A 60,948-nucleotide genomic window follows, 5' to 3' on the forward strand; every position below is an offset into this window, starting at 1 on the left:
AAGAAATCATCCAAAAAACCACTGGAAACAATTAGCAATTTTAGCAAAGTTGCAGGATATAAAATAAACCATCATAAATCCTCAACTTTTCTACATATGACTAGCAAGATGTAGCAGGAAGAGCTAGAAAGAAAAATCCCATTCAAAGTAACCTCAGACAATATAAAATACCTGGGAATCTATTTGCCAAGGCAGATTCAGAAACTTTTTGAAAACAATTATAAAACACTTCTCACACAAATTAAATCAGATTTAAATAACTAGGCAAATATCAACTGCTCATGGATAGGTAGAGCTAATATAATAAAAATGACAATTCTACCAAAACTAAACTACCTGCTTAGTGCCCTACCAATCAAAATTTCAAAAAAATTACTTTAATGAGTTAGAAAAAGTTGTAAGTCAATTCATGGAGAAATAAAAAGTCAAGAATTTCCAGGGATTTAATGAAAAAAAGTTCAAAAGAAAGTGGCTCACCAGTCATCAAAACTATCTGGTATGGGCTAAGAAATAGAGTGATGGACCACTGGAATAGACTAGGTGCAATAGCAGGAAGCAATTATAGTAATCGGCTGTTTGATAAATCCAAAGAGTCTAGCTATTGGGATAAAACGTCTCTCTTCGATAAAAACTGCTGGGAAAATTGGAAGTTAGTATGGAAGAAACTTAGATTAGACCAACACCTCACACCCTATACCAAGATAAGATCCAAATGGATACAGGATTTAGACATAAAAAACAATACTATAAGTAAATTAGAAGATCAAGGGCTAGTTTACCTGTCAGATCTATGGAAAGGGAAGCAGTTTATGACTAAGGAAGAGATGGAGAACATCACTAAAAACTAACTAGATGGTTTCAATTACATTAAATTAAAAAGCTTTTGCACAGACAAAACCACTGTAACCAAGATCAAAAGAAATGTAGTAAACTGGGAAACAATCTTTACAACTAATGTTTCTGACAAAGGACTCATTTCTAAAATATACAGAGAACTGAGTCATATTTTTTTTTAAAAAGCCATTCCCCAATTGACAAATGGTCAAAGGATATGCAAAGGCAATTTACAGATGAGGAGATCAAAGTAATCCATAGTCATATGAAAAATTGCTCTAAATCATTATTTATTAGAGAAATGCAAATTAAAGCTTCTCTGAGGTACCACCTAACACCTCTTAGACTGGCCAATATGACCAGAAAGGATAATGATCATTGTTGGAATGGTTGTGGGAAATCTGAGACACTATTACATTGTTGGTAGAGCTCTGAACTCATCCAACCTTTCTGGAGAGAAATTTGGAACTACGCCCAAAGGGCAACAAAATGTGCATCCCCTTTTATCCAGAAATATCACTACTGGGCCTATACCCTGAAGAGATGAAGAAAAAGGGTAAAAACATGACTTGTACAAAAATATTCATAGCAGCCTTATTTGTGGTGGCAAAGAATTGGAAATCAAGTAAATGTCCTTCAGTTGGGGAATGGCTTAGCAAACTGTGGTATATGTATGTCATGGAGCACTCTTGTTCTATTAGAAATCAGGAGGAAGGGGAATTCAGGGAAGCCTGGGGGGATTTGCATGAACTGATGCTGAGTGAGATGAGCAGAACCAGAAAAACACTGTACACACTAACAGTGACATGGGAGTGATGATCAAACTTGAAGGAATTGCTCATTCCATCAGTGCGACAACCAAGGACAATTTGGGGCTGTCTGCAATGGAGAATACCATCTGTATCCTGAGAAACAACTGTGGAGTTTGAACAAAGACCAAGGACTACTCCCTTTAATTTAGGAAAAAAAAACCTGATATCTTATTGTCTGATCTTGCTCTCTCTTATACTTTATTTCTTCCTTAAGGATCTGATTTCTCTCTCATCACACTCAATTTGGATCCATGTATACCATGGAAACAATGTAAAACTGACAAATTGCCTTCTGTGGGGAGGTGGAGGGAGGGAAGTAAGATTAGGGGAAAAATTGTAAAACTTAAAATAAATAAAATTTTTAAAAATTAAAAAAAAAGAATTTTGGGGGGTTATATGGCATGATGAGGTTTTTTTCCCCCAGGAATTCAAGGATGCCTCCACTGTCCATCTATATAAAGATAATAGAAATAGATTGTCCACAGGGTCTCTCTCTTAGTTACTACTGGTGAGATTCTTGCCAGTATCCTCCTTAATAGGCCATTCCATCACCAGGAAGATGGTCACCTCCCTGAGAGCCAGCATGGCTTCAGAAAGGGTTGAGGAACAGTTGATAATGGTATTTACTGCCTGACTCTTCCAGGAAAAATGCCAGGAGCAGAACAGAAGTCTGTATCCAATATATGTAGATCTGATCAAGGCCTTTGATACCATCCATTGTGAGGGTTTATGGGAAATTATATCACAATTTTGTTGCCTGGAGGAGTACTGTATGTCGATCTCATGATGTTGTGCTTGTCCAGATTGTGTATAATGGATGATCCTCTTGTACTTTTCCAGTCACCAACGGAATGAAACAAGGCTGTGTCCTTGCTCCCATACTTTTTAGCAGGATGTTTTCAGCCGTGTTATCAAATGCTGTCACCAAGGACTAACATACCCTCAAGGTCAGCTACTGCATTGATGGCAAATTTTTCATCTTGCAAAAGTTACAAAGTAAGACCAAAGTGGAGGGAGGGTTGGTATGGGATCTTCTGTTTGTGGATAGCTGTGCCCTCAATACAGCCTCTGAAGCTGTGATATAACAAAGTCTGTATCGATTCTCTGCTAACAATAAACACCAAGAAAACATAAATGCTCCATCAGCCAGCACCACAACCATCTAGGTGTGAGACCATCAGTTACAGCAAATGAAGAAGTTTTGAACATGTTCACTTCCTTTGGCAGTGTCCTTTCCAGGTCCATGTTGACAATGAGGCTGACAATTGCATTGCCAGAGCTAGCTTAGTATTTGGGAGGCTCTGAAAGTGTGGGAGAGAAGAGGTATTAGGGCGACTACCAAACTGAAGGTCTACAGAGCCCTTGTGCTGACCTCATTGCTAGATGCCTATGAAATCTGGACAGTCTACCAGGGCCATGTCAGGGCACTGAATGACTTCCATTTAAATTGTCTTAGAAGGAGTCTGAAGATAGCCTGGCAGGAGAAGATACCAGACATTGAGGGCCTTTCTCAGCTAAACTGAAAAGCATACAAACCTTACTACAGACTGCGTTACTACAATGTGCTGGCTAAGTTGTTAGAATGCCAAATGTATACTTGCCAAAAAGACTATTTTTTGGAGAATTCATAGAGCAAGTATTCACATGGTGGTCAGAAAAAGCAATACAAGGACATTTTCAGGGTCTCTCTTAAGAACTTTGGAACTGACTGTTTGACTTGAAAGACATTGGCACATGACTATGTGCTTTCATCAGAAAAGTTGCTATGCTCTATGAGCAAGGCACAATTGAAGGAGCTCAAAAGAAAAGCAAGATGTGCAAATTTAGAGAATCCACCCCAAATGTTCATATGGACTTTTTGTGTCTGACCTCTGGTAGAGCATTTCAAGCTTGTGTTAGTCTGATCAGCTACAGTTGGGTAACTTGACTCTAACTTAGTGATGTCATTTTGATCCTTTCATTGCTTTCCCCAGTTTTTCTGTATTTGATTTTTAAAATCTTTTTTGTCCCCTCAAAAAATCACTTTTATTAAATCTTTTCACAATTTTTGTTGGACTTGTTTCCAATCTGTATTTTTCTTCCTTTAAGACTTTGCTTATAGATTTTTTAGAAAGGTTTTCGCAAGGCAATGGGGTTATGTGGCTTGCCCAAGGCCCCACAGCTAGATAATTATTAAGTGTCTGAGGTCAAATTTGAACTCAGGTACTCTTGACTCCAGGGCCGGTACTCCATCCACTGTGCCACCTAGCGCCCCCTTATTGATGTTTTTAAGTCATTATCTTCTGAGTTTGTGTCTTAAACTTCTCTGTCATCATAGTAGCACTTTGTGGTCAGGTTCTTTTTTTCTCCTGTTCTCATTTTTCTAATCTAAGTCTTGACTTTAGGTTTTATGTCAGATTTGGGTTTTGTTCATCTCTGGATGGGGAGGGAACTTCTATTATGCCCTTCTGCTTTCATAGCTCAGTCTGGGAGCCTGTAGATTTTTGGTATTTCCAAAGTGGTGTGAAATGCGGAGAGGTCTAGTATTTGCCCTTTGCTTCCTCAAAGACTGCTACCGCCCCTCCCTGCCCTAGAATTGAGACTCAGAACTGGGAAATGGGCAACAGACCTACCAAATGGCACCTAATTCTGTGTCCAGTACTAGAACAGGGGTCCCCTGGGGTCTCTTTGTGATTGGGTGTTCAGATCCCTTACTGTCCCTGGGCACTGGTACCACCACTCCTGCTTTCGCTGTTGCCACCCAGTGGCACTTCTGCCATACTTAGGCCTCATCTCGATGACTGCAGATCTTTCTGACTTTCTAAGCTTCTTTGGACTGGAAAAAGTACTTATGGTGATTTTTTTTTTTGGTGGTGGGGGTGTTTCCTGGTCAGAATTGTTTAGTTTTCTGTCATCATTTTGTAGGGGAAATTTGGCAATTATGACCTTTCATTTCACCATCTTGCCTCTATTCTCTCCCTTCTCTCTCAATTCATGAACCTAGGATCTTAATCCTAACCCTCATTGCTTTGATCTTTCAGTACAAACATTTTTCCATACACATTTTCAGGTCTTTCCTAGTCTAAATAAACAAACAAACATGGCACCTTCTTTCCTACTTCCCCTTGTATAGCCTTTTTTCTCACCTTTGCCATTATTGGTCTTCTGGGAAAGTCACTCATTCCTGGGAGGCTAGGTGGTGCAGTGGATAGAGCACCGGCCCTGGAGTCAGGAGTACCTGAGTTCAAATCCTGCTTCAGACACTTAATAATACCTAGCTGTGTGGCCTTGGGCAAGTCATTTAATCCCATTGCCTTGCAAAAACCTAAAACAAAAATGAAAGTCACTCATTTCCTCCTGTCCTAATCTCCTGCAATCTGGCCCCATGTCAAACCACCAAGATCTTCTATATTTATATTTTCTATCCAGATGCAGCAGGTTGACCCAGGCAGGATTTCAAATCCCTGGATTTTGTGCAGTGAACTCTATGTAGAAAGCACCCCTCAATTGGTCCCAAACTGACTTGCAAGGGGGAAGGGGAAGCTCTGGAAACTGGGAAGTGAGGCATTTCTCTTAGAGCCACAGATTTAGAGATGGAAAGGATCCTGGAGGTCATCTAGTGCAATTCCTTCATTTGACAGATGAAGAAACTGAGACCTTGACATACCCAAGGTTCCAGAGGTAATACTGTGTCAGAATTTGATCCTCTAACTCCAACAGCATTATGATCCTTTTTTTTTATACCATACCCTCTAACCCCATTTGGTATATGTATGTAGTGCGACCCCCTGCATTTCAATCATCCTACTTTATAGGTCATTTAGCTTCCATTCCTACTCCCCTCCCTCTCTACATTTCCAATGAAAAATCTGGGCTGGCAGAGACCTAAACGTCATTGAAGTTATAACTTTCTTATTATTCTTGGAAGCAACCGGATGCCCAGAGAAGAACTCAAGCTCTGGAAGGAAAAGTGAGTGGCCCTTGATTCTCTTTTTTTTTTTGGTTGTTTTTTTTAGGTTTTTGCAAGGCATTGGGGTTAAGTGGCTTGCCCAAAGCCACACAGCTAGGTAATTATTAAGTGTCTGAGACCGGATTTGAACTCAGCTCCTCCTGACTCCAGGGCCGGTGCTCTATCCACTGCACCACCTAGCTGCCCCTTGGCCCTTGATTCTCAATCCTGTTCTAGTTACCTCACCACTGGGCCATTTTCCCCGTTGCCAGTCTTTTCTTAGTCCTGGAGCTGGCTTATAGCTGCCCCTGATGTAGGCAGTTGCTTTTCTGAAGTCAAGTATAGGTATGTTGCTTTTCTTTGCAATGTGTTTTGATTTATTTTTGGCTCATCACCCAAGTCTTAGCTAGTATGCCAACTGCCCTTTCCCAGCTCATGCCACTTGCATTTGATGCTGAATAGCTGAGATCAATGCAGCCTTTCCACCTTCCTCTCCATCCCATGGTTCAGTTGTGGTTGCTATTTGAAGGAAACAAGGCCTAGATTGCATGGGGTCAGAGGTCGGAACACCAGATCCCTTTTGGCAGGATTTTGGGAAGCCTATGAAGCCCTTCTTAGGATAATTTTTTTTTTTAGGTTTTTGCAAGGCAAATGGGGGTTATGTAGTTTGCCCAAGGTCACACAGCTAGGTAATTATTAAGTGTCTCAGGCCGTATTTGAACCAAGGTACTCTTGACTCCTGGGCCGGTACTCTATCCACTGCACCACCTAGCCGCCCCAGGATAATTTTTTAAACTGCATCCATCAGAGAGGAAACCAATTATGTTGAATGTCACCAAAATAGTTAAGGAAAAGTTCATGGGACAGAGAAGTACTAGACTAGCCAGTGATGGCTCTGCTATAAAGAAAGGTAGTCTAATGGATAGATCATTTGTGCCCAAATGGATAAAGCAGAGGGGAGGATGATGAACTCAATGGTGTTCTCAAACATTGGTTGGTGTGATCCTGGATATGGTGGTGACCTGGCCCAGGAACTGGCTCCTGACATTTTACAATGGAGAACCTAGTGAAGTAAAAGTTCTTTATTGGGTGGATTCGATCCCCTCCCTTCCCCTGAGAGCATCACCTAGTTTCCAAAGCCAGATGATGAAATAAATGGAGGGAAGCCCAGACCATGGAAGGGTGGTGTCTAACATTCCAGCTCTGTTTCAGCTAAGCTGATTAGACTTCCGGTCCACTGACTTTTTGGGCCAAACTCATGACCCTCCCTAGGGGTTTCTGTGTCCCTCCTCCCCCTCCCTGCAACAGGAAAAGAAGGACACCCTTTGTGTCCCATTTCTGGAAGGTAAGTTCCTTTAAGTAACCCTCTGCATTCTTCCAGCCAGGCTGGTGCATCTTTAGGAGGTAGGGGGCATTTCCTATAAGCTTCTACCATGGAGGGGCTGGGCCAAGTGTGAGGCCTCCGTATGCATCCGTGCTGAAGAAGCACATGGTATAAAGGCTACTTGGCTTTGAATCTCCCCTTTGACCTGAATCCCAGTTTGATCTGAAAAAAGCTAATGGCTACTAAATTCAACCTAGGCAAAGCATTGTGCAAAACCCTACAACTCTGGAAGAATGTTGGGTGGAGAAATGGAATGGATCAAAATGGGGTAACGAGGGACCGGAAAAAACATCCCAAACCCAGTCAAAGACAGTTCACCCATCAACACCTTATTTGGAATCCCTTTGTTCTCACAGACATCATGGGCTCCTTATCAAGAGGGCTGAGGGGAAGGGTGGATATTGGGAAGTAGGAGGAGGAAAAGGTCTACTGGCCATGGCCCTCACCAAGGGTGAGGAAAGTTGTGGCCCTGGGGGCTAGTAGAGGAAAACATGGGAAGCGGTCTTCTGTACAGATGTGTCTCTCGGGTTACTTTGGAACAGATCAGAACAGGAGATGGTCTCTTCCCCATCCACCTAGATGGGTGCAAAGTCATTAGGGAGCTAGGAGACCAGGTTGCTCAATGCAAGTGGATGGAATTGACCTGGCCAAAGGGAGAAAGAGCCCAAGGACATTTCCCTGACTTTGACTAAACCATTTAACATGGGAAATCCCCTTTCCCACCATGAAGCCACAGCGGCCTAGCTCTTCTCTGAATCCTTCAGTTCTTGACTAGGCCTAGCTTTCCCTGCCTTCACTTCCCTATGTGTTCAAGTAGGTTCAAGAGCTACCTACAGACCTACCTACCAGCAACCCCCGCCCCCCCCCCCACCTGATTTCTTCCTTTCTGCTCTGGGTCCCCAGGCCACAAGGCTGCTGCAACTGTTTCCTCCTGGAAGGCTAATTTTGACACCTCACTAAAGGTGTGGGGGTGGTGAGGGTCATGGCAGGATGGAAGAGGAAGAATGAGATCTAGTGGTCTGGCAGAAGGGGACAGTTGAAGAATTAGGAGGCACTGGAGAGGTGGGAGGGCTGATTCCCAGGAGCACAGGGGTCTTTGAGGGTTTCTGTCCCTCCCCCTCAATTTAATAGGGAAGAGACTGGTTCCCAGAACCATCACCCAGGCAGGGTTCATACCAGACCCTCTCATTTCTGATGCTACCTTCTCCTAATCTTATTTTCTCATGCCAGGTGTTCCCCATCCTTTTCTCCCCAGAACCTTCTGCTGTTTCATGGAGATAGAAGCATCCAGAGTGACATAGTATGACTGCTCCTTCCTTACTTCTTTTTTCCTCCATTCCTGCACTTCTCCTGGCTCCCATTCCTTCTCTCTACACCTGTCTGGCTAATCTTTCCCTATCAAACCAGGAGCATTTGGAGAACAAGACGACTCCGTTTCCCAGGCAGTTCAGTCCCCAAGAAGTTGCTTTTTCTTTCATTTCCCCTCTCCCTCAACCCTGGCTCCTTCTAGGGGGGAAATGCCTCTTGCACTTTGAACCTTCACAGGAGAGCCTTGGGCAGCTTTTGCTTTCTGGTCCTTGAGCCCAGACTCCTGCCTGGGTTAAGCCCTCCTTTTCTGGGTCCCTGGTTGCCTTTGTCTGTGCCATTGCTCCTCCAGTCTAGAGGAGGATCCAGGCCTTGGGGTCCTAGGTGCTCTCCCATGAGGATGGAGTGGGCCATCCATCCCTCCCTTTGTTGTCTCACACCAAGGTGCAAATGGGGAAATGGCCCCTTCTCCACGTTGGGGCCCAAGTTCTAAATAAGAAGTTGGGGGAGGGAGGGCCTCTTGCTTGGCTGTCAGCAACCCCCACCTGAGAAAGGCAGCATTGCTTAGGTTTTCTGTAGCGTAAAGCCCAGGATGGAGCTAAGGCATCTTTGGGCCTTTGCTCTCTCAATGCCCAGGATGCACACAGACGCAATCACACTATGGACACAGCAGGACTACTGCTAATTCTCTGTATTCATAAAGCCACAGTCCTGCAGGTAAACCAAGGTCGACCTCCAGGGACTGTGAGTGGAATGTAGCTGGCTCCAGGAGCCCAAGCAGGTGAAGCTATGTCTGGTTGCTGCTCACTGGCAGCCCCAGCACAGCTGTAAACAGGGGGCCAGGGAACCTCTCGGGGGGGCCCACCCTCTCCCCCAGACCTGGGCTCCTGGTACTGTGGTCCCGAGAATTGTTGGGTGAGTGGAATACAAACAGGGGAACGGGCAGTGAGGCCAATAAGCACAGAGGCCGGGAAGTTGAGGAAGTGGAGCAAGGGGAGGGTGGCTGGCAGACTGCCAGGCTGCCTCAGAGCTTGTGGGGGTTTACCCACTTGTAGGTGCCCTCGTACTGGAAACCCACTCTCTTCATCAAGTCGTCTGCTTGGGTAGGGCCTCGACTGTGAAACAAACACAAGGGAGAAATGGGGCCATGCCTTTGGAAGCCGGGAGCAGCTGGCCCACTCTGGGAGCCCCCCATCTCCCCACCTCCCCTCACCTGCCATAGACATAGGGGATGGGTTGGATCTTCTCTTTCTCGATGTGGTGCAGTAAGGGTGTGAAGATTCTCCAGGCTTCCCGAAGCTCATCACTGGAGGGCAAGAGAGAGGGAAGTGCTTAGCTAGGCCTCATCTTATGGGGTTTGGAGCCTGACAAGCCCCAGGAGGGCCGGTGATTGTCAAAGGTGAGAAAAAGCAACAGCCCTGGGGAGTCAGAGAGAGGATAAAGGCCAGTGGAGGAGAGGGACAAGTTGGGGAGATCCTGACAAAGGAGAAACCAGGTCCAGAGAGAGGCAAAGGGTTCATGGGATCAACAGGTTTAGTAATGGCAGAGCAGGGAAGAGTATCCAGGCCTCCTACTTCTCTAGGACAGGGAGGAGTTGGCAGAGAGAAGGGGAAAAAAGAGAAGAGGAAGAGGCAAGAGGTGAGAGAAGCAGCTTCTGGTGCCCTCTGCTCACCCCTTCCCACCCCCACCCCCAGTCCCCAAGCCAAAATCTACCAAAAAAGCCAATCTTCACCCTTGGGCGAGAAGGGAGGGATGCTTGGCCAAATCTCTGGAGTCCCCAGATGGGGGTGGGGGGAAGACTTGACTTGGGAAGGGGAATTAGGCATGGTCAGCTTCCTCTTCCTCTTCCCTCCCCAGGCCTGCAGGCTTTTCAGCATGAAGCCCCTGAAGGATCATGGGCTTCTAAGAGGAAGGCAAGTGACTGCATCTAGAACCTTGGGTCCCAAATCCAGCCACTTGCCTTTCGTCCTGGGCTGGGCCTGCTTTACCTGCGCACAAAGTGCATCTGGCTCCCACAGAAGACGTCCAAGATGAGGCGCTCGTAAGCATCGGGCAGCTTCACATCCTGCAAGGCCGTGAGAGGGGTCAATAAGGTGATGGAAGATGCCACACCAGACACAGCAGGCAGGGGACAGCTAAGGCCACTTAGATCCCCTCCCTCCTTTGACTCATTCTTTCTTATTCCCCAAGTCCTGTGGGGGCAAGGTAGGAGGCTAGTCTCAGAAAAGTCCCCTTCCTCTTCTCTTTCCCCTCCTGGGTCTTGGCCTCCTCTCTTTGGGTCGCTCTTCTCAACGACCAAGGTTCTGTCTTAGGGTTTCTTTTCTTCTCTAAGCTCTCTGCCCTCGGCAGTCGTTCCCAAGCTCAACCACCAGCCCCCCACCCCCCAGGCCTCCTCCAAGGTTCAGACTCCTATTTCCAAAGCCTGGGCAGCGTCAAGTCTTCTTTCCCCCAACCCTTTGCCTTTCCCTTCCTCCTCAGTTCTTTGAAGGGTCATGCCTCATGCTGAAGCCCAAGGAAACTTGGGTCCTAGTGATCCTCTTACAAGACAAACAAAAGGGTTTGGTCCCCAACTTCCTGACCCGCACCCAAGACCTTTCCCAGTCTGGTGCCGGCAAACCTCTAGCTGGTCGGGCCTTGCCCTCTTTTTTGCTCCCTCCTCTTCCTTTGTGCTGAAGTACCTTCTTTTCTGCTTCTCTCTGCTTAACCACCCAAGAGGACTTGGCTTGGGGCTCTCCTTAGAACTCGCACCACTCTCCCTCCTCCCAGAATCCTCCTCATCCTCTCCCACATGTGATTCCAGGCTGGGCCGCTCAGCATCAGATTACTTTGTATCTGTTGCCATAGGTCAGGTCCAGTTCGGACTCTTCAGGGTTGAAGAACATCCCAGGCTTCTTGGTCATCATCTTGGTATAGACAGCCTCATTGGGCTGCACGCGGATCACCAACTCATTCCGTTTACATTGGCGCTGGAAGATGTCACCGGCCACATCCCGGAACTGGAGCCGCACTTCAGCTTTTCGTTCATTCAGGGCCTTCCCGCAGCGGAGGATAAAGGGGACACCTAGGCCAGGGAGCACGGGGGGGGGGGGGGGGGGGGGGGGGGGAAGGGACCCAGTGAATCCAGCAGGCTCAGCAGCTTTCCAGGGTGGCTTCCGCTGTCAAAGTGAGCCATCAGACTTTCTCTGGGCCACCTCCTAGGGAGGAGTCCCCAGACCTGTAGGTATTCTCAGTGTCTCAGAACATAGAAGCATTTGAGGAAATTCAACTGACAATGCTAATTCAAGGTCTACCAGAGCTAGGGATGCCAATAGACAAAAGAACTCAGGTCCTAGCCTCAGGGAGCTTCCATTCAATGGGCCAATTCATCAGAATACCCTGCGGGCAGCGGCTTCCCATCTATAAGCCACCTCCAGTGCATGGTCTTTTCAAGGAGGAGGAATAGAATTTGGAACTCACTCTAAGGGAGAAAAAAGGCTCATGCAGTAGTGCTTTGCTTGAAGGTTATTAGGAGGATCTAATTCACTGTTGCCACATGGGACAGGCATGGAGAAGCCCAGAGCAAGAGCATGGCTGAGAGGAGGAACAGGAAGCGAGGCCAACTGTGGCCGGAACTTCATTACGTCATGAGGCAAATTCAGTTTCTATCTTGAAAATGACACTCTTTTCACTTCTATCTAAGGCAAACTTCAGGAAACATTTTGATTTTTGCTTCAATTGAGCCAAGGGGAAAAGGAGACTTGCTTGCCTCCTGGGTTATGGGAAGGGAAGCTACGGGCCCAACCTGGGATCTCAGAAAGGAATCCAAGAGGGGGAACTGGAACCACAGGCTCACAGAGCTCAAGGTCACCATCCCACCTAAGGTCAAAGGCACAGTGGCTGCCCACTAAATGTCTGTCGTGGATCACCCTGATCAGAAAAGACAGGGCCAAGGAGATGCTACCCACCATCCCATCTCTCATTCTCCACATAGAGGACTACAGCAGCAAAGGTGGCCGTGGTGGAGCCCTGGGGTACCGTGGGGTCATCCAGATAGCCTTTGGTGGCTTCCTCTTCTCCCTTTGGGTTTCCCATGTACTGGCCCAAGACCACATCGTCTGCTCTCACCTCAGAAATACACTTCAGGACCTTCACCTGGGAAAGCACAGGGGAGGGGGAAGTGAGCCGACTGGCCCAGGCCAAAGCAGGAGAGCTGGGGCGAGGGGCTCTAGGGGAAGTCCAAGTGGCCCCAGAAATTCAGCTCTCCAGTCTGTAGCCTGGAAGAATTAATAGGCATGGGACTTGGTTGGAGAGATCTTAGCCCTCCCACAACACGTGACCCTTGAGGTTTCCTTCCAGCCCCCTGCCTCACTAACACAAATGCCCCAGAGTGCTTTAGCCAGAAGTCCAGGGAGAGCTAGGACCTTACAGCTCATCTACTTCAAGCCTCTAATTTTATGGAGGAGCAAACTGAGGCCCAGAGAGGAGGGCTGATGGAGTTCTGTTCACCATCCATTTTTCTCCCCAGTTGGGAAGCCCTGTTCTTCCTGGGTTCAAGTCCATGACCTGGGGGCATGAGTTTCTTCCTGGCCTCCATCCTAAGTGTGCCCTAACAGCCTGGGAGGTCGCACCCCTAGAACCCACTCAGGTGAGCTTCCCATGGCAGCCCTGAAACAAGGGGAGACCTTTTCATCCCGGACGTCATCTGAGTTGGTGGAAGCAGGTTTCTCCATGGCCACTAGACAAAGCATCTGCAAAAGGTGGTTCTGCATCACATCTCTGTGGAGGGAGAGAGGACGTCAGGTGTGAATGCCAGCCCCAAACCTCTGGGACTGGAGGGAGAGCACATTTAGGCTGGAGAAGACTTGGGGGAGATGGGGAAGAGGCTTGAGCTTCACTTGGCTTGGCCCCAAGAGAGAGAAGCAGGGCCAGTATGCCCAGGGGAACTACTCTCTAGGGGAAGGGAGGTAGCCTGGGATACATCTGATGAAGATGCTCGAGGAGAACCTTTTGGAAGATGGGGTCCACTAACAGGACTCATGAGGGTCGCTTCCAGCCCCTTGAACCCCAAAGCCTGGGCAGCTTCTACAAAGACTCAACTGGGCCCCAAAAGGCTTGGGCATGGCCCGCACAAGCTCACTCAGCCACCCTGGTCTTGCACTTGGTGCCAAAAGATCCTCTTGGGAAGGAGGGGCCTAACTGGGCACAAGAACCCTGAACCTCAGAAACCTGCTATTCCAACCTCCTTCCCCCATGGTTTTCTCAAGGCTAGAAGATCCTAGCCTCTCCCCAATTCTGGCTGTAGGCCCTGAGGCCTTGCCACCCCCCCCCCACCCTGTTGTTTGGACTTCAGGAAATCTTCCAAGATCCTTTCCTCCCATCTCTGGCTTCTGGACAGGTGCCCATGCATGAGCAATTATCCGAACCTCTAGCCCCACAGCCTGAATGTGGTGGAGGCAGAATTGAAATCCAGGAAGCCGAAGTTAGCCCTCGATTCACTTTGGTGGGCTACCCCTCCTTTTTGGCTTTAAGAATCCTAAAGCTAGGGGCAGCTAGGTGGCGCAGTGGATAGAGCATTGGCCTGGAGTCAGGAGTACCTGAGTTCAAATCCAGCCTCAGACACATAATAATTACCTAGCTGTGTGGCCTTGGGCAAGCCACTTAACCCTATTTGCCTTGCAAAAAACTAAAACAAAAAAACAAAAATAAACAAAAAAAAGAATCCTAAAGCTGGCTGGGATAGACCTTGGGAGGTTAGTTGGTCTCCTGGATCCCTTTAACAGCTCTGCCCCCCCTCCCCTTACTCCCAGCCTCTGCAAGAGCATTTGCTGGTTGGGGGAGTACACTAGTGGACTCTTCCAGGCTTTGTTGGTAGGCCAAAATTGCCCTCCATTCCAATGGGGGTTGGGAGGTCCCTGGGGATCATAGATCTGGAGCTAGAGAAGGAGGAGATGGGTGGCTGGAGAGGCACGTCCCATTCCCTTTTATTTTAACTCACTCATGACTCCTCTTTTGTACCCTGGGACCAACCAGAGCAAACTCAGATAGGTCCTCTTGCCAAGGACAAGGATTCCAGGGGAAGAAAACCCAGGGAGGTAGCCTCCTCTCTGGGGGGAGTTCCCAAAAGAGAAGCAGCCACAGTAGTAGCCACATCTTCTAGGGAGGCCCTGTGGTCTCACCGGATGATGCCAAACTCATCAAAATAGCCCCCTCGGCCAAGAGTGCCAAAGGGCTCCTTGAAGGTGAGGATGACGCAGGCGATGTTGTCTCGGTTCCAGATGGGTCCGAAGATCCTGTTACCAAATCTGGGGAGAGAAGGAAGAGGACAGTGAGCCCTGAGGATGACTTATTGGGGTGGCCACAGCTGTGGTCAGATGGCCTCTGCTTCTGCCTCTTCCCTCAGGTGTCACAGAACCTTTGCCCCGGAGCCAGGCAGGGTTTCTCCTGGGCCCGGACCCAGCTGGGCAGGGCTGCCCGCTCACCTTAGCACCATGAGGTTCTGCACCATCTCCTTGCCCAGGTAGTGATCGATGCGGTAGATCTGGTCCTCGTGGAAGAGGGAGGAGATATGGTTTGACAGTTTGTCAGAGCTCTGAAGATCCTTTCCGAAAGGCTTCTCCACGATGATCCGGTTCCAGCCTCTGGTCAGAAAGAAAAGGGAGTCGAGCCCAAGCCTGCTCATCCTCTTGTGGGGGCGCATCCAGTAACCCCCTCTTGTCCCCACCCCCCAGCCTGAGCAGCTTTCTCACTCAGAAATGGCCTCCTGAGGCAGGAGAGACTCTGGAGCCAAGGGCTGGAAGGACCTTCAGGGGGCATCTAGCTAGACTTCCTCATGCCACAGAGGAGAAAATGGAGGCCCAGAGGTAGGGAGAGATTTGTCCAAGGTTCCATGCCAGTGAATAATAATGAGAACATGTTCTGGCTTCAAATGCAGAGCTCTTTCTAAGGAATGGAATACTTCCTCAAAAGGAGGAGGCTATACATATGCATATGGTGAAAGAAAGAAAAAAAGAAAAAAGGAAGAGAGGGAAAAAAGGAAGCAAGAAGAGAAAGAAAAAAGAAAAATAAAAGGAAAGAAAGGAGAAAGAAAAAAGAAAAGGAAAGGAAGGAAGGAAGGAAGGAAGGAAGGAAGGGAGGGAGGAAGGGGTTGCAGGAGTCTCCCAGGTGAGGCTAGGCCTAGTATGGATGAGGCTAGAAGTTTAGTAGGGAAGTGAGGTGGCCTTTTGGATAGGGTGCCAGGCTGGGAATCATCCCGGTGGACTCATCTTCTTGAGTTCAAAGTTGGCTTCGGCCACTTAATAGCTGTATGACCCTGGGCAAGTCTCTTAACTCTGTCTGCCTTGATGTCTTCATCTGTCAAATGGGTTGGAGAAGGAAATGGCAAAGTATTCTAGTACCACTGCCAAGAAAATGCCAAATGGGATCATGGAGAGTTGACCGTGACCAAACTGCCAGAACAGTAAAAGGAAATTCAGGGAGACTTCTTTCTGACCCAGGCCGAATTCCCTTCCACCCCCTCCTTGTTCTTCCTGCTTGCCCACCATGCCTGGTGTCTGTGGGGTAATGGGATGACTCTTCTCCCAAGAGTCATCTTGCCTTCTCGAGGGGAGACGGGTGGGGGGGGGGGAAGGGGAGGATTCTTACACCTGGCTCATGCAAGTTTCTTTGATGTTCTTAGTGACAGCTTCATAGACAGTGGGTGGCAAGGCTAGGTAAAAGAGGCAGTTGACCTTTGGCCCGTGATGTAGAGACTTCATGTGAGCATTGAGGCGCTGAAAGGAGGCTGGCTCATCGTACTGGCCTGCCACATAGGAATTACGGGAAAAGAATTCTTCTAGTTTCTGCTTCTCCTCCGGAGTGGCCTGGGTGACACAAAGACAGGAAATCAAGGTCAGCCTAGAAAGGGGCACCTGGGATGGGGCAGGGGGCACGGTTAGGATTGAGGACTCAAAGGGGATGTTCTTCCTATTGGTAGGGCACCCCCCCCCCAGAAGGAACTCCTGTAAGACACAGAGGGTGCTGAGAGTACAATAAGGAAGAGGGCAGGAAGGGCTGGGGTGGTGGACTGGAAGGGGACCAGGGGGCTGAATTCCAGGGGCTGGAAGGGACTCAGGCCAGATTAAATCGAATATCCTCCAAGGAGGAAACTGAGGCCTTGGGAGCGGGGGAAGCGACTTGCCCAGGGTCATGTGGGTAGACAGTGACTCCCAGGTATAGGGCTCCCACCTTAAAATAGGGCTCGCTCTGCTTTCGGATGTCAGCCACAGTGAGGTTAGAGCGGGCATAGCCCACCACAAAGGTATCTTTGGGGAGGAGCCCATCACGGAAGAGCCACCTAGAAGAAAGGGCTCAAGTTGGGGATGGGCAGGGCTTAGCCAGTCCTGCCTGGCCTGGCTCTCCCTTCCTTGATCCTCTCCCACCTGCCTGGTCTTGCCCTCATCTCCCCCGAGCTGAGGGAGTTGGCACAGAGCTCACTTACCAGATTGTAGGATAGATTTTCTTCTTTGCTAAGTCACCCTAAAACAACAAAAAAAGAAGGGGTTGGCCAGGGAGGATCTCACCAAGAGGAGTCCTGCCCCCTCTTCTAGCAGCTGCTGACTCCCTATTTCCCTTTTACCTGTGGCTGCTGGGCTTGCCAAGACCCCCACCCTGGGTCTATGCTCTCCATTAGGGTACCCAACATGCCTTAAGACCACCAGGATTGAATTCAGTGTCCAATCACCAAGCTTCCCCTGAGGTGTCCCAAGCACTAAGCTAGGGGGTGGGGGTTGGGTGCCATGGGGAAGTGTCCCAGAAGTCAGGAATGCCAGGGTCTAGTGCCAGATCAAGCAGGTCCAAAGTGGCCAGGGCATTCACTCCTAAGAAAGGCTGCTTGGGTCTGGTCTTCAGGAGAATGTGGGAATGCAGAGGCTAAAGGGATCCCAAAGGCAGAAAAGCTTAGAGGTGGCTGCTTCTCTTGGTCTTGGGGATGACAAATGAGCAGGTAGACATGGCTGGGGTGGGGTGGGGTGGAGTACTGTGGTTGAGTGCTGGGAAATCACAGCATATTACTTCCCTCTGGTAACCAACATTCAAGGCCTGGCCAGACACATCTGTGTGTTGTGACCCTGGCCAAGTCACCACAGGGCAGCGGTCAGAGAGCAAGGGATGCTATACTCTGGGAACAGGACTTTCTTCTTCAGAGGGCATTTTAGTGATAAAGTCGCAGGAGGGGTCACCCTGCCAAAAAGAGTCGGGTTGGAGAGAATGTTGGCAAGGCCAACTTTGAGCAAGAGCAATCACTGTGGGCCAGCATGGGGAGTGGCACCCAAAGGGAAGAACCATCAGGAAGCCCAGGGCCCATTCTAGACCAGTGTCCTTTTCTGGAAGGGGGAGCTGAAAGGCCCAGAGAGGAAGTTGCAGAGTGGGGGGGCATCAAGAGTCTGAAGGCCTGGGAATGATGCACAAAGGTGCCCAGGAAGCCGGGGACTCTCGGGGCTGGGCAGCTGGTCCCCCAGGCTGCTACAGAAGAAGGGTTCAGGGATGCTGGCTGGCCAGTTGCTGCATCACTATTGGCTCCATCAGACCCCATGGAGCACTTCTGCACTCTGGGAATAGTTCAGTCCACAGACCTCACAGTCTTTGGGGCTGAGCCGTGCCATGCCATGCCATGGAAGTGGCAGAGCCAGATCAGTCTTTGAGGTTGGCCTTTGGAAGCCACCCTTTCCTTCCCTTTTTAGTTGCCTTGCTAGTGAGCACATTCACTAAGGGCCTTTCGAGATCTCTCCTGAATCTCTCTTAAAGTGTATGTGTATGCGGAAAGTGGGAGGCTTTGAAAGTTGGGGGATGCAAGTCTTCCCTGGGTCCACGTGGGGAGGTAGCCCTTCTCTGCTCTGCTGGCCTCTAGTCAGTCTCATGGGGGAGAGGCCTCCAAGGTGGGCCCAGGAAGCATTCTGTTAGAATCCAATCCCTCCTGGGACCCCTAGGTGCTTCCTGGGGTCAGGACTGGGCCATCTTGGAAGAGAGCAGAAGGCAATAAATGAGTTGGGTTGCTACTCTATTGGGTCGACTTTGAAGGGCTGTGATGGCGGGAACCCCGGGGCCTGGTCTTCCCATCTGTCAAATGAGGAAGTCCCTTCTTGTTGTGGCTGGAGCTGGAGCTGGATCACAAGCTTCAAACTTGCCTCAGCCCTTCTGCCTGAGAAGTGGCCGGGGAGCCCCCCGAGAGTGAGCCAGCTTCAGGCTTCTGTTCTCTGGAGGGTATCCTTGCCAGGATAGCAAGCTCCAGGGGTATCTGGCCTGGGCCAGAGAGGATGGGTGCAAGGGGCAGGCCTCTTCCAATGAGGAGACCTCGGCCAACCTGCCCGGGGTCCAGTAGGAGCTGGGCTGGGTGATCCTGTGGGTGGGGAATTGGGCTGAATTGTTTGCACAGAGCAGACTTGGCCCGGGGCCAGCTGGCCTGGCTCCCAAGCCTCTGGGACCAAGGAGAGGGCGGGCCACTCTGGGAGAACAGAGGCGCCTCTGGGCGGTCAGGCCAGCTGGGGCTGAAGACTTAGGAGTGGAGGAAGGTGAGTCACTCCAAGTTGGGAGCACTACCTTAGCATCATGGTGACACAGCAGAAATGACTTCAGCCAAGGGGGCAGGGGGCAGAGGGGGAGGGGGTACCTATGAGGCTGAGAAGCTGTCCCATCACACAGCCCTCTGCCTCGGTTTCTCTCTTTCTCTCTCAGGCTCCCTTAAGAGATGACAAAAGAGCTATATGACGAAGAGGGTACTACTGTCTTTGAATCCCAGTTCTGACTTGCTACCTCAGTTTCTTCAGTTGCCAAAGGAAGCAGCTGGGTCATCCACCTCTGGTGGCCTTTCCTGACTCTTGCCCAAGCAAGACCAGGAGGGCAGCTTGGAGGGTAAGCCTTGTCCCCACCAAGGGAGCCCATCTTCTTGCTTGGGGGCCTATCTGGAGCAAGCAGAGATGCACCCAGATGACCTAGGGCTAGATGGAGTTAGCCTAGGCCAGTTGGGAGTGGGGTGGGGTGGGGGAGGGCAGGGAAGTAGGAAGTCTAGTTCCCCCCACAGCTCAGGAGCTTGATGACCACACCCTCCCCACCCACACCCACTGGCGGACCCAACAGTAAACAGAAAGAGCAGCTCCACTAAGGCCTCCCCCCCACCCTAGAAATGCTGGCCTGCCTGTTAGCCAAGCCCAAGGTCCGGCCAAGAGAGCAGTATACTGGAGGGCTGGGGGGCCTGGCTCTGTCTGTCAGGGTAAGTCTTGTGGGCAAATCACTTCATCCTCCTCTATGGGTGGAATACTGCCCCCATGGGTGCCCACCTTACACCTCCCTCACAGAGGTGGGAGATACCCACAGCAGAAAGAATGGACGCCAGGCATTCCTTATGAAGCCCAAACTTGGCCTCTGCTTGGTCTTGCCTGTCAGTCTTACCCCAGATGCCCCAACAAGCTCCCGGGCCTGCTTATCTCCACCCCTCTCTCTGCCACAGTGGCTAAGGGGACCTGGCCTAGCTCGGCTTGGGCTCTTCCCATCATGCTGAGCCTGGGCCACCTGGCTTCCCCCTAGCTTTTTTAAATCTCCCAAATGCTCAGCCCTGGCCCCCAGTTGTCCCCCTTCTCCCCCCCACCCCCACCAGCCCAGCCTAGGATTGGCTAGATACTGATCTCTCAAGGCTGCGTATCCTCATTAAGGCTTTTAGAAAGGAAGTGGGGCTGGCTCAAAGACAAAGGGCCCCTCAAGGTTTCCACACTGGCAGGGTGGCAGAACTGACCCCAAGGGGACAAGAACAGGGCTTGGGCCAAGCATGGACAGGGGAACCAGATCTCCCTAGGTAGGGGGGGCCAAGCTACCTGCCTTGAGGCCCAGAAAAGCCTGGCCAGGAGGGAGGAGGAGGCCAGAGGAAAGCTGCTTCTTCTGTCCAGCCCCAACTTGGTTTGTGTTCCCAAAAGCTACCCCACCCTGACTTCTCCTTTTTAGCCCTAGAAACTTCTGGAATGGGTACCCAAGGCAGAGAGCACCCCCAAACTCCAGACTGCTCCAAAGGGCAGGGGCAGCAAGCTGGAGCAGGCTCTGGGGGAGCCCAGAACCAACTTGGTGAGGATGAGGTACCAAAGGCCAGAGAGGGAAAGAAAGGGGCGGCCCACCCCACAGCAAGTGAGCGTGACAACTTTCACCTGGCACAAGGCCTGCCCACCCTCTCTCCAGAGAAGTCAATTGCCAATGAGGTTAGTGGTGGTCCCAGCAATCTGCACCTGGGTCCAGAAGGGAGGTCTTCCTGATGGAGCTTCAGCTTAGCCTGAGACCTCCTGCCCTCCCTCATTTCCTCTTCCTGCTCAAAGGCCTGAATTCAGAGCTTGGGGGGGGGGGGGGTCAAGGATTATTTCTGCCCTTAGGACTATAGGAATCTTTCTATAATGAATGCAGCACCCTGACTTCATAAACCAATGAATGTCAACCCTATATGGGGCTTTCTGAGCAGAGAGACTGGAGTGCTTTGCCACCTCCAGCTCATCTGACAGATATGGAAACTGAGGCAAACAGTGAGCGACTAATAAGTGTCCGAGGCTGAATTCAAACTCAGGTCTCCCTGACTCCAAGCCTAACTCTCTATCCACTGCAGTGTCTGCAGTGTCACCTGGCTACCCACAGAGATTTCTCAGAGCAAGTAGTAGTACCTAGCCCGTGGGCACCTGGCCCTTGTGCCCCCCTTGTTCAGTACACACAGGAGGTGTGGGGTGCATCATATTCACGGATGTCTGTGGCTCTTGCTACCCATGAGCTGAAAGCTTGAACCCCTTGTCTCAGGGAAGCTAGGTGGTCCAGTGGGATAGAATCCTAACTCTGGAGTCCAACGCCTGTCACTTCCTAGTCATGGGGTCTTGCGCCAGTCACTTCCCCTTGACTGCCTTTGGGACTCCTGAGGATCCCATTTATACCATGTTCTTTCATTTCTGTGAAATGGGCCTGTGGAAAATAAGACTGTTTTTATTTTTTGGCCAGGCAAACAGGGTTTAGTGGCTTGCCCAAGGCCACCCAGCTAGGTAATTATTAAGTGTCTGAGGGCAGATTTGAACTCAGGTCTTCCTGACTCCGGGGCTGATGCTCTATCCACTGGGCCACTTAGCCGCCCCGAGAACAAGACACTGGATGGACCAAGGTGGGGAAGCAGTGAATTATGGGAAAGGATGAAGTGGGGAAAGTGAGGGCAAGAGGAGGAAAGGCTCCTCTTTGATTTTGTTCTCTTGTATTCACTCATTCTAGTCTGCATTCTCCACAAAGCACCAGCAGCCTTCAGGATGTGCCATTCCAAGGCCTGGCTGGCTTCTGGCATGCTGCTGCATCACCTGAGGCGGGGGGGGGGGGGCTTGGGGTGAGGACCCCACCAGCTAGCCTTGGCCCTTCTTTGCCAGAGCAAGTCAAGAGCTCTTGTTTCTCTAATGCCCGAAGGTTGGCCAAATTCCAGCAACATCTGATCCTGCCAAGGTCCAGGGAATCTGGCGTAGCCCTCTGGGGGAGTGGGAAGATATGAGTTGGAGTTGCACTCAGGATGTGACTAGCTTAGTTGCACGATGGCAGTTGAAGCTCCCTTCTCCACTCTTGTCAGGAGACCCACCAAAGGCTGTCAAGGGAGGCCAGCACTTGGCACAATTTGGAAATGCCAGTTGGCATTACCTAACTTGAAGAGCAAATAATCCTCGAGCAGGTCTGGGCTGCTGAGGGCAAGTATGGACCTAAACTCTGAAATCAAAATGAACACTGGGCAGGCTGTGCTTGGAGAAGAGGGCACTGGGGGCCAAGGGCATCTAACCTCTAATGGATTTAGATGATGGGGTCCTTTCATCACCCCAGAAACTAAGCAAGCACCAACCAAAACCAAGATCAACTGGGATGGGCAAAGCTGGGCTTAGTCTGGCTTTTGATGACATTCTGTGGAAGGGCTTCTAACACCTCCTGGGCCCCAGTGCGCCACTGCTGTCGGAGGGAATTACTAGGGTATTTGGTAACTCAAAGGGGCCCAAAGAAGCTCCTTATCAGTGTATTCAAAGCAGGCCTGGAGATGACTGAGCCAGGTAAGATAAAAAAATAACAAAGATAAGAGAGATAAGCCACGGGCACATTATCGAGAATGACCCAAGACCTTCTCAACATCAAACTCCCTTAAGAACTTCCACCCTACCAGCCTCCCACTCAGTCAGAATTTTGAGGGGAGGGGGTTAAAAGTTCTACCTCTAGAAGCTGAAAACCTGACTACCACCCTCCCGCTCCCGATCCTGGGGTGGGGGTAGGCAATCACTTAAGCTCTTTGCATTTTCCATATCTACAAAAGCAGAGTGATAATCATTGCCTTGACCTTAGGTAGAGAAAGGAGGAGAAACAAGGGAGCCTGGAAATAACCTTGAGCACAGGGCCTGAAGAACAGGAAGAACCTAGATCCCTGCTAAACAGAAGCAGTGAGGTAGACTGGGCATGTTACTTCATCTTTCTAACCAGAGCAAATTAGGATCACAGAATTTGGAGCCAGAAGGGGGCTTAGGAAAAGGTCTTTCTGATTTCAGATGAGGAAACTGAGGTCTGGAGTGATCTCTAAGGTTCCTTTGTGCTTGGTAAGGCTATTTAGGTTGTGTGTGTGTGTGTGTGTGTGTGTGTGTGTGTGTGTGTGGAGTTCAGACTCACCGAGGCTCCCATAATGATGAAGATGTGTGTATCTGACTGGCGGAAGGCATCCCCCTGGTATAACTCTTCTCGGAGAATGCCGCACACCTGGGTTCGGCTCAGGGCTACTTGCTCGGCCATGCTCTTTTCTAGAGGAAGCAAAGAAGGCAGACAACGTTGAGGGGCAACTCTGGATAAGAGACAGCTGGGAGGCCATTCCCCCTTCTCTATGAACCCCTTGGATTTCAAGTGTGGTTTTCAGGAGGCAGTGACCCCTTTGGAATTTAGGGGCCGTGTTCCCCCGGATTTTTCTTCCGCCATCAAAATCTCGCTTTTGGATGCCTTGGAGACATTTGAGGAGGGCTACTTGGTACCCATTAGGCCTGTTTTAAATAGTCTAGATTTGGTCAAGGGCCAAGTCTGGGAAATCTCAGGGCTCTTTCTCCTCCCTCCTTCCCCGGGGGGATGCCTGAAGCCTGAGTGCCAGCTCAGCTTCTGATCTGGGAAACCTAGTTCAAAGTCTTTCTAGCTTGGGGGTGGGGGTGGGGGCAGCACAGGTGGAAATCCATCTGGACTAGAAAATCAGGCCCGATGCAGAAACTGTCAATTAATTCTGTCATCTTTTGCTTTGAAGAGGATGGGTTCCAGTCCTTGAGGAAACTGCTAATGAGCGCCTTCAGCCAAACTCTGGCTTTGAAGATAAGGGGTCCTAGTCCTGACTCAATCCCGGTTTCCCCAACAAGTTGCTTTCTCTGGGAGTCTAAAGGTGCTTCTTTTCTAGAGGAGCTGCATAGGACGGGCCATGTGATTGACATGACTAAAGGCCTGGTCTAAACCCGGCTTCTGGAACATTCTCCCCAGGTTGATTATTCTGCATCTGCATTGGCATCTGCGTCTCCATGGGCACCTGCAAGGAAGAAGACTGGTGCGTGTGTGTGCCCGCTGCCTTTGCTTTAGGAAAGAAGTCTCGGGGGAGAAGCCCGAGCAAAGACCACCTGTTCTGCCAGGGGCTCTGCCACCATCCTCCTCCTCCTCCTCCTCTTCTCGATCTGGTTCTCCTTCTCCAGTTCGGCCTGCCCCTTGCCACGGGTTGGGGCCTGCTGATCAACCTGCCTGGGGGGGGAGGGCTCCTCCTGGGATCCGATCAGTGAATGCCCCCTTCCCCGGGGGGAGGGGGCACCAAGACAAGGCTAGTACTAAGGCTTTCTAGGAGGCTTGCCTTCAGAACTCGGACGATCCCCCCCTCCGCCCAAGTCTCGGGGGGGCCGGGTGGAGATGGGAAGTAGGTACAGTACCTTAGCTGCCCAGGGAGGCGATCGGGGCCCGAAGATTAGGGAGACGGGGGAGGATGCTGTCCGGGAAGGTGGGAGCCGCGGCCAGGCTCGACTGAAAAGCTACTGGGATGGAGAGCGCAGGACTGGGGCCAGGATGCGGGGCGGGGCGGGGCCGGGGCGGGGCCGGGGAGGGGCCCGCTCCGCCCGGAGGCCGTGCTGGGGCCTCCCTCCGCTCCCCCGACACCCCATCTCCGCCTCGTCCCCCGCAGGCCTCGGGGGAGCCCGCCCCGCCGGGCCCTGGCCCCACCCCCCGCCTGGGCCGAGACCCTCCAGGCCCCGCCCCTTCCCCCACTCCTCCAGCCGCTGGGGCCTCGGGCCCGGGTCGCTCCTTGCCGGCTCGCCCGCTTCCCCCCCCCCCCACCCCACGTGGCCTTTCGGGCCCCTCAACTTCCGCCACCGGGGGGGGGTGGGTCAGCCCCCTCTCCCCGAAGGCGAGAGTTCCCCCCTCCCGGCTGGAAGGCCCGCCCCTTCCGCCCACTTCCTCCTCTCCGCCTCTCCGAGACTCTTCCTTTCCCCGCGCCGGCCGGGGGCGAGAGGGGAGCGGGTCCACGGCCCAGCCCCGCCCTCTGAGGGGACAGAAGAGGCTTTGCAAGACCCAACGGAGGGAGGAGGCCTGGGACAGGAGCTTCGTGCCGAGACGGCCTCCTCCGGCCCAAGGGGTAGCTGGGATGGGAAGCGGAGCGGAGGGCTCCCCCCCTCCAGAGGCATCATTGGTTTGGTCCTGGCTCCCCGGCGGAGGAGATCCAGCGGGGGCGGAGCCAAGCCGAGAGGGGGCGTGGCCAGGCCGAGAGGAGCCAGAGCTCTCGCTTTTGCGCTTCCGGGTTGTGGCCGCGGGCCGCGGCAACCCGGAAGCGGATGCCCCGTAGGGCGGAGTGCGGAGTCGGGAGTCAGGGCTTTGCGAGCCTTTGGCGGGACCCGAGCCGAGCCGCGGCCCGAGCCCGCTTCCGTGTCGTTCCCGCCGCCGCCTCCGTGGCCGGGCCGGGCCGGGCCTGGCGCCCGGAGAGGCCGCGGGCTTCCCGAGCCCTGGGGGAGGGCCCCGAAGGCGAAGTCGGAAGGCCCAAATCTCTGGCCTCCGGGGTGAGTCCGGACCCTCGGCCCCGCCCCCTGGCCCTGGCGGCCCCGCCCCTACCCTTTGCCCCCCCCCCCCCCCCCCCCCAGTCTGACTGCCCTCCGCGAGGCCCCACTCTGCCTTTCGGGCACCTTGGCTTAGCGGCTGCCTGCCCGCCCCCGGGCTGGCCACCTGCCCCTGGCCCAGAAAACCCCTCTTCTCCCCCGCGTTCGAGCCACCTTGCTACTTGGGGAGGGGGGTGGGGAGCGGGGAGCGGGGAGCAGGGAGCCGGCTTTCAGGAGGGAATTTCCGATCCGGAGCCTCCCACTGAAGCTGCTCCACCTTCCCCTTCTGTCAACCGGCTATGCCCAATGGGCCCTGGAACCCAAGGCCGGCCGTGAAGACGACCCCGTGTGCCACAGCCAGGGCAAAGCCTTCGAGAAACTTCTGCCCTCATGGATGCCGATTGTATCCCTACTGGGCGGTATCGTCAGCATCCATAGTCTTGGCATGATCATCATCATCACTCCGGCCACTTCATCGAGCCCACTAGGGCACACAGGCGAGGGCAGACACGGCCTATCACGGTCTCCTTTTCCCTGAATCTTCTTGCCAAAGGGCTAGAAGGGCTGGCCGCTTTCTTCTCCAGCGGATTGAGACACCCAGAGGGGAAGGGCCTTGTGTCGCCTTCCTGATCTGCCAAATGAGCTGGAGGAGGAAATGGCCAACTCCTCACTCCGGTAGCTTTGCTCCCCAAACCCAAGTAATGGCACGGAGTCATGGCACTTGAACAACAACAGCTTCTTAACTCCAGACTCAGCACTCTGAGCCCGAGTCCAGAGGAAGTGCTTAAGGATTTCATGGGGAAAAAACTGGAAGGATAGTGGAGGGCTGCTTTGGACTCCATCTGCCTCAGTTTGCCTAGAAAATTGGAAGGGGCCTCGGGAATCCTCTGGGCCAGCCCTTTTCTAGGAGAAATCCTCAGGTGCCAAATGGCCATCCAGCCTCAATGATGGGAAACCCTCCACTTGGAACACTGAGACTGCTTGGCCCAGAGGAATCTTTTTGCACAGCTCAGTTCCCTTGCTCCTCTGCTTCTCAGGCTTTTTTCCTCCGGGCTCCATAGCCCTCAATCTTTCAGACTGTCATAATATTACAGGGGCTGCCAGTGCTTTCTTGCCAACCTGCCATGGGAACCAATAAGACACTTCTCTGGTGCACATGCTGTCTTTTGTTTAGCTCATTGCTGATAATAATCATTTTTAAAGTTTGCAAAGCATTTTACACGCAGTATCTTATTGATCTTCACAGCCATTCTTGGAGGCAGGTGCTTTTATCTCCATTTTCCAGAAGGAGGAAACTGAGAGACAGAAAGCTTACTGCCTAAGATCACACTGCTAAGGAATCATCCTGGAAATCTAACTTGTGTCTTCTCTGACTCCCAAGACCAGTACTTTAAGCCCTGCGCCACCTAGGGGCCTCAAATTCAGTTTTAACAGCACAATCCTGGCTCACTCTGCTGCTGCTAGCCTGCCAAGTTGGCATCAACTTCACTAGATTGAGCCTAGCCCTTGAGCCAGTGCCAAATCTTTCTTCTTGTGTTGTCATCTAATTTATAGAAAATATAGAAAGCCTTTTCCACAGGAATCACAGGATCCTTTTTTTATGATAAAATACACTTATTTTATTAGAAAAATTTCCTTTTGAAAGTTGTTTATCTGGTAGATTTTTTTATTGTTTTTTGCATTTTACAATTTTTCCCCCCAATCTTTCTCCCCCCCCTCCGAAGGCAGTCTGATAGTCTTTACATTCTTTTCATGCTATCCATTGATCAAAATTGAATGTCATGAGAGAGAAATCATATCCTTAAGGATAAAAAAAATATAAGAACAAAATTACATAATATCTTTTTTTAAAATTAAAGGTAATATTCTTTGGTATTTGTTTAAACTCAACAGTTCTTTCTTTGGATACAAATGTTATTCTCCATCACAGATACCCTAAATTTGTCCCTGATTGTTGCACTGATGGAATGAGCAAGTCCATTAAGGTTGATCCTCAGCCCCATGTTGCCTTTAGGGTATACGATGTTCTTCTGGTTCTTGTAGGAGATACTTTTTAAAAACACTTTGCTAGATTCTATCCTGATCAATCTCATAACTATCCAAAAAAGGTAGTGGCCTATCCTTAATGCTGGTTTGTGGTAACATTCCACCCCCCCCCCCCCCATGACTAAACCTCTCTTCAGAAAACCGTGGGAAAATTTCCCCAGGAATGGGAATCAGATTCACTGACCTATCTAGTTTATATATTTTGTTCTCTTATCTTTTTGGGGAATTGGGTCATTTGATTTCTGCTTCTATCTTCTATGTCCTTTCAGATTTCTCAGACAGTGTTTTAGCATCCACATCTACTTGGTTTTGTGATTGATATGGATAGATGATGACTTCATTGGGGTAACTAGGCTCATGCCCTTGGGAGCTAGTTTGATCACTAGCATTTCCAGAGAAATCAGGAACAAACTAAGAATTTGGCAGCTCTGCTTTCTCCCCTTCTTCCAAGAGGCTGGGTGGGGCAGCAGCAACTTGGACTAGAAAACCATGATCTATGTTTCATAGAATTTTTATTTATTTTGTCAAACATGTCCCAATGGCAGGGAAAGTTGTTTTCCTGTTGGGAGTGTTGCCAAGCCTCCTTGGATTGATGCCCCTGCTCCATAGTGTCCCATTCAATCCCAGCAGGAATAGAATGCAAAAGACCTTTTTTGTCACCCCTTGCTTTCCTAGCCAGCCTCCACTCAGTGTGAGTTGGAGCTTAGAGACACTTTTAGAGGATTCAGCTACATGTCTTCCTTTTGCTACTTTGCCCTGCTTCCTTCTTTCTGTACATATCATTGAACTTGATGTTGTTGAGTTTACTTTAGGCAATTCCCAATTTTTCCTCCTTAATTGGAACTGTTTTCCTATTTAGCTTTCACATTTCCCATCCTGCTGGGAGGGAATTCTCCAATTGAAACTTCATATATAGGATCTGACTTCTTTCTCCAAACCCTTTGAAATCTTTCTCCAAATCTAAGTTGTATGCTAGCCTATGTTCTAGGGTAAACTGTCTTCTTTATACCCAAGGTTTCTGTCCTTTCCACCCCAACAATCAGTCGCAACTGTGGAGAGCCTTCTATGTGGCAGACATGGTATTAAGTACAGTGCTGTATGGAGACAGAGGACTGACCCTGGAATCAGGAGGACCTGAGTTCAAATCCAGCCTCAGACACTCACTAGCTGTGGACCTTGGGCAAGTTACTTAACCCTGATTGCCATCAGGGCCATCTCTAGTCATCCTGATTCTTATCTTGTCACTGGACTCAGATGGCTCTGGAGTAGGGGAAAGTGAAGCTGGTGATTTAGCCTGCCCCCTCCCACTCAAATCCAATTCATATGCATAGCATACCTTCACCCCCCCCCCCCAAGTCATGGTCTTCGAGAACAAAAGGCAACCTTCACTAAGTTCTAGGGATAGCCCTCAAGGAGCTCATAGTCTAATCCAAACTAATATAAACAATCAAACTATACTTGATAAATAGTAAATAATGAACAGAGAGAAGATCCTGGAGTTATGGGGACTTGGAGGAGGTTTCTTGTGGGAAGGGAGGATTTTACTCAAGGCTTAAAGAAAACCAGGTAGGTTTTGGAGTGAAGGGCAGAAAGTGTTTCAGACATGCAAGAGGGTCAAAGAGAATACCTGGAACCCAGAGATGGAGAGATTTGGTGGTGGGACAGCAGGAGGCTGGGATCACTAAATCCAGGAATGTGTGTTGGGCAATAAGACTGGGAAGAGAAGGTAGGAGGGCTTTGAATACCAAATGGGGCAATATTAAACGTGGAGGCAATAAGGAGTCACTGGAGGTTATTGAGTGAGGGAAGGGGTGACATAGATCTGATCCCTGGAGGGGGAGGTAGTAGAGTAGAGGAGAGATGCTCCAGAGATGAGATCCCCAGGTCTTCATCAGGAACTTCTTGAGGATAGGGACTGTTTTTTTTGCCTTTTTTAACCCCCTGCCTCTGGCTTGGCACAGTGCCTGGTACATGGTAGTTGCTTAATATCTATATACTTAAGTAAAGTGAAGCTTGGGTGGGGGGGCAGGGTTAGAGAGAGTGAGAAGTCCAGTCTGAGGGATGGGGGAATGGTGATGCCTTCAACAGTAATAGAGAATGGGGAGGGGGAAGAGAAGACATTCCAGAGAATACTGGGTCCACTTGAGACTTGCCTCTTGTTGGCTCCTCTGCTTCTGGACATTATTTGGTGAAGTTGGGAAGTGATTTGCGGCTCTGCTTTTGGCAGCAGAGGTTTGGGTGATTGGACTGTCTCCTGGTGTGTTGTGGCCATTTCCCATTATGGGTTCTGTTTCTGGCCTGCTTTTGTGCCTTGGGGCTTCATCCAGACATCATCCACTTTGTTTCTCCTCCTGGTCTTTGGGAAGGTGGCTCCCCTTGCCTGCCTTCTCCTGTACCTTTGACTTTCTCCTGAGGCTTCATGTAGAGTACTGCCTAAAGCAGAAAGCAAAGCAGGGAAGATGAGTCATGAAGAACACCCCAAAGTCCCAGTGCATTGGCTTAAGGCCGAAGTGAATCCACATGGTGACTGAGAGAATTAGGGTCTGCAAAGATCTTAGGACACCAGAGCCACATGTCACATCTATTGAATAAGAAAGTAGTTCTGGAGTGAGGGCTTTGAACGTTTTAAGTTTGAGATTGAGACTTCAAATCCAGTTTGTGATGTGGACCTGGAGCTCAGGCAGATAAAGTACACTGTGTACTGAGATCTTGGAATTGTCTATAGAGAGAGAGAATTCAAATCTTAAAAGGGGCTGTTGAGAGAAGAGAAGGCCTTGGCATAGTCTTGGGGAGTAGTCACAGGAAGAGGGTCATGATCTAGGTAAGAACCCAATAAAGGACATTGAGGCTGAATGGGGATGTAAAGACAAAATAACAACCAATATCCACCTTTTTTTTTTCAGGAATCCGTCTTGAGTCAAAGCCTGGCTCTTCTCATTCCTTTTAAGATGAGCCTTGTATTGGGCATAGCAAAAAAATTCTGTTTCTGATATGGCAGAGAGGAACTGTCAGATTCCCTTGAGTTGCGGGATAGTTCTCACACCTTGGTTTTTTTCTTCCAAGCACTGAACGAATTGAATGAACGGGCAACCTTGCAAGAGTCAGCCTAGTGAGATGGTACAGCCCAACGGGGGACCATCAGGAGATTACGAGAGCCTTGGTGAGGGGTCTTCCCTGGGAAAATCAGCCATGCTGCACCTCCCTTCCAGCCAAGTCTCTCCAGAGGCTCTCCAGCGCTTCTTGGAGGAGAACCAAGAGCTCAGAGGTGAGTGTGCCCCTCTACTCAAATACTGGGCTAGGGGAAGAGAATGATCATGGGTACCTGATGGTGGAGGCCCTCAGGGTTTTTGCATTGAAGAACTGGGAAACCTTGGGAGCTCTGAGACGGAAGTGGGGATGCCAAAGGGAAGTCCGGGATGAGCCTGGCCAGATCTCCCTTCCCTTTCTTGTGGGGGACAGAAACCTGTGGTTTGTGAACTTGTTTTCTTAAAAAGAAATGTTGATTAATGCATTTCAATGCGGTTGGTTTCCTTTGCAATCCTTGGCATTTATTTTAGGCATTAATCATTTGAGGGTCTTTAGGCTTCACCAGACTGTTAACAAAGTCTATGATAGAAAAGAAGGCTAAGAGTCACTTTCTAGCTAGAGCTCCTATGACCAACCACATCGAATATGACAAGTAGGGGAACTATGATTTATTGGAGAACTGTCTAAAATGCGGCCTGCCTGTGGATTTAATAAATGCTTTCATAAATGAAGCTGAGCTACCACAGAGCTCTCACTAAAATGACAAATCAAAATAAATTGTCTATTGTTTCAATAAAAAAACTTTTCAAAGTAAGGTTGGACAGACCTGATTTGGTGGGTGGAATTGCCTTTTTCGAAAAGCTTTATTGACTAGTGATGTCCCTTTGTTTTATACCACTCATTTCTCGACTGAGGCAGCCCTGCTATACTCCCAGATATCCCCATTGAATGTTTCTAGGTCGAAAGCTTGCTGCATACTTTGACTGTTGGCACAGGTTTGCCCTTCTAGTCTTTCATCTCTTTACCCAAAGGAAAGAGGCTGGGAAGATGTTTCCCCATCTCTTCTCTCTCATTGCACTTCAGTTGCCAGTTCAACTGGCCTCTGGCTCACTTTCATTTACTTGGTTGTAGTCATCTTCTCATGGCTCTGCTTACTTGGTTTATGAGTGCAGGTCTTGCCAGGTTTTTCTTTTTTCTTTTTCTTTTTTTGGAAGGCAGTGGGGTTAATGACTTGCCCATGGTCACACAGCTAGGTGATTTTTAAGTGTCTGAGGTCAGATTTGAACTGAGGTCCTCCTGACTTTAGGGCCGGTGCTCTATCCACTGGGCCACCTAGCTGCCCCTTGCCAGGTTTTTCAAATCCCTCACATTCGTAGTTTCTTAATGTACTCCAGGGTAGTGGAATCTAGCATATTCACATTTAATGGACCTGAATTCAGCTCCACAGGCCAGGCGAAAAAGTCAGAAAAAGTCAGAGACTTCCAATTGACATGATGTATGTGGAAGGCCTAGAACAAGCCAGAGATGGGTGACTGACTCTGATGCTCCCACAGCTGGAGCTTAGGCCCCATGAGTCCTTCACAACTTCTTGTCCCAATGACTGATTCTAGAACATTCTGTCCATCAGAGCCAGAGACAGTCTCTTCACTTAGTCATTGAGCATTAACTACTGCCTGCTATGTGCCTAAACATTGTGTGAGTCACTGGGAGAACAAAGGTTAAACGAAGCAGGTGGGGGGGGGAGAGAAGGAGTGGGGAGCAACAACATTTCAAGAGTGGATACAACACACAAAACACCACGTGATAAGGGAGAGGTGGGAAGGGGAAGACATTTCTGGCTAAGGGACCTGGGAAAGACCTGATGCAGAAGGTGGAACTTGAGCTGAGAGCAGCAAAAGAAGCAAGGGCTTTCCTGGAGCAGCATTGCAGAGAGGGGAGCAAGAAGTCAACTTGGACTGGGGTGCAGAGCATTGTGGAAAAGACTGGGACTTGAAATGCTCTTTGGAGCCAGCTGGGTTTTAGTGGGCGTGGGGTACTTTAGGAAAATCCTTTCAGAGGTTTATTAGGTTGGTAGGCTTAAAAAGGATGACCATTGCCCAGGTCATTTAAGGAGTTCCTTGATAAGTTCCACTGCCCTCTCTTGGCCCCTTGGTGTATAAAGCAGGAAGAAGAAATAGTGACTTAAGGGCTAGAATGATCACTCCTTCCAGAAGTTAATTGTTTCTCCTCATCAGTTTACCACCAGCCAGCTAATCTACCTTTTTTTTTAATTGAAATGTTATTTTAATTGTTTTTCAATTGTATGCAATGGTGGTTTTTCAACATTCATCCATTTGCACATTCATTATTTATTTATTTATTTTTGGGTTGTTTTTGCAAGGCAAATGGGGTTAAGTGACTTGCCCAAGGCCATACAGCTAGGTAATTATTAAGTGTCTGAGGTCACATTTGAACTCAGGTCCTCTTGACTCCAGGGTTATCCACTGTGCCACCTAGCCGCCCCATTTGCACATTTATGAGTTCTATATTTTTGTACCCCCCCTCCTTCCCCCCCCCCCCCCGAAAAGTTGTACATATTCATGTGTTTAACATATTTACATATTAGTCATGTTGTGAAAGAGGAATTAGAACTAAGGGGAAAGGAAGGAAAAACAAACTTTTTTAAGAAAGATTTTGTTTATTTTGAATTTTACAATTTTCTCCCAATCTCGCTTCCCCCCCCACAGAAGGCAATTTGTCAGTCTTTACATTGTTTCCATGGTATACATTGATCCAAATTGAGTGTGATGAGAATCCTTAAGGAAGAAACAAAGTATAAGAGAGAGCAAAATTACATAATAACAGGTTGTTTTTTTTTTTTTTTTTACTAAATTGAAGGTAATAGTCTTTGATCTTTGTTCAAACTCCACCATTCTTTCTCTGGATATAGATGGTATTCTCCATCACAGAAAACAAAAAATGTTTTAAAGAAGTGAATATAGTATGCCTTCAGACTCTGATTTTTTTCTCTGAATGTGAATGACATTGTTCATAGCAGGTCTCTCAGGGTTATTCCTTGATTTCTGAACTGCTGAGAGACAACTAATATATCTTGACCTGTTTTGGTTTTCCATTTGAATGGAAGTTTTTGTTCCAACCTCTTCCAGGCATTTCTGATGAAAGGACCAGAGTAGAACAGAAAATTTGATAGTCATACACAAGGCTCTGAGAAACCAAAATAGACTAAACAAGATTAAGGTCTACATTATAATATTACATGTAACACCCCCTCCCCCAACTTTATCATCAACAGGAGTCTTAGAAAGAGTGTAATTAGAGGTCTTTGGTAAGATTCTGTTATGTTGGGATGATTTCAAGGGTAGGATAAGAGGAATGTACTGGGAGAGGGTGAAGAGAGAGGGAAAATTGCCTCACTAAAGTGTGGTGAGCAAGGAAGAATTTATACAGTGGGAAAGGGGACAGTGGGGGAGGGAAATAGGAAACATTAGAACTTTGCTTGTTTATGAATTGTTTGACAGAGGGAAGAATAAACACAATGCATGTACTATTGATACAGAAGTAGTAGGAAAAAGGAGGGGAATAAGAGAGAAGGCAGATTAAGGGAGGTAATGGTCAGAAGCAAAACAGATTTTTGAGGAGTGGACAGAGTAATAAAAAGAAAACCAAGTATAAGAAAATAGGATGGAGGGAAATACACAATTAGCAGCCATAACTGAATGGAATGAACTCACCCATAAAACCAAAGAAGATAGCAGAATGCATTAGAAACCAGGGTACAACAATATTGTTTATAGAAACATACTTGAAACAGAAATTAATAAATAGAGTTAAAATAAGGGACTGGAGCAGAATCTATTTGTTTCAAAAAAGTCAGGAGGGGCAGTCATAATCTCAGATAAAGCAGAAGTAAAAATAATTAAAAGAAATAAGATAAACTACATTTTGATAAGTTACTAAAGATAATACTGAATAGTACAGAATGCAAAATCTAAAAGAAAATGTAAAATGAATTTCAGGAGGAAATAATATTCATATGGGATCACAAATTATCTCTTGCAGACCTAGATAAATCTAACCATAAAATGAACAAGAAAAATTAAGGAGATGAATAGAATTTTACAAAAGGTCTAGACTGCTGGAGAATATTGCCTAAGAAAAGAAAGAAATATACTGATTTTTCAGCTGCACTTGATACCATCACAAAAACTAACCATAGAAACCTCACATGCCAAAAAGCATATATATTAAATATATAAATAAATCTTCTGCCCATAATGCAATAAAAATTACATTCAATAAAAGGTGTTTGCAACATAGATTAGGGTAATTGGAAACTAATCAAATCCCCCACAATGAGTAGGTCAGAGAAGGAATAATAGAAACATTCAATGATTTCATTAAACATAATAACAACAATGAGATAATATGCTAAAATTTGTGGCATATAGCCTAAGCCATAATAACTGGTGGGGGGGGGTCAGCTAGCCCTTGTGTCAGGAGGACCTGAGTTCAAATCTGATCTGAAATGCTTGATAGATACATACTAGCTGTGTGACCTTGGGTAAGTCACTTAACCCTGTTACCTTGCAAACAAAAAATGTAATAACTGATCAACACAATGATCCTTCACAGTTCCAAAGGCTTCAATGTGAAGCATGCTGCCCACTTCTAGAGATAGATCTTATTGGCCCAGGGGGAAGATTGAAGCATTATTTTTTTCTTTTGAGTCTTTTCCTGTTTTTTTTTTTTTTAAAGATGGCCAGGATGGAAATTTATTGTGCATGACTATCCATATTTGAAATGAGTTTTGTTCTGTTTTTCTATCCACCTTGGGTTGGGGAAGGAGAGAATTTTTGAATTCTACCTCCTTATTGTCTGTTATGTTACCAATACAGTGCTAAGTCTTGGGGATACAAAGAAAGGCAAAAAACAGAACCTGCCTTCAAAGCTCAGCCCTAGGGAACTTGGTGCTAGGGGCGGTTTAGCAATATTTCCTGGGCCAGTTGTAATGCTAAATTGGGGGTGTTGGGTGTGGAAAGAGGGGGTTTGGATGTAGAGAGAAATTGTTTTAGATGAATCCTAGTGCTTTTTCATTCTTCTAGGCTGCTAGGTAGTGCTATAGTGGATAGAGCACTGAACTTGGAATCAAGAAGACTCCTCTTTAGCAGGTCCCATCTGGCCTCAGACACTATCTGTCTGACTCTGGGCAAATCACTTCACCCTGTCTACCTCAGTTTCTCATCTGTAAAATGAACTGGTGAAGAAAATGGTCAAATACTCCAGGGTCTTTTCCAAGAAGGTCATAAAGGGTCAGACACAACTGAAATGAGTGAACAACAGCAACCTTTTTTTGTTTTGTTTTGTTTTGTTTTAGTTTTTGCAAGGCAATGGTTAAGTGGCTTGCCCAAGGTCACAGAGCTAGGTAATTATTAAGTGTCTGAGGCAGGATTTGAACTCCGGTACTCCTGACTCCAGGGCCGGTTCTCTATCCACTGCACTACCTAGCCGCCCCCCTTTTATTTTTAAAGAAAGATTTTTATTTATTTTGAGTTTTACAATTTTCCCTCCATTCTTGCTTCCCTCCCCCCACCCCCCCAGAAGGCAGTCTGTTAGTCTTTACATTGGTTCCATGACTGATCTTAGTTGAATGTGATGAGAGAGAAATCATACCCTTAAGGATGAAAAATAAAGTATGAGATAGTAAAATTACATAATAATATAACTTTTTTTCCTAATCTATAATTCTTTCTCTGGATACAGATGGTATTCTCCACTGCAGTTAGCCCTAAATTGTCCCTGGTTGTTGCACTGAAGGGAGGAGCAAGTCCATCAAAGTTGATCATCATCCCCATAACAGCAACCCTGAAATTATTTCATTTTTATCCTGTGTCACCAGGAAAGTCATTTATTGCATTTCCTAGTCTTGAGTGCCTTAATTGTATTTAGTAGCTCTAGCATGAATTACTGATCTGGCTTAAGTTAATCCTGGGCCAGAAAGAAGGAAATGGGTTTATTAACATAGGCGCTGTGCTAATAACTGGTTTTGAGTCTTAAAACAACCCTGGAAATAAGTATTGTCATCATTCCCATTTTATAGTTGAGGAGGGGAGGCAAACAGATTAAATGACTTCCTGGGATCACACAGGTAGTAAATTTCTGAGGTGCGATTTGAATTTAGGTCTTCCTGACTCCAGGTTCAGTGCTCTTTGTACTCTGGTACCACTCAGCAGCCTCAGAAGAGAATTTGATTCAAGAACCACTGTTTCTTGAGAGAGGTATGAAATTTAAATTACATGGCCTCCAGCTTTATGGAACTTACAAGCTAAGAGGGAACTAAATCAATAATAGCTCACATGGTGTCTCATTTGAGCTTTACAACAACCTGATGAGGGAGATATTATTGGTGTTCTTGTCCTCATTTTACAAAATAGGAAATCAAGAAAAGAAAGTCAGGTGCCCATAACCGTACAACTAGGAGGTATCAGAGGTAGGATTTGAACTTAGGTCTCCCTGACTCTGCATCATATTTTTGACCACTCTTGACAATCCTCGGTCCATTAAGTGCATTGGAAAGTTACAAAATAAAAGTGCAGTGACAGGGTCCAAGAGGGCACCTCATCATCAGATTCTGTGCCACAGGACCTCAAACATTCAGTTGGAAGCTTCCTCATTTGCACATGAGGAGACGCAGGGAAGGCTTTCTGGAAGAGTTGCCAATTGATTTGGAGTGCTGGCCTCTCTAGCCAAACCTCAGATCTTAGCAGTGGATCCAGAAGGTTCCTCAGAGGCCATCTGAATCCACCCCTCATTGGATGGATGAGGAAACAGAAGTTCAGGCAGTCCAAGTGACTTGGCCAAGGTAATACAGCTAGGAAGTTGCAGAGCCTATATCGGAACCCACCTCCTCTTGATTCCAAATTTAGCACTCTTTCCCTGATAGCACACAGTCTTCTTTTCAGCTCTGATCTTTGTGATTTTATGATCTGTCCGTGGTTCTGGCAGATGCCTTACGACAGAGCAACCACATGCTTCGGCAGCGTTATCAAGAGTTCTTGAACTTCCAAGCCAACCAAAGGGAGGAGAAGGAGTTTCTCATGAAAAAATTTGAAGAGGCAAGGAAGCTGGTGGAAAAGCTAAACATGGAGAAGCTGGAGCTGAAGAAACAGAAGGAGAAGTTACTGCAGGAATGTGTACAGGTATGACAGTTCTGGGAGGGGGATCTCTTGGTTCTTCAAGGAAAGTCTGGGGCACGTTCCCTTCTCCCCCTCTGCCCCCTCCCCAATCCATGGAACCCAAAATAAACTCAAGAAACTTGGACTTGACTGTAGGCTATTTCCCCCCTCCTCTGGTAATGAAGGAACTGTTATCCTTGAAGCATCCCAATTCTTCTCTGTATGGTGCTGAATATGGGGGATGTTCTCTTCAGGTTGCTCCCTTGACACCCCCAGAGGTTCTAAGGTAGCAGGGACACAGGAAGGGTTAGGCCTAGAGGAAGAGCGGGGCCCAGGCTCTCTGGAAAGCTTTGGAGCAGAGGGGGTGAGTTGGGAGGTGGAGTCTGAGCTGGGGGCATGGCTTCTCCTAAACCTTTCCATTGGTTTTTTTTTTTTTAGGTTTTTGCAAGGCAAATGGGGTTAAGTGGCTTGCCCAAGGCCACACAGCTAGGTAATTATTAAGTGTCTGAGGACTGATTTGAACTCAGCTCCTCCTGACTCCAGGGTCGGTGCTCTAGCCACTGTGCCACCTAGCCATGCCCCCCCCCCCATTGGTTTTTGTTAACCAAGTAGTAGGGCTTGCTGTTTGTTTTTGCTGAAAGATTTATGTGTATGTAAGGAATGAAATGCTAAAGGGGCTGTGGGATATTTTAAGATCACTGATCCCTGATGAGTCCTATCTGATCTTTTCAGGTTGGTAAAACCTGGCCTTCATAGTGTTCCATGTAGTGACTTGTTGGGCTTGGTAAGGAGTCACCTGCACCTTAAGGGGATTATCTGTTGCCCAAGGTTACTTTGAGGCACCTAGTCCTAGATCTTCCACTTGTGCCTGTTAGTGGGCAACTTTGTGTACATCCGCTATGCATATGCATATTTTTAAGTAACCTAATTTCCTTCCCCCCTCCCTTCCCACCTCCCCTCCACTCAGCGGTGAACATTCAGGTAAATATTGTACATATACATTTCTGTTAAACATGTCTATAGATTAGTCATTTTCAGTATGGAGAATTCCAATTAAGGGAAAAGAAAGAAAACCAGGAGATGGGGAGGTAAAACAGAAGAGAAAAATTTTAAAAAGTATATGTAGTGTTTATTCAGCTTCTGTAAAGTTTTTTGGTTTTGTTTTGTTTTTTCTTCCTCTGGGATGGGGATAGCATTGTCCTAGCTCTCTGAACTGCTGATAGGAGCTGCTTCCATCATAGTTGATCATCTCACAGTGCTGTTGTTAGTGTGGACAAAGTCTTGGTTCTGCTCCCTGTGCTCAGCATCAGATCCTGTAACTCATTCTGTTCTCCTCTGGAGTCTGACCATTCCTGATTTCTTATAGAGCAATATTATTCCATAACATTCATATACCCTAACTTGTTCAACCATTCTTCAATGGTTGGGCATCTCCTCAATTTCCAATTCTTTGCCACTACAAAAATTGCTGCTGTAAATATTTTGGAACATGTGGGACTTTTCCTATTTTTTATGATTTCTTCTGGATATAGGCCTAGTATTAGAATTGCAGGGTCAAAGGGTATCATTGAGTCCCTGTTCGGACATCATGTGTTGAGTCCCTTTCTGGACTCCCTCAGTCTTCCCCAGGTGAGCGTTGAAGGGGTGGGAGACAAGGATGACAAGGGAGACAGGTACTCCATCAAGATCTCCAAGTGCTCCGTTTATTCACCAGAATACAAGTGCTTAAATATCCTTCCCAGACCCTAATCCACTCCCACAGCACTTACTAAAACAAGGTTCTGATGATACTTTATAGTATTCCTACACACAACAATCCCTAACAGGGTATGAACAGTTTTATTGCTCTTTGGGCAGAGTTCCATGTTGCTCTCCAGAATGGTTGGATCAGTTTACAAATCCACCAACATTGCATTGATGTCCCAATCTTCCCTCCACCTCCAATGCTGATCATTTTCCATTGTCATGGTTGTTTTAATTTGCATTTCTCTAATCAGCAAGGAATTGGAGCATTTTTTCATATGATTATATGGAATGGGACATTTTGATGGATTATTCTTTTTATTCTGAAACCTGAGAAGGAAACTTAGAATTTCTCACTTTTAAAATGTGGGATAATGGTGGGGGGGGGTTCGCTTTTTTCTCTAAGTTCAGTGGTTACCACCTCCACGTCTCCTATTTTTATGGAGGCTAAGGGAAGTAGAGAGACTTGCAGGAACCTTGGTGTGGAGGGTGACTACCCACTGTGAGTGGCCCAGGCATTGATGATGACCTACTGGCCTTTCTGATGTTTTTAAACAATTAAGGTAGAACTTTGTAGATTCCTTCTCCCTTGTTGCCCTTTCTAGCTTACTGCTCTAAGGATGAATCAGATTCCTATTCTTATGAACAAGTCTTGTGGGGTTCAGGACTATAGCGTTATCCACAAACTTTCATTAAGTGCTTCTGGATGTAGGGCCCTGGGCCTGGGGCACAGAGAAGTAGAAGACTCTAGTTCTGGCCTTAGAAGAGCTCATGGTCCAGTCTAGGAGGTGCAACAAGGTCTAGTGGTAACGTGGTACTGAGATCGCATTGGCTAGGCACCATAGAAGGGCAAGGGGCCACAGTATTGCTGGTATACAGAGAGCCCACTAGGGGGCACAGGATACCTGCAGGATCCTTCAGGCCTTGAAGTCAGGAAAACCTAAGGGCAGATCCTCCTCAGCCACCTGTGAAAGTCACTTAACCCTTTTATGTCTCAGTTTCTGTCTGTAAAATGGGAATCACAATGGCACCTATGCCCCAGGGATGTTGTGAGGATCAAATGAGAAAATGTTTATGAAGGGCATTGCAAGCCTTAAAGTGCCATAGAAATGCCAGCTCTCATTATGGAGGAGGTGGCATTGGAATTGGTTTTTTCCTGGGTTCTAGGCATCACTTTGGGCAGTTCCCTTCTCTCTGGGCCCACCTTATCTCTAAAGTAATTACACTGGATGACCATAAGACCCCTTCTGGTTCATTTTTAAAAGTTATGTTCTGTACTTAAATACCAAAAAAGCAGCATTTTCCATATACCCATATATGGAACCCCCCAAAAGAGGATTGACTCGGTGTGAAACCATGAATTTCCATTTCATACTGATTGCTTTCAATGCATATGTGTGTGAGTTTAAAAAAATCCACACATTACTTTCAAAACTTTCTGGTCTTGTGCTTCCTTCGTCATCTGTGCATTAAAAAAAGAATGTCAGTGGCTCTTTATTTTTGCTTTACTACTACTAATTCCTGCTCCCAACCCCTCATAATGTGTGTCAAACAAAGAAATGGAAAAACCCTTGTAATAAGTTAGCAAAATCCAACGAAAGGAATCCACCTGGTGACCAGGCCCCAAAGTGGCAGACATCTTCTTGACACCTTGAATCTTGTGGCTAGCACAATTCATCATGGATCCTTTGGATATATGCGTGAGGTTTGCTTGGCTCCTAAGTTTTTGTGAAGTTTTTCACATCAGTGTTGTTGTCCTTGTCTACTTTACTGGAACCCACCCTGGACTCTGAAGGCATTTCTTTAATCATTCTCTATGGCTCAAGACAATGCTCTATTATATTTGTATGATGATACTTTGTTCAGTCACTCTCCCATCTATGATGAGCACCCTACAGATTCTAGATCTCGACTTCCTTTTCCTTTTTAAATCCCCCCTTTGGGATCAGGAAATTTGTTTTACTGGACATTTTTCCTTTTTTTTTTTAACTTTTTGCAAGGCAATGGGGTTAAGTGGCTTGCCCAAGGCCACACAGCTAGGTAATTATTGTCTGAGGCTGGATTTGAACTCAGGTACTCCTGACCCCAGGGCTGGTGCTCTGTTTACTGTACCACCCCATCTTCTTTCTTTTTTAAAAAATAAAATAATCTTTTTCTTCCCCCATCAGAGAGGGAAAGAAATAGCAAATATTCATTTTTTAAAAGAAAAACAAAGGCTAAAACATCAACATAATTTATCAAAACAGCCTGAAAATAAGTACAAATTATAGCACCTCTGCAAAAGGGTGGAGATGTTTTCTTTTAAGCCATGTTTGCTCTTTATAATATTTTTAAAAATAATCTAATTTTCAGTTCTGAACTCTCTTTATTCTTCCTCTCACACTTACTGAGAAAAATAGAACTTAGGACAAATATGGCTCATCTTCTTAAACTAGTGTCCCTATTAGCCATATGCCCAAAAAAAAGAAAGAGAAGAAAATTGACATCTATCTTGCCCTTCTTTATGTGGCCTCTATCCTTCTACCTGCTCTCTCTGGAGGGAGTCATCCCATTTTCTCATGAATCTTTTGAAGTAAGCTAGCTCACATCAACAGGCAGTCACAACTTCATGAAACTACATGAAAACTAGGTTTATTGCAAGAGGAATGAACTTGCCTGTGGAACCCAAAGAGCTTACCATCCATGCAGAAGTTTGCATATTTTTGACAGCAGGACCAAGGAAGGAGGAAGTACCAGAAATTTCCACCTAAAGGGGTGTGACATGAGAGGGGAATGGTGCAGCAAAAGGGAGAAAAGAACAGAACCCTTCCTGGTCGGGGGGACTAAAAGCACAGTTTGGCTCAGTTCCCAAGGGAACCACTAGATTATGAAGATAGGAGGGTCCTAGCTGCACAAGCATTTTCCCAGCCTGGCCTAGATTGGTTGGCAACTGTCTTGACTCACAGGGACTCCAACTTGGGGTACAAACAAAACATCATGTCAGCTCAAAGGTAGCTTCATCTTTGACATGGTCAGGCCCTCCTTCATGCTCCAGGTCCAGCGTTGCTGGAAAATATGGCAACTTAAGACAAATAGAGGAGACCTCTTAATGTTCCTCAAATGATCAATACCTCAATAGGTGTGGTGTTCAGGAGGGTTCCTAAGACTTTCGTAGTTGATTGTCTTTTTTATAACTTTATCCTTGTACATATAACGTTCTTCTGATTCTGTTCTGTTCATAGTTCCTAGAGTATCTTGTGTGGTCCTGATCGTGACTCTGTTGGACTTAGATTCTTTCTTGTTGGCTGCTCCCTGGAAGCTTTGGAATTTGGTTATAATATTCCCAGGAGTTTGTCATTTTGGAGTTTCTTTCAAGAGGTGACCGGTAGATTGTATTTCATTTTGTCCTCTGGTTGTAAGAGAGGTGGGCAGTTTTCTTTTATGAGTTTTTGAAATATCATGTCAAGGTCCTTGGATCATGGCTTTGAGGTAGTAGTACAGTGATTATCTCTCCTCGAACTTTTTTCTACATCACTTGTATTTCCTAAGATAATATTTTACCTTTTCTTCTATGTTTTCTGACTTTTAACTTTGTTTTATGACTTCTTGGTGTCTCATGGAGTCATTGACCAATTCAACTTTTTAAGGAGTTATTTTCTTTGTAAATGTTTTGTAGGTACCATTTGGCTAATTCTGAGTTTATGGAGTTATTTTTTTTTCAATAATGTCCTTTTCCAAAGCTGTTCATTCTCTTTTTATAAGCTCTCATTCTTCCATAGCTCTCATTTCCTTTGTCCAGTTTTTCCTTTGTGGCTCTCATTTGAATTTTTTTTCCCACATTTATTTGTTTATTCATTTATTTATTCTTATTTTGTACAAATAATTTTTTTTATACATTACTAAAATATTCTTGTTTAAGAGTAAACATAATACACCCCCCCGCCAAGAAAACATAGACCCGCATAAGCAATAAAGTAAAGGGGAGAGAAAAAATTAAAATTAAAATTAATAATGATAATAATAATGACTGTAGGTATGGCCAGGTGGTGCAGTGGATGGAGCACCGGCCCTGGAGCCAGGAGCACCCGAGCCCAAATCTGGCCCCAGACACCCAACAATCACCCAGCTGTGTGACCACATGCAAGCTACCCCAACCCCATTGCCATACAAAAACCAAAAAAAAAGACTCAAAATAAAATAAAATAGTAATAATAATAGTAGTGGTGGCTGGGTGGCAGACAGATCACTGGCCCTTGAGCCATGAGCACCCAGGTCCAAATCTGGCCTCAGACACCCAACAGTCACCCAGCTGTGCGGCCCCAGGCAGGCCACCCAGTCCCATTTGCCTTGCAACATCTCCCAGAAAATAATAATAATAATAATAAATGTGTTCCAACACCATCAGCTCTGTCGTGGGTGGATCACATTCTTTAGGATAAGTCCATAACAAAAGTTATTTCCATATTTTTCCACCGTTGCCCATTGCTCATCGCAACTCCCTCCATTCATACTTCTCTGCTACCATGAATTATATTTTCTCTCTCCTTTAACTCTGTCTCTGCTGTAGGGTAGTTGAGTAGTGCAGCAGACAGATCCCTGGCCCTGGGGCCAAGAGGCCCCGAGCCCTCCTACCACCCCTTAGGCCCAGCATCCACCTGGCCCTATGGTCCCAGACAGGCCATCCAATCCCAGCCCCTTGCAAGGAGTAAAAAAGAAAATGTATTATATCTGACCACTCTCCCTCCATGGTCCATCCTCTCCTCCATCACTCACATTTCCCCCCTTCCCCCTGCTCCCTTCTCTCCTTCTTACTCCAGATGTCTATACCCCATTGAGTATATATGCTATTTCCTCTCCTAGCCACCTCTGATGAGAGCAAAGATTCCCTCATTCCCCCTTGCCTTCCCCCTTCCATATCATTGCAATAGCTCATTGTAATAAAGAAAAATCTTATTATATGAAATATCTTGGCCTATTCTCCCTCTCCTTTTTCTTTCTCCCATTCCATTTCCCTTTTTTTCTATTGACTCCATTTTTACACCATATTTTATTTTTGAATTCAGCTTTCTCCTGTGCTTCATCTATAAAAGCTCCTTCTACCTGCTCTATTAAGTGAGAAGGTTCATATGAGTATTATCAGTATCATTTTTCTATACAGGAATATGTGTAGTTCATCATCACTAAGTCCCTCATATTTTCCCCTTCTCCTCCACTCTCTATGCTTCACCTGAGTCCTGTATTTGAAGATCAAAACTTCTGTTCAGCTCTGGCCATTCCAACAGGAACATTTGAAATTCCCCTGGTTCATTGAAAGTCCATCTTTTTCCCTGGAAGAGGACATTCAGTTTTGCTGGGTAGTTGATTCTTGGTTGCATTCTAAGCTCTTTTGCCTTCCAGAATATTATATTCCAAGCCCTACAAGCTTTTAATGTAGTTGCTGCCTAGTCCTGTGTGATACTGACTGCAGCTCCACGATATTTGAATTGTGTCCTTCTGGCTGCTTGTAATATTTTCTCTTTGACTTGGGAGTTCTGGAACTTGGCTATAATATTCCTGGGGTTGGTTTTTTTTTTTTTTTTTGGATCTCTTTCTTGGAGAGATCAGTAGATTCTCTCCATTTCTATTTTGCCCTCTGCTTCTAGGATATCAGGGCAATTTTCCTGTAGTAATTTTTTGAAAATAATGTCAAGGCTCTTTTCCTGGTCATGACTTTCAGGTATTCTAATAATTTTTAAATTATCTTTTCTAAGTCTGTTTTCCATATCTGTTGTTTTTTCAATGAGATATTTCACATTTTCTTCTAATTTTTCATTCTTTTGGTTTTGAAGTATTGAGTCCTGATTTCTCAAAAATCAGCAACCTCCCTCAGTCCCATTCTACATCTGAAGCATTTGTTTTCCTCAGAGAGCTTTCTTATCTCCTTTTCCATCTGGCCAAATTTTCTTTTTAAAGCATTCTTCTCCTCAATAACTTTTTGAACTGTTTTATCCATTTGACCTAAGCTGGTTTTTAGCATGCTGTTTTCTTCAGCATTTTTTTGGATCTCCTTGACTAAGCTGCTGACTTCATTTTCATGTTTTTCCTGCATCTCTCTCATTTCTTTTCTCAATTTTTCCTCTATCTCCATCACTTGATTTTCAAAGTCTTTTTTGAGCTCTGTCATAGCCTGAGCCCAATTTCTGTTTTTCTTGGAGTCTTTAGATGCAGGAACTTGTACTTCCTCATCTTCAGATTGAGTGTTTTGATCCTTCTTGGGATCACAGGCAAAATATTTCTCAATGGTGTTCCTCTTTTTTCTCTGTTTACTCATTTCCCCAGCCTGTGCCTGGTTTTGGGGTGCTTCCCGAGTTTCTGAGTATTAGTGGGATACCCCCACAAGGATTTCTATATTGTCTTCCCTCCTGGTCTGTGAATGACCTCTGCCACGGGGCTGAGGTGGGGGGGGGCCCTGATGTTCTCTGGGGGGGCCTAGACTGCAATCAGGATCTGAATGTGGTCAGAGCCCCAGAGGACAGAGCTGGGCAGTCTCTCTCTCTTCACTCCCCTCCCTAGGATCAATGGGCTCATGCCCTGGGGGCTCCTGCTTACCTGCTCCACCTGCTTCTGGTTCCTGGATCTGGGCTGCCCTGCATGCTGCTTGCTGTGTGCCCTGAGGGCTGGGCTTCATGTGCTCACTCTGGCAGAGGTTCCCCGCTGTTCCCCCAAGTTGTGCTTGGTGCTCCCCAGAGTATAGGTCAGGAAACTGCCCCCACTGCTGTGAGCCATGGCTCCCAGCACCCTGGGACTGCCTCCGGGAGGCTGAAGTTCCTTTGCTGTGGTGGGCCACCCCTCCGACCCTGTGGAGCCGAGCCTTTTCTCCCTTTTCCAGGTTACCTTGGGTTGGAGAATTGCCTCACTGGGTCCCTCTGTGGGTTCTGTCTTGTGAAAATGTAGTTAGAGTCCTTAGCTTATAAGTTTTGCTCCAGAACAACTAAGAGATGGTCCTCTCCTGTTGCCATCTTGGCTCCGCCCCCTCGTTTGAATTTTAAAAGAATTTTTTTGCTATTTTAAAAAAGTCCTTTAGGAATTCTTGTTAGACCAGTGTCCCAGCTGTATTTTCTTTGAGCATTTGTTTGTCTATATTCTCACTTTATTGTCTTCTTCTGTTTTGAGTTTCCCTGTTGTTACTGTAATGGCTCTTTTTGGCTAGGTTCCTTTTCTGTTATTTGCTCGTTCTTCCAGCCTCTTTCCTGACTTTGGACTTGATGTTAGGGCTGGGCTCTGTCCTCTTCCATCCTTCTGCTGCTCCCATGAGATCTGGGGTAAGGTCTGTTCACTGCCCTTCTAATCTGTGCTGTGCAAGCTCCTGACCCAGGTTTGAGTCTGCTGACTTGTCTCTGGTTGTCCCTGGCAGTTTCAGCAGACAGTTGCTGGACTCAAAGCTCCCCTTTGGGCTGAGACTCCTGCCTTGGGTGTCCTACTGCAGGAGGAAAGGTTGCTCTGCCCCTGGAATCAGAGCCACACATTTCTGCTCAATATCCAGCTAGTGCCCACATTTGTGACCATTCATCTCTGCCCTGGATCTGTGACCTGGAACTTGGGTGGTGGCTATTGAGGTGCTAGATGGTCCCAATTGCTAGTTCAGGGATCCCCTGGGATCTTTTTCTGCCTTGGTCCCGTCTTGGCCCTCAGGCCTTTTGGTCCCTAGGTGCTGTAATGTATGTTGCAACCACCACTGCTAGGCTGTGCTCTGACCAGTCCCTGCCCTATTGTCCACACACCTCTCAATCTAGTTTCCTAAGCTGCCCTGGGCTGGAAAAGGGACTCACTGTGACTTTTTCTGGACTTTCCCTGGTGAGAATTCAGCCTGGTGCATTTTCTACATCTTTGCCAAGTCTGGTCCAGACTGGTCCAAATTTTAGGTTTTTCTTAGAGTATACATGTTGGAGCTGGGGAGTCTCCTCAGTCATTTTGCTCTGAAGTCTCCTCATTCTGGTTACTCATTCTCAGTAATGGTAAATAAGGTGGGAGCAGATCAGAGAGAGCTTCAAATTCCAGGTTAAGGGACTTGGACTTAAATTGTAAACAGTGGATACCATTGACCATTTTTGACCAGGAAGTGAGAAATGTATGGAGACTTCTAGGTAGTAGTCCTTGCTTTCTCTGGGGGTTCACAAATGTCTGGTGGTGTGACCTGCCTCGAGAAACGGTTCAAGCTTGGCTGAGAAATAGACCTTTTGGAAGGAATCCTGAAGTCCTGTCTAATTCCAAGTCTCTGTTTTATGAGTGTCAGATCCCCAGTGAGACAGAAAGAGAGACTCTGAGGAACCTGAAAGAGCAGCTTGAGGAGCGTTTGCGACATGTTGAAGAGACCAGTGAAAGCCTCCGCAAGGAGAAACAGGTTCTTCTTCTGGAGAACCAGGAACTGAGGAAGAAAGCTTCTCAGGGCCAAACTGGGGAGACCCATCTGAGGCCAAAGGTAACTGGGAGCCCATGGGGCTGGGGAGGGCCCCACGGCTCCTTTCCCCCTCTGAGATGGGACCTGGGTGGTAGGAGCCCTGAGTTCAAAGCCTCAGCTCTTCTGTTCACTGTTTGTTGACCTTGACAGAGTCTTTGCCTGTCCTCTTGGAGAAAGAATGGAATTGAATTAGGTGGTATCCAAGTATCCTTCCTGCTCTGTGATTCTTAAGGCCTGTGCCAGGCTTATTGGGCCCATTGACAGTTATAAATGCAATAAAATGGAATTGACAAATGTCAAAGCCATTCTTAGTGGAGAGGATTTGGCCCTTGGGCCCTAGTTTGCCGACCCATGATCCAGCCAAGCCAGCTATGATTGTAAAGATCCTCTGCATCTTCATTCTACTGTCAGAGTGAGGTTGAGCTGGAGGGTTGGCAAGGCTCCCTATGACGACCACTTACGTCCCACCTGTTCCATTCCTCTGGGAAAGAATCAACACCAACACTCAACACGTATTTTTCCAGCCTGTGCTCCAAGAACTCCAGATGGAGCAACTCGGCAGCTCTTGAGGCAAACCTGAATCAGTTCCTGGCTCTGTTCTCTGGGGCCAGATTGGACAAATCTCTACAGGGTGGCGCTGCAGATTCTTTCCTGCTGCTCTTAGGTCATCAGGATTCTTCTTTTCTCCAGATGATGCCTGGACAGATTAGGGACTCAGGGCCCTCCCCTCCCTTCCCCTGGGAGACCTCTTTGAGTTCCCTTCTATCCCAGCTGCTGAACACAGCACTCCAGATGAGGTTTGGCAAAGGTCAAAGGTGGTAGCATTATCTCCTCTCTATTCTGGACACTCAGTGGTCCTAAATGCTCTTAGCTCTTTGTGGTTGCCCTTGGGCCTACCCCATCGACTCACACTGAGCTGACAGTCCACCCACACCTCTTGGCCCTTTTCATGATGATAGCTGTCTCTTTGCCCCCCCCCTTCTTTTCCTGGGAAATCGATAGATGCCAAGACTTTCCATTGCTCCCTGTTGTGTTACACTTTGTAGATCTGAGGCCTCTGGCCTGCCGAGGTCCTTTTGGATCCTGGCTTTCTCAGCCAGTGTGAGGGTGTCTGGTATCACCTGCAGATCTAAAGAGCATCTGCTGTCTAGGACTTTAAGCCTGCTTAAAAAGTGATCTGAGTGACTCTGAGCAAGAGGAGGAGGGAGGGATCCTGTCTGAGAGCTTCCTTGCAGGGTCTGGCTTGCCCCCTGACTTGGCTGCATCTCTCAGAGCAGGAGCATTCCTTTTGGGCACTAGGAACAGCCCAGATATGCCCGTTAGTCTGACATGGTTCACCACCGTCAAGCCTGATTTTCTCTTTTCAGGACGGTGGGACGCACCTGCAAAGACCACTGGAGATGGAAGCTGCGCATGGGGCAAGTGTCAGGTTAGCCTTGCTGCATTTTCGGGGTCTCTGCTTTTTGCCATGTTATTTTTGGAATAGAATCAGTTCCAAAGTGACCTATCCCAGCCTGCTTCTGGGAGATGGCAGGCCTTAGGCAGTAGAACAGCAAACTGAATTCTTGGTGGGGTGGGTGGAGAGGGGCAGGGAAGGAAAAGGGATTCAGGCCAAAGGTGTTTCCTGGGCTCAGTTACCTGCAAGGGCCAGCCACTGCTGGAAGTCAGGCCCCCTGTGTGCTTGTGGTAGAGCTGAAGATGGAGGACAACATCCCTGCTTCCCTAAATTAAGTTCATTCATTCATTTCATTCAATGAACTTTCATTAAGCATTGCCTTCCTTCTAGATTAAGGAGACAAAAGAAGGCCAAAGACAGTCCCTTCCCCCAGGCAACTTCGAGTCAAATGGGGAAGACAGGATGGCAACAGAGATAGATACAAAACAAACTCCAGACAGGTTCTTTAGGAACAACTGAAGAGAGGAGGGGATGGGGGTAGGGTGGAGTGGGGAAGGTTTCTTGTGGAAGGGAAGGTTTTTGTTGGGGTGCAAAGAAAGCCAGAGAGGTCAGAGACTGCCCAGAGATGGCAGGAAGGGCTTGTTGGTTGGCGGAATGGCCAGGAGACTGAGTCACTAGATCCAAGAATAGAAGCCTGAGAAGGGAGGAGGGGGCTAGGTGTGCCAGAGGCGGTCATTAGATGGCTTAGTGGACAGAGCATCAGCCCTGGAATCAGGAGGACCTGAGATCAAGTCCAGTCTCGGATACTTGATACTTACTGACTGTGTGACCCTGGGCAAGTCACTTTACCTCTGCCTGTCTCAGTTCCCCTATCTGTAAAATGGACAGAGTAATGACACCTCCCTCCCAAGGTGGTTGTGAGAATATGGAAAAGTGCTTAGCTCAGGGTCTGTCACATAGTAGGTGCTCCTCTTCTCCCCTCCCTGCCCACCCCCCTCTTTTCTGAGAGGGATTCCAAGGATCTAGAGCTCCTAAGAGCTTTCCCTTCCTGTTTTTTTCTTCGTGGTAGGAGTGGGGATTCAAATGACTTGCTGAAGAAGAAGATACAAGATGTTGAGAATGAGTGAGTTGTCATTACAAAAGCTCCAGAGCTTCCTTTCTCCCTCACCTTTCTCCCCTCCCCCTCGCCTTGCCCTCTTTTGTCCCGGTCTTGGATCCCCTGGAGCTTTTTGCCTCTTTGCGCCCAGCAGTCCTGACTACAGGGCTGGCTGGCAGGGTTCTAGGCTGGCCCCAGGACCCCACCACTGAGCAGGTGACAGCCAAGGCTTGCCTCTTCTAGGAACACGGCACTGAAGCAGGACCTGGTGTCCCTGCAGGGCAAAGTGGCCCAATTGGCAGTGAGGGAAAAAGAGGTGGAGAGGAGGGCTGAGCAGCAGCTACAGGCCCTGAAGAGGCAGGTGGAGGTGAGGACTAAGGGCTGCTTAGTGCTCCTGGTGGTGGTGGTGCTGGGGAGCGCCAATGGTGCTGGGATGGACACCCAGCCTGGTCAGAGGGGCTGCACAGTGGGGCTGGATCTGGCATCACACAACCTCGACTCAGTGACTTGCCAGGATTCTAGCTACTGAGAGCACCTACTGGGTTGGAGTGTGGAAGTGCTCTTGTTGAAAGAGGCCACTGAGTTCCAGAGAGGGAAGGGGCTTGCCCATGGTCATCTGGCTGGGCCTCAGTTTTCCTGACATGTTCATTGATTCCCTCAAAGGACCTTTTGGACCCTAAGTCCCATTATTTCCCCATTTGTAGAAAATAGCATTCCATCATGTCCACCCCTTCCCTGAGGGCCTCCTGTTTTTTGGGGTGCAGTGCCAGGCAGATAATGCAGCAGCGATTAAGGGTGGAGCCTTCCAGGGTTCTAGGAGTTGCCCAGGTCGATGATGAGCCTGGAGGCTCCATGAGACCTGGTCCTGCCTTCAGGACCTTCACCGGGTCTGTGAGACATATTTCCAAAACATGTTCTAGGGGGCCTCAAGCTGCTAAGATTTCTATTGCCCTCCAAGGTTTGTTCACCCATGAGAATGGCTCCGGGAGGGGGGGTGCTCTAACGACTCCCCATTTCCAGATAGTTTACCGAATTGAAAAAAAAAAGAATGTCAGAGTATTGTCTGAGGCAGCCCTGATGGTGACTGGCAGGCTTCTGGTGCCGCCCTAAGGGGGCTGGGCCTGGCTGGAGTGGGGACTCTGAGTGCAGGGAGCTAGCCAGGACTGAGTTGGGATGAGAATCGAGAGGAGCCCAAAGGGTTGCTGCACATCCTGGGAGCAAAGGCTTTCAGTAGGGGATGGGGGCATCTTTAGGATTTGGTTCATGCTTGGCTAAGGAGGAAACCAAGTCAGCAAGGAGAGGGAGCCAGGCCCAAAGAGTCATTGGAAGTCTTTGCTTAGGACACAGCCAACTTGAGCGGCCACCGGTCAACCACCCAAGCACTTGTCCCAAAGTGCACATCTGATTATGTGACTCCTGGCCTTAAACTTCAAGGAGCTCCCTATGAATTCCTGGGTGGGGGGCGGGTAGAGCCCTGTCTCCTGACATCTAAAGCCCTTAACAGTCTGGCTCCATCTTTTCATTTTGAGAGCTATTTGTTCCAGTTTTATTTTTTTTCTTCTGAACTGGAGGAAAATAAGGGTGTAGCCAAATTTTATTGCCAGCTCGGTGGGGGTTCCGCCTCTGGCTTGACACCTGGGCTTTAGAACAGGAGGGACCTGATGTGCGGCTGCCCTCTTGTCTCCACAGCAACTGACAGAGGACAAAGGATCTGTGAAGGCCCAGGTGACCTCCCTGCTCGGGGAGCTGCAGGAGAGTCAGAGCCGCCTGGAAGTTTCCAATAAGGACAAGCAAGTCCTAGAGGACAGGTATGGAGAGGGCCTCTAGGCTCAGGCTGGCCTGGCTGGTAATGGCTTAGGCCAGGGCCACTATCTCTTCCACCAGCTCCCTCAAGGCTCAGGATTCTTCCATCTACATTTTTTGCCTTAGTCTCTCCTTTCAGACATCTCAACCTGGATATCCAGAATTCTTTATCTTTCCCCCTAAACCCTCTCCACCTCCTATCCCTCTTGAGGGCAATACCTTGTAGTCCCTCAGCCTCTCAACTGAGGTCTCATTCCAGACTCTTCATTGTTTCTCCCTTCTTCCCCCAAGTTACCTTCAGTGGCTCCTTAGTACCTCCAGGATCAAAGACAAAATATTCTGTCTGACATTCAAAACCCTGTCCCAAATGGCACCAGTCTTAGATCTCATGCCCACCATCCTGTGTATTTGATCCAATGGCGATTGGTTTTCTGGCTTTTCTTTGAACAAGATCCTCCACTTCCCAGCCCTGAGCCTTTTTTCTCTGACTGGCCTACGGCCCCTTCTCATCTTTGCCTCCTGGCGTCCCAGGCTTCCTCCACGATCCAGCTATGGGAAGTCTTTGCTCATCCCCCTAATTCTGGGGCTTTCTCTGTCCCTCACTTGCTTTGTATCTAATGTTTTGCATGTTGTCTCCCCCATGAGACTGGGAGCTCTTTGAGTGCAGGGCCTGGCTTGTGTCTCTCCTTGCCTCTCCAGGGCTTAGAGGAGAAGTTTTGGGTGGGCACTGTGGGTTTAAGAGGGATGGTTATGGGGCAGCCCCAAGCATCCCTAGCCCACAAACCTGACTGGGGACCATTCCGTTGACTGGTGTCTGGCTTGCCCTAGGGGGTTTGACCCCAGTCTCTCTTTCCTCCCATGTCCCTTCATCGACTTCTCTGTCTTCCCTCCGATTCTTCCTGTACAAGAGCCCGGATGGCCAGCGAGAAGGTCAAGCAGCTGGAGAGTGAAAATGAACAGCTGCACAAGCAGCACAGTGTGCAGGTGGACCAGCTGCGCATGCAGACCCAGAATATGGAGGCTGCCTTGAGAATGGAGCGGCAGGCTGCCTCTGAGGAGAAGTGAGCGGGATGTTGTTTTGGGGGGCCCTGGGGGGGAGGCCTGGGAAATGGGGAAGGGGACGGTTTCTGAGAGCAAGCCCTCTGACTGCCTTCAGGCTCACCTTGGCTTCCTCATCCTCTTGATTCTTGAGTTCCTTGTTCTTTTGCTCCCTTCTGCCTCTCCCCGGCAGATAGGGAAGTGGAAATAGTGTGAATACCCTGCTCCAATGTGGAGAGCATGATCCCAAAAGGCTTCATGGGAGCCCTGACCCTACCAACATTGGACTTCCTCACTTTCTTCATCAAGGAATTGGGAATAATGCTACTTGCACTATCGAGCTCCTAGGTAGTTTTGGTGAGAAAAAGGTATTGTTAAATCTGGAGGCAGTGTGTCACAGACGAAAGAACCTTGGTTCTAGGTTCAAATTCCACTTTTGACATCTCTGTGACCTCTTCCAAAGGTTATTTATTTCTCCCTGGATCAGTTTCCTCCTTTGTAATATGAGATTGAATTGAATGACCCCTGAGTTTCCTTCCTAAGATCTAAGACTTAAGATCCTAGGGCTTGCTATAATGACGAGAGGCAGAATATCGTTTATCTTGGAGGCCACTGACTTGAGAGCTAGCTTTGTCTGGATGTTCAACACCAAAATAAGAATGTTACATAGGACCCTTTCAATACCACCTAGCAAGTGTTTTGGGAGAGGAAAAAAAATCTGTTGGACAGACCTCCCCATAACACAAAATTTCCTGACCTTGTTCTTTTTTGGGGGGAAGCCTCAGAGCAATAACAAACCTAAGAAGAAATGGCTCCCTGGTACCCACTTCAGGTGACTCAGTTACCTGATGGATAGCCTCCTTACTTCCTAGAGCCACCAGGTTTCTAATCAGTGTGTGGAAGGTATTGAAAAGACTTCCCTGTTTGGGCAGTAAGGCTTGTTTCCCTCTTGGTCAACACATAGGAAGATTTTGGACCTCACGAGATAATTTGTGGAGCCCCCTTTTATCTTGAAATCTTTTCAGAGGTCTGCATGGACGTCAGTTTGGCCTTCACATTGACTCGTTCACTCCAAGGGTTCTATTCTTGTACTTGAGGAGCCCTTTCTGGGTCCCATGTTATGTTGCCTTTTGGGGCTCCTTTTCGAGGGCCTGGTAGTAGCTAAGCTAGTTGCTAGGGCTTTGCCAGCTTATTTATTGAGTACAAACTCTGGACCAGCTTGAACTGAGCTCTGGAGATAGAAACCAGTCCTCCAGTTGCAAGAGGGAGGCGATGAGTCAGGTCCAAATAGATATGGCAGAGAGAGAAAACCAACAGGCACATCCACATCAAAGCCTCGTAAATTGAGTGTCATTTTAGAGGGATAGAACTTTTCAGTGTGGGAGTGCAGAGGAAGGCCTTGGAGGCAGAGAGGAGGGAGGGAGGCTGGCTTGGCAAGCTGACTTGGAGAGTTAGCCATGCAAATTTGTATAGGATCCTGGAGGCATCTGGAAGCCACTAGGAGAGTGACACGGCCAGATCTGTGCTTAAGGACAATTACTTTGGCAATGGTATCTGGAATGGGGGGGAACTTGAGGCAAGGGAGGCCATTCAGGAGGGAGTTGATATGATCTCGGTCAAAGGTGCTGAGGTCTTGAGCCAAGGGTGGAGCTGAGTAAGTGGGACAAGGGCTGGCTGAGAGAGATGTTAAAGAAGAGAAAGATCTAGCAGCTGAGTGGACATGTGGCCTGACTTTCTGACCCTGAGCCACTGCAAAGATGGTGGTGCCTTTGGAAGGGGGGACAGAGAACAAGCTCCATTTTAGATCCCTTGACATGAAGCATCAGGGCAAGGAAGGCCTTAAGTGTTTAGTACAAAAGGAGCACTTCCCAAATACCCTTTTCCTTCTTTCCTCCTTCCTCTGCCACATCTGGATTGGGTGTTCTGGCTGGACCTAGAAGGGGCTGTGGGGGCCTACCTGGGGAGAGGGAGTTTGCTCACTTAGCAGTTCCATTATTCTGGAGGTCCCATGTTGAGTCTGTGTCCCTTGCCCACAGTTCAGTAAAATCCCAGTACATTTAGCTTCTGATTAGTGGGCAGCTCCTTTGTTTCTTGGTTTTGGCTAACATACAAAAGTGCTGCTCCAGATATTGTAGGTAAGCACTCTCTTTGACCACCCCTTCATTGATGTCTGCTTTATGGGGATCTCAGACATTGACCATTTCCCTCTTTTGCCTTCTTTGCTGGTTTGATTCTCCCGAATATTTTTATTGCAGGGAAATCAAGTGAAATCTACTTAGAGTGGCTGATAGTCCAAGTGGAGGGGGGTGTGTGCACCATCTCCTGGCATTGCATTCTCTGCTTCCTGCCTGCTTCTTGCAGCAGCACTGGAAGAGGACCCTCGTTTCAGAGGAAAACCAAATGGGAGGCATTCTCCAGGAGGGATGACAACTTGTCTTTCTTTCAAATGGTGAACAGGGAATATTAGAGTTAAGGCAGTTGAGTCTTGCTTCTGAAATAAGGCTTCCCGGTCTTTTCAGACGTAAACTGGCCCAATTACAAGTTGCCTACCGCCAGCTCTTTCAGGAGTACGACAACCACATCAAGAACAGCCAGGCCAGCACTGAGCGCACCAGGGTGAGTACACACAATTCCGCCCTGACCTTTCTTCTCCAGCACCTTTAGCACCTTGGAAATGCTGCCTCCCTGTGGTCCAGGGCCCCACGCTTTCACATACGGCAGCTTATGGGAAGGGTGTATGCCATGGTTTATATTCATTTTATTGATGAGCCAGCTGACAGTCAGCGAGAAGATTTGCTGAGGGTCATCGAGCCAGTAAAGGACCCTGTGAAGCTTTAATCCCAGGTTGTCTTGCTTTCTGTCTCATTGCTTTTGTAGTCTTGATTTCTGTTTTGGTCAATGATGGAGGGTCCCCTCCCTGAGAGGTACAGGGTGTATGTGGGAGTGAGGACCAGTTTCAGAGTCTCTTGGTTGATGTGACCCTGGACAAGTGGCTTCACTGCTCTGAATTGCATCCTGTTATCTGGGAAACAGAAAAGAGCTGGCCTGGCCTACTTTCCAGCTAAGTGATGATGATGATGATGATGATGATGATGATGATGATGATGTTTGTCTTTCATTCTCAAAGACCACAACATCAGGGAGGTAATGCCATGATGAGCATGTGCACTGGATTTGAGTGATGGGTGCTGTGCTAAGTCACCAGCCTCACTTTCTCCTCCAGAGCTATCTGGGTCCAGTGGCCAGAGAAGAATCAGGGTGACTGGAGATGGCCCTGGTTATGAGGCAGTCAGGGTTAAGTGACTTGCCCAGGATCACACAGCCAGTAAGTGTCAGTTGTCTGAGGCTAGATTTGAACTCTCATCCTCCGATTCCAAGGCCAGTGCTCTCTCTCCACTGTTTCACCTAGCTACCCTGCCCTCCTAGCTAAGTGACAGAGAAACGGTGGAAGGGCTATACCATGCTTTCTCTGTTCTCCTCTAAGTCTCACAACAATGTGGGAAGAAGTTACAGTTCTCATTTCCATTTTGCAGAAGAGCAAATGGACGTCCAGAGAGGTAGTCAGTAGGCAAGCATTTATTAAAGCCTACTGTGTGCATCTCTATAGAAAGCATTTCTCAGATTCTTAATGCTGGACTTGTATCTGGAGAAGAATTGGGGAGGATCTTATCTCTAAGAATAGTGCTAGAAGCAGAAATGAAGATCTGGTACCAGCCTGGCAACTGGGAGGCTTCTGGGCCTGCCTTATGAACTCCCCACAGCTTGTTTCCAAAATAACCTGGAAACGTATAATGGTGTTGTCAAGTACATACAGAATGGCCCCAAATTGGAACACACAAGCTTTCAATCACACAAAGACTTTTGGGATACCTTGTCTATGGACAGTTTAAAAACCCCCCAAAATGGAGGTATCTTCCACATGAAAAGAAAAGGATTGACATGGGAGGGAGTGGGTCAGCAGATCCCACTGAAGAGAAAGCCGTGTCATCCTTCAACCTGGAAATGAATGAATGGATGGATGTGCCTATCACTGTGTTAAATGCTGACATAGAAGCACAAAAGCAGGCAGAGGAGTTGTCTTAGTAGCAGAGCCAAGCCTCGCTAGAGAGAGAGGGAGCAGATCTGGACAGCAGAACATTGATCCAAAGTCTGGACCTGTGCTACATGGTAAACCATTGTATCGTGTGGGGAATGTGACTTGGGTTTGGATCATGTTGTGACTGTGACTGTCATGTTTCCCTGGGCCTGTTTTTCTCATCACACTTTTAGAAGCTCTATAATGTATTGAAATGGGAGCTGTTACTGTTGCTGCCTCTCATGCATTATCTGTTAAGCACCCACTAAAGTTCTAAGTACGAAGGTTACTCACAGAAGCGTCCCTACAAAAGTCAGTCTCTGCTGTCAGGGAGTGCCTGATGTAAGGGCTGCCCTGCAGGTATATGGGGAGGGTCTGCTAAATGTTGACAGGTGCTGTCCTGCCGCTCCTTCTGAATGAGTCTCCTTTCCTTTCTTGGCATACGCTGTGACGAATTCATGTCCCCCCTAATCTGTGGCACTCGGGCCCAAGACCAGTGCTTGCCCTCAATCACCTCTCCTTTTGGCCACTAGGTAGCCTACTACACGAGTTTGGAGGTTGCTATTCATCATCTAGTAAGGTTTTGGTCCCCTCCAGTTGTTTTTCACAGGTCTAGCCAGGCTTACTCATCTTGGATTGGTGCAGGAAATATTTGGGGGCTTTCCATTTTATGCCTGTCAAATGTGGCCTGATGTTGAGATCTTTTTGGATTACACATTTCTCTCATCTGACTCTTCCCTTCACACTGGATTTTTCCTCACTGTAGGTGGCAGAGTTAGAACCTGGGAAGAACTGTCACATAGAAATAATTCTAAGCAGAGGGCCAATTCTCTAGTAATACTGGTTAGATTATGGGCTGGCCAGACCATAGGGTAAGAGTTCATGCTAAGGCAGAAACTATGAAAGGGAGCAAGAGAGGATTTCTAGAAATGGCTGGAGCAGCCTCCTAAGGGGACCCATGTTATTCATTTGTTTCAGTTGTGTCATGACGCCATTTGGGGTTTTCTTGGCAGAAATATTGGAATGGTAGTCTTCTGCAGCTCATTTTACAGATGAGGAAACTGAGGCAGACAGGTGAAGGGACTTACTCGAGGTCCCACTTAGTGTCTTAACTCAAATTTGAACTTGGATCTTCCTGACTTCAGGCCTGCCTGCCCCGTGTAGTGCCACCTAGCTGCCCCAAGGGGACATAGACTCTGGTATATTTGTTACAAAGTCAGTTTCATTGCTGGAGTGGAGAAAGCTCTACAGAGAATGTTCCTTGGCAAACTTCTGGGTTTACTGAGTGGAACTCAGTTGACTTCTCTTGATTTCTCTTTAGGGAATGGATCTTCAATTGGAAGACCTTAAGCAGCAGTTGCAACAGGCAGAAGAGGCCCTGGTAGCCAAACAAGAATTGATCGACAAACTCAAGGAGGAGGCTGAACAACACAAGACAGTGATGGAGACCATCCCGGTCCTGAAGGCCCAGGTCAGCAAAGAGGGGTGCATAGAGGGGGCTAATGGACTGAAAGAAGAGACCCCTCTCCTGCTGCTGTTTTCTGGCAGTCTGGAGGGACCTGGGCCTTTTCTAAGGCTCTGCCAGGAGGGCCCAAATGTAGGCGGCTCCCACAGAGCAGGGCCTGAGTTTGAAGAAGTACTTCACTGGGCCTGACTGCTCAGAAGCCCCCATTCTTCTGCCTCCAGGCAGATATCTACAAGGCTGACTTCCAGGCCGAGAGGCAAGCCCGGGAGAAATTGGCAGAGCGGAAGGAACTTCTGCAAGATCAGCTGGAGCAGCTCCAGAGGGAGTATAGCAAACTGAAGGCCGACTCGAAAGAAACTACCCGGTAAGTCACCCAGCTTGGCCCAAGCTGTGACAAAGGCTTTCATCTCTCCTGCCTATTTTACTCCCTCTGAGACGTCCAAAAGGAAACGGGCTTGTGGTAGCAGAATTCCTCATGAAGCAGAGCTGGTTGGTTTCAGTTTGGGGCTAGGCCAGACTGGCTAACATCCATCTCTATCAGAAGAAAGTTGTCCTTGCAACAAGTTTTCAGGGGAATTATAGCCACCTTGCCTTTTGCTGCCGAGGAAATAGAAACAGGAGAGAAATGATTCTAGAAGCCTGGGGTGGGGTGGGTTGGAGGGACACAACTACTTACTCATTTATTTGCCAAGGGCTATGAACACAACTTTCTGCTTTCAAAGTATTGAAGACATGAGAAAACGGCATGTAGAGAACTCCCAGCCAGCCTTGCCTCAGCCAGGTAAGTCCTAAGGTCCTTGATCCTTTAGCCAAAGATATTGTGGTTGTATAAGGTTTGAGGAGGGGTGGGGGGGGAAGGCTTCCTGTTCCAAAAATCATAACTTAGCAAGGGAAATGAACCACTTGGTCTACTTTACTGTGTTCTAATGAGGCTGCACCTGATAGACTTGGGGAACTGGGCCCAACTTTGTGTGCCTATGGGAATTCAAATGATGCACTGGGAGGTAGGTCTTCTTCCCCATTCACTTTGCCCTCCACTTGGGTCAAGGAACTAGCTCCTTAGCACAGAAACTTTAGGGACCCATGGCAGAAAAGTGGTCTGGGCTCATGTTTCCTTTAGGGACCAATACTTTTCTCTCATTTCCCTAACTTGGTGGCTGTGACTAATGGTTGTTTTCTTCTCTTAGTTCATCTTATCAATCATCACCTTTCGTTTCATCCCATGCCTCTGGGCCAGAGGAGAAGTCTTCCGGACAAACAGCCTGATTTTTGTTGTCCAAAATGTCAGTATCAGGCCCCAGATATTGACACCCTGCAGATCCATGTCATGGACTGTATCGAATGATACCTGTCCCACACCGTGAACCAAATCCAGCTTGCCATAGCCCATGCTTGCTTTTTGCTTGCCTAGCCCTCTGATAAAACATTAGTGATCTCCATTTGACCGTGAGCTTAGAAGAGATGGTGAAATGGCCCTCCTTCATTTAGGTTGCCTCTCTGCCTGCCCTGGCTTGGATAGCTAACCTTATCTCAAATTAAGTGGAGCAGGAGCATCAGAAGATTGAAGCTCTAGAACTGGAAGCTATCCAGCCTAAGTCTTCCTCCACCCCCCTGCTCCCCCCCCAATTTTACAGAGGAGAAACTGAATCCCACAGAGGTCAAGTTACATAGGTCAAAGCATTGGAATCCAGTTCCTTTGACTCTGGCCTGCACTACCTCCCAGTTTTGCCACCTTTCAGTTGAAACAGGCAGCAGGAGCAGGGGAAGGGATGCAACTGCTTGCCCCTCCATGGTTATTCTCAGTGTCCAAGCATTGATTAAGGTGCAGCTGGGGCCAGTCTAGAGTAGTTGCCATCTCTATGGTGCTCTGAAGGTTTGTCCCAAGCTTTATATGCTTTCGTTTGAGAGGCTTAGGTATTCTTTCCCATTTTACACATGGGGCAACAAGTTTAGAAGTGAAGAGACTTGAGGGTCTTGCATTTGAATCCAGGTCCTCCTGCCTTTAGGTTCAGCATCCTAGCACTAATCCCCACCCCTGTGGAGAACCCATGCTTGGAAACGTTTCAGTCAATACCAAAGATTTCGATCACACTGAACTGGGATTCTAGCACTTTTGTTGTATGTTGGCCCAGATGAACTCACTGGGTTATTTTTCTTCTTTCTTGCTGCATTCAGACTTTGATAATGTGCCTCTTGACCTGATTTTGATGCTTAAAACTTGGACTGAGTATACCAGTAGCTGATGTGCACTTACTGGATATAGACTTGCCATTCTTTCCTTCAACTTGGAATGGAGAGATTGGGTTCAGCTACTATTGCTCACTTCTAGACTTGATTTA

The 60,948-nt window shown here is 47.8% G+C and overlaps 2 protein-coding genes across 4 annotated transcripts; one reads left to right on the plus strand and one right to left on the minus strand.

Annotated features, from left to right (window-relative positions):
• Positions 1-8,939: 8,939 nt before the first annotated feature.
• G6PD (glucose-6-phosphate dehydrogenase) lies at positions 8,940-24,409 on the minus strand. The gene is made up of 13 exons (XM_074199646.1): positions 24,181-24,409; positions 22,907-23,034; positions 16,719-16,756; positions 16,466-16,574; positions 15,884-16,101; positions 14,722-14,880; positions 14,419-14,544; positions 12,925-13,018; positions 12,208-12,394; positions 11,089-11,324; positions 10,252-10,328; positions 9,477-9,569; positions 8,940-9,378 (listed from the first exon to the last, which is right to left on the minus strand). The coding sequence occupies exons 2-13, from the start codon at positions 23,024-23,026 to the stop codon at positions 9,288-9,290; spliced, it is 1,548 nt and encodes a 515-aa protein (XP_074055747.1). The 5' UTR covers positions 23,027-23,034; positions 24,181-24,409; the 3' UTR covers positions 8,940-9,287.
• A 699-nt stretch (positions 24,410-25,108) lies between these two features.
• Positions 25,109-60,495, plus strand: IKBKG (inhibitor of nuclear factor kappa B kinase regulatory subunit gamma). Of its 3 annotated transcripts, none has more exons than XM_074204083.1 (14): positions 25,109-25,296; positions 30,442-30,643; positions 37,408-37,601; positions 47,566-47,757; positions 49,104-49,165; positions 50,202-50,255; positions 50,472-50,595; positions 51,918-52,036; positions 52,940-53,092; positions 55,589-55,685; positions 58,466-58,615; positions 58,831-58,973; positions 59,302-59,390; positions 59,797-60,495. In XM_074204083.1, the coding sequence occupies exons 2-14, from the start codon at positions 30,457-30,459 to the stop codon at positions 59,952-59,954; spliced, it is 1,722 nt and encodes a 573-aa protein (XP_074060184.1). In that variant the 5' UTR covers positions 25,109-25,296; positions 30,442-30,456; the 3' UTR covers positions 59,955-60,495. The 3 variants fall into 3 exon arrangements, with proteins under 3 accessions (XP_074060184.1, XP_074060186.1, XP_074060185.1); XM_074204085.1 differs by having other exon boundaries at positions 25,110-25,296; positions 59,332-59,390; XM_074204084.1 differs by having other exon boundaries at positions 25,112-25,296; positions 47,572-47,757.
• The last annotated feature ends 453 nt before the right edge of the window (positions 60,496-60,948 follow it).

This window comes from Macrotis lagotis, chromosome X, assembly GCF_037893015.1.
Source record: "Macrotis lagotis isolate mMagLag1 chromosome X, bilby.v1.9.chrom.fasta, whole genome shotgun sequence".
Lineage (NCBI taxonomy): Eukaryota > Metazoa > Chordata > Mammalia > Peramelemorphia > Peramelidae > Macrotis > Macrotis lagotis.

Bases quoted from the DNA above. Each gene is read 5' to 3' on its own strand.
- G6PD (XM_074199646.1), bottom strand. From the start codon at position 23,026: ATGGCCGAGCAAGTAGCCCTGAGCCGAACCCAGGTGTGCGGCATTCTC. The intron at 9,570-10,251 runs GTAAAGCAGGCC...CTTGCCCTCCAG, and splicing joins CAGATGCACTTTGTGCGCAG to TGATGAGCTTCGGGAAGCCT. The intron at 9,379-9,476 runs GTGAGGGGAGGT...TTTGTTTCACAG, and splicing joins ATCCCCTATGTCTATGGCAG to TCGAGGCCCTACCCAAGCAG.
- IKBKG (XM_074204083.1), top strand. From the start codon at position 30,457: ATGAACGGGCAACCTTGCAAGAGTCAGCCTAGTGAGATGGTACAGCCC. The intron at 52,037-52,939 runs GTATGGAGAGGG...TTCCTGTACAAG, and splicing joins AAGCAAGTCCTAGAGGACAG to AGCCCGGATGGCCAGCGAGA. The intron at 53,093-55,588 runs GTGAGCGGGATG...CGGTCTTTTCAG, and splicing joins CAGGCTGCCTCTGAGGAGAA to ACGTAAACTGGCCCAATTAC.